Raw genomic sequence first — 63,211 nt, forward strand, 5'->3', positions numbered from 1 at the left:
ATTACATATAACTAATTAATTTTCTTAATACCCATCAAGAAACAACAATTTGAAACCACATGTGTGGTATGTAAAAATTTTTTGTAAAGCAATATCGTAGGGAACCGATCGTTTTTTACCACTTGGAAGTTCTTAAAATACATCGAAATGTCATTAATTAAATAAAATGCGAAAAAATAGCAAAAGTAATTTTAATGAGAAAAGATATCGGCACGTTTTTGAATTCAAAAAAACCAGTTCCGTTGCTTTTACACAATGTAATATGAAGTCGTATTTATTTCTTTGAACTAGTATAATTACGGCTCAAGCCCGAGAGCCGCTCCCTCTTTGGTCTATTGACGCCTGGTGTACTAGTCGTAGTCTCGATTTGTCGCGAGGTTCTTTCCGGTGTCTCACAAAGTTGGGGGGGTGGCCTATAATTATATTTTGGGTTTAATGACAATGATAAAAGCCTTTTGCGACACAGCGTTGGACCAGCTGATGCAAATTTGCTGTTGCTGGGAGCTTCGTCCAGTTTTATTTCGTTGCACATCGCTTCAAAGGGTGTTTTTTGGGCTATTTGCCCACTGCTGTTTCCAGTTTTTCCAAACTTGGACTGCATACTTTTAATCGACATTCGAGCTTTTATGTCTTTTAGTTCAGTTTCATAATTCATTTCTTGCAAATTGTCTTGAAATTCTCTTAAAATATTTTGCACGGATTTTTTGCTCTTTTCCGATATGGAGATTGTTTTACCATTCGCTGTTTGGAAACCAGCAGAAACAAGCGAACTTTCCGGATTATTCACCTTGCCCACTTCATCTCGCTTCACTTTCCTTTTCATTTCTTCCGTTTCGTTTTTATTAGAAATTTCACTTACGCCAACTGCGTCTTTATCTACTCCCAACTCCGGCCGTTCTCCGCTAGCTTTTTGGGTTATCTGCTTATTTACTGGGAACTTAGACGTATGGGGAAAATTATTAATGGAAAATGAATTATTCATCTTCACGTCTTGAGAGCTTATGTCATCATCATCGTCATCCCAATTGTAATTGTATATTTTATACTGATTAGATGGTACTAGATCTAAAAAATTTTGGATTCTCATCGCGGATTTTAATAATGAAAGCATAATGAAATATGAGGAATATCATACCCTGGGCTATCTGCTCATTTATTGGCCCGTTAAATTTTGGATTTAATGAAAGCGGACGCCAATTACGGCGCGGAGCAGCTGCTGCTGCTGCAAATTTGCTTTTGCTGGGAGCTAATTCGTCCAATTTTACTTCTTTGCACGTCTTTTGAACGTCTTCATGTAAGATTTCCTGAGTGCTTATGGAAGCAAAAATGTCATCATCATCGTCATCCCAATCGTAATTGTTGCTTTTATACTGATTAGATGGTACTAGATCTAAAAAATTTTGGATTAATTTAAATATTGTCTCATCGCGGATTTTAAAAACAACTTACTTTCATTTGCGTTGTATGTGTCTTCTTTTTCGATATAACCACGGTCTGAATCTTCTCCTAAAATGAATTTAGAAAGTTAGAGTTTTTAAAAAAATGAATATTCTCTTTCCATATATATTCAAACAAATGGTTTGGTTGAAATGTAATATATATTCTTTATTATATAAATGTATCAAAAATATAAATTCATCTCCCCTTGTACGTCTCCTGAATAGTTTTGTACAATTTTTATAGGCGTGGCATTCGATTTTACCCTATTTTCAAAAATAAAATGAATATTCTCTTTCCATATATATTCACAGAAATGGTTTGGTTGAAATGTAATATATAATCTTTTTTATATAAATGTATCAAAAATATAAATTCATCTCCCCTTGTACGTCTCCTGAATAGTTTTATACAATTTTTATAGGCGTGGCATTCGATTTTACCCTATTTTCAAAAATAAAATGAATATTCTCTTTCCATATATATTCAAACAAATGGTTTGGTTGAAATGTAATATATATTCTTTATTATATAAATGTATCAAAAATATAAATTCATCTCCCCTTGTACGTCTCCTGAATAGTTTTGTACAATTTTTATAGGCGTGGCATTCGATTTTACCCTATTTGCAAAAAAAAAAATGAATATTCTCTTTCCATATATATTCAAACATGGGTTGTGTCGGACAGCTCTTATTCATACCTATTCTGCGCTTTGGCGGTTGTGTAAATATTACCTATGGTTTTGTGCCTAAGTTCGTTTGTGTTATATGATTTTACATGTTCTATGCCTACGAGCCATTTCATGCAAGTTTTCTTCATTCTCTTTACCCTTCGTTTGGTGGAGTGTGTGTTCTAGCGTAGGCCTGTGCAATATGTGTCTATACATTTTCTCTTTCGCCGCTCTTTTATAGCCTGAGTCTCGCTCGCTTGTCCTATTGCCAACATGTTCTATGGGTTTACATGAGTTTTGAGGTCCTATGCTTATGTGTATGCTTAGCTTAGGTTGGCTGCAGTCGCAACCTCAGTTACGACTTGCCTGATCCTACTTATGTACAACTTAACCAACTTACATCTAACTTATTACTATGTTTGTTCAAATGTCTACTCACTAAGCACTCAGGTACCAAATCGCGTGATTCGATCACCGTTAGGTATGTGAGTGCTTGTGCACTGTGTTTGCATGTGCTTTGTGTGTTTTTACATGTGTGATCGTGTCTTTGTACATTTTGTGTATGCAGTTTATGCATCATCGTATGTTCTTATTATTTTTTCTACCTAAGTTCAATTCTGCTTGTTTTGTTTACCCTAACGGTGCTACACATTCTGCACATTTTTACACATAGAGATTCTTGCTGAAGTTGTTTCGCATGCATCGATTTTCTACCTAAGTTCAATTCTGCTTGTTACACATTTTGGGACTTTACTTGTATTTATACTTTGAGTTTTTATTTAGCCTTTGAGTACTTAAACATTTTGAGATTCTACTTGGGTTCTTACCATATTGATTTCTTGCATCTAAGTTTTTATTTTATTTGGGTTCTTGACTCCGCTATTACATTTTGAAATTTGGATCTAAGCTTTTTTTCTTTTAATTGAGTTCTTGACTCCGCTATTACATTTTGAAATTTGGATCTAAGCTTTTTGGTACACTGGGGTTCTTAATCTGTGCTGTGGTGTGCTTCTGTGGTTTTACGGAGGCATACTCACTATGTGCTTGTACTTTTCTCTTTACACACATGTGGTGTGTGTTTCTATGAATTAACTCACGTGGGCCTGTACAATATGTGTTTAGACATTTTTCTCGTTACCAGGTATAGGCATATTTAATGTGTGTTTTATGATTTTATCTTTACACGGTGTCGGTGTATTAGTGTGTGATATCATGATTTTGTCTGTACAAGGGATAGGTATACGTAGTGTGTGTTTTATGATTTTATCTTTACAAGGTATCGGTATATTAGTGTGTGATATTATGATTTTATCTATACAAGGTATAATTAGCGGGTGTTTTTATGATTTTGCATTTGAAGTTGGAGGGGGTTGCTCGTGTATTGTTCATAGTTTTTCGTAAGGAAGCAAAATCGCTTCCTTACATTATATATAATTCTAATCTATTAAATAATTATATTACTGTACTAAGTGACTGTTCGTTTTAATTTTACTTTCAATTGTAGCAATGCATTCATTTTTATATAAATTATATATCCAATTGGGAGCATAGCTCTTCAAAAATGATGCAAGACTTTCTCAACTCTTTTACTGAGGCATATATGCGGCAACTGTATAGAGAAAATAACACTTAAAAAGCCTGTCTGTTAAAACTTTTCGCTATTATCGTACTTCGAATTTCTTAAGCTCTTTATCATCAAAGGAAACGCTCATCTTGTCAAAACGTTTCGGCATCAAACTCTGAGTTGATTTACGCATGTTCGTCTGCCCGATTTATTAATGTCCATTGTAAACATGCTCCCGGTCGCAAAAATAAAAAATCGATTCCAGGTAACGTCCCTCGAATTCAAACAAATAAAAAAGGATATACAAGAAAAAAAAATTAACATGTTTAAATGTAATAATGCATGAAATTTATGGAAGTGTACGTAGTGGAAAATAAATGCACTTGACTTTGACTTAGATGTGAATATGTGTTTGTTTATTAACAGCTGACTTACAAATGAAAATGTGTTTATTTATTAACAGCTGTCGCATGTATAAAAATTGCGTCCACCTGAGCGACCATATTCCACAAAAACGGTAAATAAACCGCCCAGATTCCATAAGTACAGAATTGTGTACTGTACTATGAACAAAATAAATAAATAATCGTTTAAAAGTATTGAGGAATGACAAACAACACAGATGAAGATCTTTATAAAAATGCCCTTACCGCCAATAAACTACTGAAACTATTTTTTTTTTTAATTTTTTTTTCAGACTCGAAAAATCTAAAAACTTCTAGCTCATAAAATAATGGAAACAAAATGAATATACTCATAATTTTTTGGGCTTCTTTTAAATTGTATGTTATTCGTGAAAAAGCAATGAACCCTTCCAAACCGCAATGCAGTCAAATATTTTAAAATTCAATCCTTCCTCTTGCTCATATAATTTACGGGTCGTCAAATATTTTAAAATTCAATTCTTCCTTTTGCTCACATAACTTACGGGTCATCATCTTGCTGGTCAAATATTTTAACATTCAATTCGTCCTCTTGCTCATATAATTTTTAAAATTCTTCCTTTTGCTCATATAATTTTTACAATTTTGTTTGGAAAATGTCACACTACATTCAACATATTTGCTTCTTTGCCAACCAGATCTATAAATGATATACGAGAAACTAAATAAATCATGTCAATTCTTTTTTTTAAATAAATAAAATTAATAAATTCTTGCCGCAGTTTCTATTTATAATATGTTTTTCAATAGATCGCATGCCTCTTTCAAGTGCTCTGAGTCCTCAGACGATTTTAAAACCTCAAATTTTTTTGGTGAATACTTCCGACGAAATTTTTCGACTGCTAATTCCCTTTAAACTGTAAACTACCCATATCATAACTGATTGGGTTTCACTTCTTAATATGGTTATTTTATAAAACGACGTTTTAGAGGGGTTGAGCTCTCTAAAGTATAGCTGTGTGCTTGGACCAGCCAGTCCTTGAATTTAAGTGTTTTCCCTTTGTGTTGGAAGAGTAGTCTTGTTATTCCTATTCACAAAAGTGGAAGCAGACAACTCATTGACAACTACAGAGGCATTTCCAAGTTGAGTGTCTTACCTAAACTACTCGAGCGAATTGTTACTCACCATTTGGCCTTTGCCATAAAATCGTATATTTCTCCATTTCAACACAGCTTTCGAAGTGGAACATCTACTATCACCAATCTGTTTACTTGTCATGTTTTCAAGTCTTTTTCTGATTTTAGTAAAGCGTTTGATTTGGTTAACGAAAACTTATTGATCTTTAAACTCCAAGCCTCTGGCTTCCCTTTCTACTGAGTCAAATAGATAAGTTCGTATCTGCCTAACAGATAATTCCGGGTTCTGTTTAGCTTCATCATCTCAGATGAATTTCCCACGACATCTGGGGTACCTCAAGGCTTAGGACCCATTTCATTAAATTAATACATTAATGATCTGCCCTTGGTGAATAAATCCAGCCAGATCCTAATGTATGCTGATGATGTGAAACTGTTTTCTTCCTTTTCCGTAGAATCGTAATCACATCAGCTTCACATTGACTTGAATAATTTAGTTGCGTGTTGCTCTTGGAATCTTATGAAACTAAATCTAAATAAATGTAAGAAGTTTTCTTTCTCAAGAAGGAAGTCATTCATTACTCAGTATTTCATTGATTCACGTTTTTACTTGCATATTGAGCTCCCGTTAAGCAAAGCTAGATTCGCGCTTGCTTTCATAAAGAGGTGGTCCAAAGAACTTGATGATCCTTTCATTACGAAAAGGCTGTACATTTGTTTGGCTAGACCCATACTCGAATATGCCCCTGTTGCGTGGTCTCCTTCATATAGGTGCTGCGTAGATTCAATTGAATCCGTTTAAAAGCAATTCTTGCAGTTTGTTCTAAGGAATTTTGCTTGGGACCCGATTGCCGAGAAACGTACACTTGTTCTTGGGGTTTCTTTCTTAATCAAAGTAATAAACGGTACTGTTGACTCCCCCGCATTACTCGATAAGATAAGCTCTAATGTCCCTAACCGCTTCTCTAGGCACTTTTTTGCTTAGAGTAATGGAATTGCTCAGTTTATGCTTTATTGCTGGCGAGCGCTTTAACATATGTTTGTATTCATGTGTTAATGTGGGGTGTGAAAAAAATTGAAATATGATTGAGATTCTTTACACAAATTAAGTTTTACATCGTGATTGTTTTCACAAATTAAGTTCTACATTGTGATTCTTTCCACAAATTAAGTTCTACAGTTTGATTCTTTCCACAAATTAAGTTGTACATTATGATTCACTTTATCTTGTTTACGCTTAGTCGACGTAAACGCAATTATGAGCTGTTTAGTCCGGTCAGAGTTGTTTACAGGAACCTAAATAATGTCTCCCACTTATTCTCAATATTGGATTCTTTGTGGCCTGTTAAAGCAACTTTTCTTAATACGGGCGATTTACCTATGTTGTACTTAAACTAACTTGCATTCTTAAATTCTCATTTTTTTTATTTCGAAAACTAAATGGTTTTGTTAACTTCGTCGCTTATCAAGCTCATGTTTGAAATGATTTAGGTGTTCACTTACAACCTTGATCTGTTCTTGTTGTGGGTGTGATTCTATGCTAACTGCGTACATGCTTTTATTTCTTATTTATCTATACTTGAAATATTATTTTAAGTTGCTTTGTTTTTATTATTCCTTTTTCACATTTTCATATATATTTTATACTAGTTTTTAAAATAATTAATTATAAGATTTACTATTAAGATTAACTGTTAATTTGGCTTAGTTGAATTTCATGTGTAAATAAATAAATAAATAAATAAACCATATCCATTTAAGAATATTATAAACTCCTCATAGTTATTTTTCTTGTGTTATAATTCCTAAATTTTGACAAATTTTTATAATTACACCTAATATTCCGATAATTTGGATCGAGATAATTGAATGATAGTACGAAAACATTATATATATAAGACACGACATTTCGCTAGCAACATTTATGCAACAAAATTATGATGTACTAACTCATGGCGTCCGATAAAAAGAAACGATATTAAAGACCGTAAGGAGAGTAAAAGAATTGAAATAAGGACATTTACTAAAATTTGTGCGGCGAGTGTGCGTAAGCGACGGCAACTACGTCAACGTCACAATAAATTCCCTAATATTTCAAAGTTCGTGCGAGCCAAAAAAAACCGATCTGTATACATATATTTTGCATGTTTTTATATTAGTTTATTAAATGAGTACAGATTTTGATTATCAATTCTAGTTGATAAATAAAATGAAATTTTTGTTGTAGTAAATCAAAAGCAATTAGAAGTAATATAGATATGGGGTCAAATGTTGCGCGTCCAAGGATGAGGAACCTAAAATTGCTTCTAAAACTGCTTTCAAGCCGATTGGCGTTAATGCAGTTTTAGGTCTGCCTTGCTCCGGCAATCTATTAAGTACTTTCTATGGTTTTCTTCACAGTTTTTTAAATTTTAATTCGTGTGGCTGAAAGCAATTCTTAGGTAGACGCAATTTTACGAACTGCACCACCTAGAAAAGGAGCAAAGCCTAAAGTGCTAAAAAGTGATATGAAAGAAGAACGTAAAGATGAGGCAGTTGTTATTCCCGCTAATCAAGAGAACAGCGATAGTAATCAATAGCACAAAATATTGAAAATGACATATAAGTCACAAATCTATCGGCTTAGTCCATCTCCATTCAACATATCAAAAAAAATAAATAAAAAATATTGAAAATAAACCAAAAAAGTTTTAATAGCTTTGTTATCACATCTTAAGAGCGCAGCGTGCCGATGAGATAAAGATGTCAAAGGGATTGTAAGTCTTAGAATTTTAACAATTACTTAATTTTCCATACTTACTGAATTATTTATACCTAATTTTTATTAAAATTATGCAGAAACTTAAATGCATGGTAGACCGTATGAGACGCTTTCAAATATTGAACTCGCAGATTTTTTCTATACTGAACAAATATCTGAAACGTAGTGACTTCGAAGGATCGTGTGGAGTATGTACGTGCTTTTCACCGCCACAATATTATTATTAAAAAAACGAATTGTAATAGATTGTTTTTCATATTTTGATATATTTAATGTTTATAATAAACATATTTTGTTAAACAAATACAGTCAATGCAATCTTAAATATTCGAAATTATTCGATTTCTCTTTGATACACGCAACAAAGGCCCCTTACTTAGATATTATTGATTTATTGATTACTCTAGAAATAAGGGACAATTTTTTAGATAGTTGTTGGTCGAGTTTGTTTAAATTATAAATCATACTCATCGAAATCTATATATGAAAAGCCAGGCTAGATTTCCTGAAGTGAAATAAGCGCTCTCGTCTTAGTTTATAAATTGATTTTTTCACCTTTCATGCTTTCTGAACTTCGCTATTTTTTCAAAGTGTTTAAGACTGTTTAATAAGATTTTATATGCTTTCGATGTTGATTCCGTAGCTGCATGGATTCTCAACTGCGATCAGGGGCGCTTGCAGCAGTACAACGTGGGTGCACCTTTCGAAACGATCGCAATGGATATTGCTGGACCATTTCCAGCCAGCACTGCAGGAAATAACTATGTACTGGTAGTCGACGATGGGCCGTAATGCGACACGTTGAGATGAATTATAATCTTACCTAAGTCCTGACTGGTCGTGACTGCTCCAGCAAGCACCTGTGCAGGTTCGGGCACGACAACTCGCAAGGTTGCTCGGAATGCTCGGAAACAAATGAAGAGTACGCTATATTTTACAGCAAAAGTTTTGAGAACATTAGAACGCAAATAGAACGTTGTGGCCGCAATGAAGCCTAGAGCATTCAGTTGCATCTGGCAACATTTGTTACAGATACCACGATGAGGCGGCTTCTGAAACTCGATCGTTAAGAAAAAAAGATTGGCGTTGAAATGGTTTTTGTTGTGATTTTTGGCGGGGAAGAGGAATAGGGATTTGAGTTAACGAAACAAAACCGTCATCGCACATTTTCTAGCAAAAAGTTGAAATAGTAGAGAAAAAAAGAGGAAGAGCAAAAGAAAAAGACAAGATGGAGTTTCTGTGGCAAATCGGTCTTGTAATTGATGTTAAATTTTCTGGATTTAAATAGATACAACGTTAGGCGCAATTCGTATGAAATTATTCACAATTTTACAAAACACAATCGACACAGTAATCGAGAGTGTTGGAATGTACAACAGAAGAACAATAAAAAAGTATAAAATAAACGTTTCAATATACAACAACAACAAGAAAACATTAACAATGCAAAAGTTAAAATTATGGTCCAGCGATTAGAAGAGTTTCGTTAAGAAAATTAATTGTTAATAAATTAATTAAAAATTTTTCTATAAGTAAGAAGAGAACATAAAATTTTAAAACGGCTTAAAAATTTTGATGAGCTAACAAAAACAAAAGAGGCTTAAAAGCAATTGAAAATTTACAAATGTTATACATTTATTTCTTATGATCGTACTTAAAAATATTTATCAAAAAAAAAATGGATAATAAAAGATAAAGAAAATTTATAGATAACATTGGAAGGAAAAGTTTGCTAACATTCCTCTCCTATATAAGCAGAATTTTCTCTCTTATAAAATATTAGATAGAAGGGATTGTGCTTTTAAACTAAAGACAACTTACGTGCTTCGCGTCGTAAGGATTATACCACGACGGCAAGTCTTCTTCCTGGATATCTTTACTACTCATTCCGCAGAAGAATACGCCATGTGTTTTGGGTCGAGTGGGTGATTGCGGCAGTATATCGCCAAGTTGTTTCAGCATTTTAGCTGTGTACCAAGGACAGAATGGATTGTATCGGACATGTATCCGACGTCATTGAGGGCACCTAGCGCTGCTTGAGCAGAATGTAGAAAGATGAAAAAATGGAAGAATTGTCAAATTTTCGAAATTTTCAACCATCAACTCAGAGCGAATCCAAGTGCCAATAGAGGTGCTCAGTGTTCATATGATTTTCACGTCTTTCTGAGCCGGTGTGATGAAGTCTAATTATTTATTTACACATTTTTAACGTGCCAGCCTTTCTTTTTAAACTTATGGTATTTGATTATCCTACCGAACTTTTATTGTACTACTCGAAGCATTATCCTGCTTCAAGTAGGATAGTTGTAATCTTAACATTGCATATCTGAACTGCCAAAGTATGTCTTGCTAACATATGCACGGATGGACTTGGGAGACTTTTTGAAGCTAGTACCACACCACTCAATAAGTCCCCTATCTGTCAAATACATGATACTACAACTTGTAAACTAATTGTTAGGATGTCATGAAGTTTTGATACGTTGGTAATTTCCAGAAATCGTGTGGGTCTCTCAATCGTCATGTCATGTATGTAACAGAAAGAGGATTTAGTAGGTGATATGTTTTCTCTGAGAGTTTTTCCATAAGTGGATCATGGCAAAAAATAATATATCTAACTCTGATGCGTTTTACTAAGGTATAGTTTGTCGAGATATGATCGGGCATAGCCTAGATAGAGAAAATTTGGCTTATAGATTTCCCGTAAACATTATTATAGGGTAATGTTTCGAGTCCTCGAAGAAGGGATCCGGGAGTCTGTATTCGTTGAACTAACCGTGCACTCGGTTGGAAGAAGATATAATGCTTGCTATGTAAAAAAATGCTCTGAAGGTAGATTTTCATTGCGATTTGCTTCAGATTTTAAATGCGATTTACTTCAACCGGCAAATCTTTTAACAAAGGAGCCATGTGTTTTAGAATGGTCTCTGTTGCATAAATAGCTGCTTACTGACACATTTCAGTGTTCATCCACTATTGATTACTTTCTAACAAGTGAGAATCTTGATTGGAACAATGTGCTCCAACTGTTGCTCCTAGACTTTCTATTACTTGTTAATTTTTTTATTGCTTTTCTCAGTATTACCAGGGTTGAATAAGTAATTTATTATAAAAATTTTGAGATTGCTAACACTAACAACTATAAGTTATTTACAAGAGAATATCTTTCCAATATATTAAGTTAATTGCGAAGACTTTTATGTCGAATTTCTAAACAGGATAATACATAATATTCTAAATCTTTCCACTGAGCCTACATACTCACATAATGGAATCCTCAACTGGGTCCATTTCGCTGTTCTCTCCATCTTATTTATTAGCAAGTTTACTGTAAAGTGCATAATCCTGTAAACAAACTGACAGCAAACGGAATAAGTGTAGCTTAAAGTACATTTTTTGAAAATTCCCGCTATAATAAATGTGAAAGAAATATGTAGTAGTGAAGAAAACGTCATGGGAAAATTAAAAATTTAGTAATTCGAAAAGGATTGCGAAGATGGAATGTACGTTTGCGCTAAAATTGATGCAGCTATGAGTGATTTAAAAAGCACGCCAAAACTGCATTGAATTAGGAAAAATTGGTTAAAAGAAACCTTATTTTCATTTATCCTTTGAAATTCTACTGATTTTACGGACTCGCGATGGTCAAGTATTAGGTCGATTATTTGGGCATGTGAGCACCAAACATTACATATACGACGTTGAAGGTATTTTCATGATAACACGTTAGCTCCACCAGATGCCGCGATAATGACTACAATTCCGAGCTACCAATGAGCCAAGTCACGTGCGATAACTTAAAATCTCCCTGCGCCGTACCCCACTCCACGGAGTAATGAAGTAAAGGATTAAAAACATATTTTGCATATCAGTTTTTCCGCGAACGGCAATAAATTGAGCAGTTCAAATTTCAAGCACATACGACTGAGAAACAATTATGATGCCAAGTAAAATACCGCATGCAGCTCGATCTAATCGAGTTTGGAATTAGAAACTAATACAAAAAAAAATCGGATCACATTCTATCCAGATATGCGTAAAAGCCATGGAAGAAAATGTTCCCCGGTTGTTACCAAGATTATATTTGTCGCGCGTAATGCGTTTGTGCTGTGCATATATGTCATTACAATATGCTTGGTTTCTGTGCGATGAGATGTCAATAATTTCAGAAACAAACGCGCATAAATATAATTTATAGCGCTAACATATAATTTAAATTATGAATTTAAATTTTTACTTTTAGCGAAATTGTGTGAATCGAATTTTTATCCTATTTGCACACTTACCCCATATATATCATAAGATAGAACCACGTTTTCAGGTTCATACATGCGTATATGCAATGGTGGAATTTCGTCTCCTCTCAAGAATGTAACCATTTCACACTAAGGTGCATGATCATTAAGCTCCCTATCCTTACGCGTTAACGTTGCGATAAGAGTATCTCCAATTGATTTTCCGTGGGGATTAAAATAAGTGTCAGCAAATTCCATTATGCCATTAAACACATCATTTCTGCGTATGGCTTTTGTTAGTTCAGCTAACTTCCGACGTATTCTAAGACGTTTTCCCGCCCTATATTTTCTTCGCTTTGTACGATCAATATGTTGTTGAAAATTTGTATCGGCGGATTATTGATGTCAGTAGGAAAGCCGAGTCGTGTACCACTCTAAAAATTTTTCGGGCTTGCAACTTGGATGTTGTTAAACTAATGCTCTTCCAATTAATCCTATTTTATAAAAAAAAACAATGTGTGCAGGGATGGAAGTCGTTTTGCCTTATATATTGTACCACCTTTATATCCAGCTCACTTTTTTTTATAATTTTTACGAAAAGTTCGCGAAGCACTGCAAAAGAATACTACTGAGGCTACAAGGACTTGGCTTCTTTTTATACGCTTTTGCGGCGTATACGTTTGGTGCGGTTTTGCATTTTAATAGCATTCTTTGCAGTACAATTAATAATATACGAAAGAGAAAGAACGTACATTGTCGCTAATTAACAGCTCTACTGTTATTACTGCCTGAAGTTCCTAGGAAATTCAAATTTTCTATTTTGAGCGAAATGTATCAACATTTTATCATTTGTTTGTCTGCTTTACCGTTTTAATTGAAAAAATGCAAGTCGCGCCGGAGAATTTAATTGGTCTGGAAATTCCGCATATTCAACAGCGAAATTATCAGTTATCTGGTTATTTACAGTAATGATATGCATTCGACGCTGTCTATTATACTCTATGTAATAAGCAGAAAATTTCCCGTATGGCGCTATGTTTGAGAAGCCGTCTATGAAAACAAATTTTTGTTTTGCTTTGCTGTTGAGGAAAGAGAAACATTGCATACACATAATTGAGCGAAGCATATATGATCATCGTTTTACCTACATATACATTTACACTATTGCTCATATGCAATTAAAAACATTACGATCTGTACACTTTCGCTTTTGTAAAAATACGATAAATTTTCATAGTTTGATAGCATAACGGGTATTTCATGTCGCCAGAAACTGAGCTAAAAAAATGGAAAGTTTATTTTTCCAGAGACATGGAAATTTTTATACAGACGCATCTCACTAGATCTGTTATTGAAATAATAATATTAATACGCGTACGCATATTCTTAATTAGGGTAAAATATGGCAAAAAGATTATATTCAACTCAATGCCAAAAGGAAAAATTTCTTTTCCCTCAAAATATTCAACAAGTAGAAATGTTCTAAAATGAAAAAATGGACCGATATAAACCATATCCAGTAGGGTTCGTCCTTGGGCCAAAATACGGCGGTGTACGAAATTTCATTAAAATATCGCAGAAATTGCGACCTAGAGCTTGAACACAAATTCATATGGGCAGACATTGGACGGACGGACTGGCAGATAGACGGACAAAATAACAAACGGACAGACGGAAAGGCGAAGAGAAAGGCTCATTTGTAATTTTTCCGTCCATCACCATAGAATGATGCGTTTGCAAGAGGGAAACTTGAGAGTATATACATTCCTGATCAGCATCTAATTATAAATCGATTTATGTACGTCCGGCTGGCTGTCTGCCCATCTATGTAATCTTTGTTTATCTCTTGGCCACAAAAATGAAGACTGGCAGAAACATTGGAAATTGTTGGGCAGAGGCTGGTATTGAAAATGGCGCATATCGATCGAAGGACACGCCCAAAATGTGACGTTAAAAATTGCGTTCCTTGTTCATTATTCATAAACTACAGCAGATAAATCTACAAAAATTTAAAAATCGAATAATATTCCATGAGTATATATTATTTTTTGTTTTTATCTTTTTTTTATCGTCTTCTTATCTCAAAAAGGAAAAATTAATAACTGCATTCTTATGTGGAATGACTATAAATAAGCACTAAAAAAGCTATAACTATCTAAGTATTTGAAAAGCAAAAAGATACAAGAAACCAAGGACAAGGAAAATACATCCAAATGTCATTAATTAAATAAAATGCGAAAAAATAGTAAAACTAATTTAAACTTGAACAGAAGCATATGTGTACATAGGTATTTTTATATGTTATGTAAATATAATAAATATAATAAAATAATCATTTCTCGCTTCTATAATATATATTATCCAGCCAATTAGTATTTATAGCGATAGTACACCAGCAACGAGTATCGAAGCCAATAAGAAAAAAGGATAAGAAAGGACTCAAAATGTTCTAACATTAAAAAAAATAAACTTATCTTATAAGAATATTTGAGTGTTCCATCAATTTTTTTCATTTGTTACTTCTTTAAATTAGTACGAGTACGACTTAAACCCGATAGCCGCCACCTCTTTGGTCGGTTTGCCATTAATACTGCGTTGTTATCTTTTTCCATATGCTGAACTGGCAATTTCCTATTGACGCTCGGTATACCTGTTTCGACAACATTTTTAACAAACTCCCCTAATTCTGTAGTCTCGGTTTGTCGTGAATTTCTATTGGGTGTCTCACAGACTTGGAGTGGCCTATAATTAAATTTTGAGTTTATTAACAATAAGTGCTTTTTGCGATCTCTCATATTTTCCAGTCCAGTTTCATTGTCTTTTTCCAATATGAGTTTTTTTTTACTATTCCCTGTTTGAAAACCAGCAGAAACAAGTGAACTTCCCGGATTATTCACCTTGCCAACATTAACCTGATGTATTTTAAAGGTCGCTTGAAAGCCTGTTTTGTTGGCTATTTGCGCAATGCTGTTTGTATTTTTTCCAAACTTGGACTCCATACTTTCAATCGACATCCGAGCTTTTATGTCTTTTAGTTCAGTTTCATAATTCGTTTCTTGCAAATTGTTTTGAAATTCTCTTAGAATATTTTGTACCGATATTTGGTTTTTTTTCGATATGGAGATTTTTTTACCATTCGCTGTTTGAGAACCAGGAGAAACAAGCGAACTTTCCGGATTATTTACCTTGCCCACTTCATCTCGATTCACTTTACTTTTCACTTCTCCCGATTCGTTTTCAATAGAAATTTCACTCACGCAAACTCCGTTTTGCCTTCTCCCAACTCCCGCCATTCTCCGTTAGCTTTTTGAAGTCCTAATGCAGCATTAGTTTCTCTCAGCACCAAGCTCTTGGAGTACCCACTAATATTGTCTCTTTGGTTACCTTTAAAGCCAATCAAAATAATAATAAGCATAATAAAATGTGAGGAACATCAATGCCCATTCACTTCATACGACGTCGCTTCCTCTCCACTCCCTTTATCGTTTTCAATTTTTATATTCGACATAGAATAGCATCGATAAATAACTTTCATGTAACGTATTATATGCTTGGGGTGGATTGCAAAAATGTGAGTGTATATGTATACGCTAGTAAGTATGCCTACATGTATATGTAGCATGTTCGTATGAATAAACGTGCGTTGTCATATCTTGATGTATGAATTTTCTTTAACAGAGCTCTTTTTTAGCAATCCTCGTTAAGATAAGGATATATAAATCCTATAAAAATCTGCGAAGAAAATACTGTATGCGAGAGTCTTGTCTGCCTGACAATATTCAATGAGGAAATTTTTGAGTTTTCAACTTTCAAATCTAGCTAAATCTTAAATCCATTAAATCTGTATTAATCCCTTTGATTTTTTTTACAGGTTATAATTAAAATTGCCTGTACTTTCTAACTTATATATCAAAGAAATTTTTGTAGTACGCACCGGTATAATGCATCTTTGTTCTATGGCAACGATTCCTAAAATGTAACGATACACTTCTATTAGTTTGTCTTTGTTAGCCACCGGAGTAGTACGCAAAGATGTAACAACTCAAAGGTTGTGGATTCAAATCTCAAGTGTGATAGAGTTTTCAATAAACACGATAGCCATAATCCCTTTTACTTTAAAACTTAAATCTTAAAATTTATTTTTATGGCAAAGTTAATTAAAATAATAATAATATTTTTCTTTATTAAGTAGTGACAAGGATACTAATGAATTTGTTATGTTTCAATTAATATGGTATGTTTATCATGCATGTTTGCGGAATAATTCACTTATAATTCGCTAAACTAAAGACAACAGTGATTTAAGAAAAGTTCAAAAGCTCTCCTTATTGAACTAAGTTTAATTTGTTCCATCTGCAAACCAGTAGTGGTTTTTTGACGTTAATGGCCGAAGTGGCTGACACAATGAACGTCTTTTTCGTTTTGGAGAGTCAAGTGGTGAATACAATGGTAGTCGTGCTGCCATATTGTTTTACAGGAAAACGTAAACAAAAACATATGGTCTTGGAACCAAAAATAAAGATATCAATTTAAACATAAGCAACACATGTTTTAATCTGCATTTAGACCCAGTTTGTTGTTAACTAATCCATAATTTGGAAATTACCGTCTACGATTCTCTAATAGAACACTCTGAATTTTTAAATAAATGGTCTTTATGGTTTGTATTCCATTTCTTACGAAATATGGCATGGCATAAACCAAAATAGCAAATTTCATAACATTAAAAAATTAGTATAAAATAAACATAAATAACTTTTAGATTTAAAAGAAGTGATCGTCATTTCCTCTTGTGCTTTGTTTTTTTTTTGTTTTAATTGTATGCACATATGCAAAAACATACGATTTATCGATCCCCATAAAGTTCTGTAAAAAGACGACAAAGTTCGAGTTCCAACCCGATAACAGGAGTAACGCCTCGTTTAGTCAGTCCCCTATAATTGGCTGTTGTAAAGAAGTAAGTTAATATGCCTGAAAAATAAATGTGTGTAAAAAAAGCATTTATGTGACAGTAATTAAATATATCTGCGAAACATATTGTCTTTTATAGAATCAATAATAATTAATCATCATATTTATTAATTAAATGTAAAAGTAATTGAGTTCTTTTTCCTAATATTTGTTTTCCGTTTACTTTTTCTACTGAGAGTCTATATAAGCTTATCGAAAACTTTAATTCCGTTGGCACTTCGTTTCACAACGGCATTGTACTTTGCTATTAATAACATAATATACACAATGAACTATGAAATAAGTTCTCTTTTGCAGTATTAATTTCGAAATAAGTATTCTTTTCTTATTGAAAATGAAGACACTGGCTAAAATCTTTGCTATCAAAGAAGCTCTTACATCTTGCAATACCTTCGATAATAAGTATGTTTTCAATTAGCGACATCTATTGGCGAAAACGATAAAGTCATTTGTATAAAACTGTTAAATTCAATGATTTTGGCCTTTCTCTACATCAAATATTAGTTTTCAATGAGGGAAATATTTTGATTAATATATGTTGTACCAATCTGTCTCAGTAGATGCCTTTTTCAAGGGGAAAAAAAACGAAATACATGCGATAATTATACGCTGAGGATACTAGCAACTCACGTTGCAGTTAGGACATTGCCTTTAACAGGATAATAAACGATAACGATTAAATGTCTAGAGAGCATTTTACTTATACGTTCAACAGGACAGCTTTAATTTTGTTGTTAATATTTTCTTTGTTGACGTAGTTTCCTTAAACTGTTATGACTATTACATCCACAAAATACGCAATTTATTTATAAAGCTTCATACGTACGATTTGAACCTTTAGCAGAATTGAAACATTTCGCATTCGCCGATTTATAATTTGGCAAAACGACCCAACATGCACCATTTGAAGCAATGTTTTAAATTCGTAAACAAAAAATCAACAAACACTATGTAATAATCATATTTAATAGCTCTTGGAACAACACAAAATGTATTTTTTAAAAAACATGTTTGATAAAATAAATGGGTAGAGAAAGAGCTATTTAAGCCTAAAAACTTCAAAATGTTTTAAAAATAATAATAGCATATAGTTATTTTGAAATAAACGAAAATTGAATATGAAATTAACGAAAAAAAGTGGGAATATGGTTGAGCAATACATATATGTGCCCATAATTATGAAAGTGATTTAAGTTAAAATTTAAAAAAAAAAATAGTTTATCGGTTATATCACTTCACATTATTTTCAATGTAATTTTTACGATATCGTCAAAAACGGACCACTAAATAGTGATTGTAATTTCAACAAGGAAGGGATGGGTTGATGGAAATGAAAATAGGAAAAATAAATTACATCTGCAATCCTGACCGTTATTTTGAATATATAAAAAAATGAAGAAGAAGATATATATTTTCGGTAAAACGGATTTTATTTTGAATCGAAATCGCGAGAAGGGTCAAAGACAAGTAGAATAAAAAATAGCGCGGGCGAATCTATCTCTTGTTGCAGCCAAGATCAATGGATCACGTTCTTGAAAGTTATAAGATATTCCATGGAACTTCTTTAGATGGTTTTAAATTCTATGTTTTGGATCTTTCCCGAAAGAGGAAGACCAAATTCATAAGGATATATTAGATTACTTCCATTGCACCCCATCTCTGTACTAGTAGTGGAAGAAAAACACAAACATACCATGTGTCTACTACCATACACAACGTTTTAAGAATCTTAAGAACTGGTAATGATAAAAGCCTAAAATGATAAAAATGGATTACTTTTTAAAAATAATTAATGAAATGCATTATTTCATTAAAATTCTAAAAAGAAAAAATAATTTTTAACTGCTTTAATTTACTCAGAGAACACTCAGCTAATTTTCAAAATGGTCTAAATCAACTCAAGCTTTAAGAACAACATTTTTTTAGGATATTCACACAAAATTTCATATTAATAAAATTCTAAACGAAAATGCCGCATAATGTAAAAATTTGGTTTGATTTATTTCATTAAATATCTCGAAGCAAGAAATGTATGGCTTGGACCAATTGCATTGTTATAGGCACATATAAACAAATTTAATGCGGAAATAATAAATATCAAGGTGGTCATTAACAAAAAAGCAGATCGAATCGTATCGTTTTCGTGTTTTGCAATGTATGATAGCTCGAGAGAACCGTAAGTCGAACTCAGCAGGGTAATCACGTCTGAAAATTAGCTTTTGTTCGTTACCAAGTCAATAGTTGATAACCGTTTTCAATTCGATCACATCAGACTTTCGCGTCATTTTCGCTGCTATTGTTCATGTATAAATAAAAAAACAAAACAAAAGCAAACAAATTCTTGTCATATATATATGTACTTGTGGTGTGTGTCTCATTGCGTATATATATGATAGCATTCACCATTGTTTGATGACAATAGCTTTTTTTGGAATAATGAATGTATAAGATTTGTAAACACTCTGCCATACTTGTCAAATTACACGAACACAAAAAGACTTATTTCTGGATTTAGTTTGGTTGTTTAGATTTACATTTACAAGAGAAACCCGCTTTAACTTGGAAATAAGAAAATTCCAAACAAAAACTCCCAAACCGCTGAACCACAACAGTAAATCAAAAACAGAAAAATTAAAAAAACGAAAACAAAATTTATTGAGCAAAAAAAATTAACAACGACCAACAAAGTAAAAAATGTATAAAATATTAATAAAACCAAGGGTTTGAATTTAGAAAATTTTGAGCAAATATTTCGTGTGCCTACAAAAATGAAAAGCAGATTTCTTTGATTTCAAAGTAAAATTAAGCCAAACCAACGCAAAAGCCAACTTAGAGAGTAATTTAAATCTCACGATCGTAAATTAATGAAAATAATAACATAAGGTAAGCATATTAAATATATATATGACAAAATCTAATCCTTTAACAGAAAATAGTATACGCAAACGTCGAAAAGAGTCGAAACAATAGTGCCAAAGAAGAAATGGAAGTAGAGTTTGCCGGCACACAAAAAAACAAAAAGAAACATGATTGAATAGCGCAAAAAAAGCCTAGTTAATAATGTCATATTCTTTTGCATCTAATTATTTCTTTCATTTCTTTCATTTATTTATTTATTTATTTCAATTCAACTTATTAGAAACTCAACTGAAATAAATTAACAATCGAAATCAATTAATATTTTATAAGAAAATCTTATCTTAATTATTATTAAAAACTAGTATAGAGTAGATGAGGAAATGGAAAGAAAAAGGAAAACGAGAAAAAAAAGAAAATAAAGTTAATGAACACCTATTACCTAGTATCCGCACATGGTACAGACCAAGCTGCGATTCCGTAAACCATTGAAAACATGTAAAAGCTTGCCGACCAATAACAGTAAACAACACCTTTTAGTTTTCGAATCATAATGAGATGTTTAAATATGACATGGGCAAAACGCACGTATTCAGCAAAGTCGTTTTGATAGACTTTAAAGAATCCAATATTGAGATTAAGTGATGGACATCATTTAGGTTTCTGCAAACAGCTCTGAACGGGTTAAAGAGCTAATAATTATATTTACATTGACTCAGTTTAACGAAAATAAAGTGCTTAGAGAAGCGATTAGGAACATTAAAACTTATTTAATCAAACAACGTGGACGAATCGATAGTACCCTTAATTAACTTAATTAAGAAGGGAACACCGAAATTAAATGTACGTTTCTCAATTGACGGCAAGGGTAGCAAAAGCAACCTATTAGCTAAAATTGAAGTAGATTATTTGCAATGGTCAACATATAGCATTAAACTCTCAATATTTTCATATACAAATTCATGAAATTCGTTGCTGCAAATTACAATTTTTTTCGGTGAAACTCTCAACTTCATTTCTTCGAGTTTCGAATGGATAACCTCACCCTTTCATTTCATTAGCTTTTGAAAGAATCATAATTAATTCTATGGAACGTAAACGCTTTCAAAATATTTCTTGCATTTCACGGTATTTCTGGGAATACTCGTGGCAAACAATTGATAATTTTTCTGATTGAGTTTTCGAAGCTGGGCTGTCCTTAGTTTTATTATCCTTCTCTGAATTTGTTTCTCTGAAAGCAATATTGTGGTTTTTTGTTATGTATACATTGTGAACTGTCACCAATAGCAAAAGGCTATGTGACTTTTGTACTTTTTGCCATGTGTTAAACATCCGTTATTAACAATTTTGTTTACAAATTATTCAACAGAACTGGCATTGCCAATAACACATCCAGAGAAAAAGAGAAAAAAGAAAAACTCAAACGTATTTGCATATTTTATGGCCTGAGAGGATTACAAATCATGCCCTAACGAGCTACGTGGTATTATTTGCAAGATTGTTAATCAGTCCTTGAAATAGTGCGTTTTTCCTCTGCGTTGGGAGAGTAGTTTCCTTATTTCAATTAATAAATGTGGATATAGACAACACGTTGAAAACTATAGAGGCATCGCCAAATTGAGAGTCTTACGTAAATTGTTTGAGCAAATTGTCAGCATCTAGCTCTTGCTACTAAATCTAGTATTTCTCCATTTCAGCTTGGCTTTCGGAAAGCAAGATCTACTATCACCAATCTGTTTACTAGTCATGTTTTCAAGTCTTTTTTTGGTAGTTCTTGCACGGATGTCGTATATACTGATTTTAACAAGGCGTTTGACTTAGTTAGCCATAATTTATTGATCTTCAAAATCTATGTCTCTGGCATTTCCTTTGTATTTAGTGAAACGGATAAGCTCTTATCCTCATAAGAGATCATTCAGAGTTATGCATAATTTCGTCACCTCGCATGAATTTCCTTTTAGTAAAGCACTTTACTTGGTCAACCATAACTTATTGATTTTTAAACTTAAGGCCTCTGGCTTCCCTTTGCACTTAGTGAAATGGATCGGCTCTTATCTGTATAATAGATCATTTAGGGTTGTATTTAACTTCATCACATCGCATGAATTTCGCGTGACGTCTGGTCCTCGCTGCGTACCTCAAGATAGCCACTTAGCACCCCTTTTATTTGGTTTATACATTAATGATCTGCCCTCAGTGATTAAATCCAGCCAGATTTTAAAGTACGCTGACGATGTTAAACTGTTTTCTTCCTTCTCCTTGGGATCGCAATCGTATCAGCTTCAAACTGACTTAAATAACCTGGTCATTGCTTGCTCGTTAAATTTTATGAAATTAAATCTAAAAAAATGCAGCAAACTTTCTTTTTTAAGAACGAAGTAACTCAGTACTGAGCACATTGACTCACAAAAGTTGGAAAACGTTGATTTGAGTATTTGTAATTTATTCATAAATTCAGACACTAGAGGCTTTGATTTGAGATATAGAATCGGTAATCATTTCATGATTTTACGATTTGTTATTGGGCACAGGAGTCTCGGGATTTGATGATTTTATTAGGGAAGTTTTTTGGGGAAAGAAAGAAGTTGGTATTTGCATCAGCATAAGAGTTCTATGAGGTAAACCTGACGTTTAAGGCGATCTGCAGTGTCTTTTTCGGATTTAAAAAATTTTTTATAAGAGGAACAAATCTTTGAGTTAGATGCACTTTCACCCTTGCAGTTAATACTTCTTGCCTGACAAAAACGGCAACATTTACTACATTGTAATACTGTTTTGATGTACAGTTTGATAGTGAAGTTAACATCTTCTATGCAAACATGTAAAGGTAAGAGATTCCCTGAAAAACTTAAGCGAACTGTGCGTAAAGCTTCCCGAGAATTAGGTAGGGTTAAATTTAAGTAGCTTTTTGGAAATGGTTAAACAATTACAAAATTCCGACAATCTAAAGTTTCTTAAGTAAACAAAGAGCGGAAATTTAATTTGCCGTAGATGCATGTTAGAAATAAATAGTAATGATAAGAATTCATTTATTGCTTTTCAAATTTAGTAGGACCAATAGGTAAAGACATCCGAAATAATTATTTGATTTTGTTATTTTTTCCAGTATTTTTGTATTTCCGAAATTAAGTAATCCTTCTATGCCCTCTAAGTTTGTCCAATATGTGGTTTCATAATGATATTTACTTTATTGTGTCGAAAGTATTTTTCATACTATTTATTTTAAGTAAAAGTTTTGCACTAGAAACGACGTTAACTTAGGAATGTATTTCTACATAGACTTCACAGCTTCATGTGGAGATTTCAGACGATTGAATGGTTGTGATTCCTGCCCGTTAACTCATATAAATGATGTCAATCAAAATTCCTATGGCAATGGAGGACGTTTGCAAGACAACTATAACGACGCTTTTCAGTGCTTTGCAATTAGAAGGAATGCATTTTGGGTATAGGAATTCAGCACACACTTTCTAGAGACTTATAAATGGAGTGTTTAGAGGCACAGACTTAATTTCTGTATACGTCACGGTCTTATTGTCAGTGATCCAGAATCCGAAGCTCTAGAACGTTTAACTTTAATATTCAAGCAACTTGATAAATATGGTTTAAACATTACCTCATAATCCACAGACCTCATAATTGTATCTTCGGAATATGAATTTTCTTAATCATAATATTTGTAAAGAAGGAAGGGGTATATATGGTAAAATTAATAAAGCAGTTAGGTCTAAAAACAATGTTTTTATATATAGGATTAAAAACCTACTAAATCGTTTGAACTTATTAAAGTGACATTTTCCGCAAAAGTTTCGTCAAATCATTCTTGCAACGAGGCGGAATTATCTTTAACGTTTGAAGCATCAAATGATGCAGTATGTAACGTCTTGCAATAATCCGTGAATGGGATTATTGAACACACTTTCCACATCCGAAATTAAACATAGTACGTTTGACCGTGATCTGTTAGCAATCTACCTACATACTAAATACAAACGTTTTAAATATATTTTGGAATGTAGACAATTTATCATTTTAACAGATCAAAACCATTAGCAAGGAATTTAAGGGCAAAAGCAAAGGGAAGCAGATTTCCCAGTTACTAACGCCCAGTAACATGCGCAGGCACCAATATTATAGCAGGCAGGCATTTTTAAAGCGTTAGTTGAGATTAATTCCCCCTCTAGTCGCCTTTTGTTGACAAAATCGTTAACTCCTTGCAGTCTTTTCATGTAGGTACCCGCATATGAGCGAACAGAGTCATCCATGTCAACAGGGTCAGGTTTTGGCAATAGTTTTAAGGCTAACGTCTTCCTAATTGTTTCCGTTCCCTCGGGGAGTCGACTATTTTCGTTGCATATTAAGCCTTGGACGATATTGTTGGAAGTCGCATCTTGGTTAAAACTCTTCTCCGAAGATCTTCCACGTTGGGAATGGTATGAATGCAACCTGCTAACTCAGGGGTTGCATATAGGTGGATCTTGTAAATGCCGATTAACGGTTGCTTGAAGGGAGCGGTGGTTAGTTTGGTGAGCTCTACTCCATATTAGATTTCTTTTATTTATTTATTTATTTTAATTTTACTTATACATGAAACTCAACTAAACAAATAACAGTCGAGTTCAATTAACACTTAAAGCAAAACTTATATTAAATTAATAATAAAACTTGGTATAAGTACAATAAAACAAATAAGAAGGAAAAAAAAAAGAAAAAAAGCATGTACACAACCAGCATAGACAACCGGTACAGGACCAAATTGCAAATGAACTCCGAATCTATGAAATGCTGAGTAATGAATGACTTTCTTCTTGAGAAAGAAAGCTTCTTACATTTACTCAGATTTAGTTTCAGAAGATTCACAGAGCATCACGCAACAAAATTATCCAAGTCACCTTGAAGCTGATGTCATTGCGATTCAACAGCGAAGGAGGAAAAGAGTTTCGCATCATCCGCATACATTAAGATCTGACTGGAATTAACCACCGATGGAAGATCGTTAACGTATAAACTAAATAAAATGGGACCTAAGTGACTTCCTTGAGGTACTTCAGATATAACGGGGAACTCATCCGAGGTGATAAAGTTGAACAAACCAAAGGATCTGTTGTGCAGATAAGAGCTTATCCATTTCACTAAGTACGGTGGGAAACCATAGGCTTGGAGTTTCAAGATGAGTAAGTTATGGTTAACCATATCAAACGTTTTGCTTAAATCAGTGTATATCACATCTGTGGGAGAGCCACTGGAAAAAGCCTTCAAAACATGACAAGTAAACTCTAACAGATTGATGATCGTAGATCTTCCTTTCTGAAAGCCATGCTGGTGTGGAAAAATATACGAATTAATGGCAACGGCCAAATGCTGAGTCACAATTCACTCGAACAAGTTGGACAACACACTCAACTTGGCTATGCTTCTGTAGTTCTCAACAAATTGTCTACTTCCACTCTTGTGGATAGGAATAAGGAAACTACTCTTCCAACATGAAGGGAAAACACCTGAATACAAGGACAGGTTAAAAATTTTGAGATCACACCACATAACTCGAGAGCGCAAGATTGAAGTACACATGATGGAATTCCATCAGGTCCTGGCGCACAACAATATTTTAGAGAACTCAACCCTTTAAAAACATCATCTTCCGAAATTACCAAGTTAGGAATTGAGACAGAGTTAGTTATAGGATATAGGTAGTTTGCTGATAAATCGAAATTAGCAGTCGAAAAGTTTCGTCGGAAATACTCAGTGGTTGAAGGAGTTAAATCTATGCCTCACCACCGAGTAAGCGAAAAAGTCGAGAGCAGAGCCACTTTTCGAATATTTTTTGAATAACGTGTTTTTTCTATTCTTGTAATATTTAATTGTCTTATTAAACCAGGGGGGACACCTGCTTCGAGGTCGGCACTGCTTAATCGGAGCAGATGCAGCAATAGCTAGATTTAATGTATTGTAGAACGATGACAATAAGCTTTCAATACTTCCGATTGAGAAATCAAGCCTCATATGTGAAAGACGATGTTTTAGCAATACAATATTGACTTTATGAAAATCATAACATTTATTTAAAAAAGTTTGATTTGGTACATTAAGGTTGTTCAACGAACCATCATTCATATGTTGAAAGGAAATGCACATTGATGAATGATAAGGGTCCTCAGGTAAACTAAAAGGTGGGCAACGATTTACGTTAATCTCAGGAAAGTTAGCTAAGCAGAGATCAAGCAGTCTACCATTGCAATTAGGGGTACGATTATATTGAACTAAATTACGATCAAATAATTTGTTAAAGAACACAACGGATCTATCAGATGTTGAAATAGGAATCAAACAGCCAGAATTGTCACTGTTACACTAAGTGACTTGAGACAAGTTGAAGTCACCCAGCGCAACAACCAAATCAGTGGGTTTGCATTGCCACTTCACAAATGAGGGCAGGGTGTTTCTTGTAAATAGAGATATCAGAATTTGGAGGAATATAGGAGCAGGTTACAAATAGCTGTTTATTAGGCATTATCGCACGAACGGCGATAAATTCAACGCCAGGAGAAGTGGGAAATTCTATTGAATTGGATGGGACTGATGCAGATATGGCAATTAATACACCACCACCAATGCGATTCACTCGATCCTTTCTGAAGACTTGGAAAGAATTGTGAAAAAGTTCCGACGAATGAAGATCAGGTTGTAGCCAAGTTTCACTGCTTTTTCTAGTACTTCGCTTAATTCTTTACATTCCAAGGTGTGTATTAATATACCCGAAAAGTTTGTATTGCGTACATCATAACTATAACGTTCTTTTATCTCCGCCAAACTCAGGTAGTGACCCACCAATTCTTGATATAACTCTGGAGCTCTTTTCATCATTTCCTGCTCGCTAAAATGCTCTCCTTCTTTTATAAGTTTTTGTAAGGCAGCATATCGACGGTTCTTGATATCTTGTTGACGCGTTTTTAATTTTGTTTGATAATCTCGGATAATGTGATGTAATTCTTGGTCACTTTGAGCTATAGCGAGGCGGGCAAAGTTCTGCAAATGGTTTTCTTGTAAGTACATACCGAACTGAACTAGGAAGCAGTCTCTTTGTGTTTTTTCTTTATTGGATTTCCATATGGTTTTATGGGGAAATCATATACAAAATATATAATAACAGCAATGCAAAAACAAAAATGCTTCCTTATGCCCATAAGAAAAATTTAATTACAGGTTTTGTTACCTTTTTTGGAACGATTTTTTTATAAGATTAATAATTGTTCTGGTTTCATCGACAGATTGATTCAGCCAACCACACGGTGTTTATTTTTGCGTAAATATATAAGATTTGGAATAAAATTTGCTATAAATATAAATATATGTATCGACTTACATACGTATAGAATTGAGTGCGTTAAATTAATTAATTTTTCACTTTGCTTTAATATTATTGATGCGTACATATACCTATATATATATGTACGTACATACGGAACGGAGTCCTTATAAGTTGTATATATATATAATGTATGTACATACATACGTATACATACGTATATATATGTAATGTTTATAATAAAATTGTTGTAAAAGTGTAGTAAATGTAAGTAAAAAAACTTATGCACTTATGTGGTCTGTCGTTTACATTTTTTTTTTTTTTTTCAATTTTCTTATTTATGTTCTTTTTTCTTACAATTAACTTTAAGAGAGATTCTGGCTTAACGTAATCATAGCACGCTTATTGAAGAACTTAAACGTACTGATTTACATGGTATACCTTATGCAATACTGATAGAGTAAGATTCGTTAAAAACAGGACTTTTGAAACTTCGAAACCGCGATAGTTCTTTGGCAGAGACGATTCATATATAAGTGTATAAGTGATATTAAAACATATTTATTTGGGATTTTCACATAATATCACATAAATATTGACGTACATTAAATCCTACAACATTGCCTATAAAGACTACGAATTCAAGGCCCACAGTACATTGCAATCGAACTGATGCATCCGCTATTTATTTCATTGCTAACAAAACTCAAAAGCTTGAGTTGCACCAGCGTGGATATCTGAGAATGCAAATTACAAGACCAACCTTCTCTTCGAGTAAAGCATAAAATGTTGCTAGCAAACGATCAATAGTGAATGTTTTAGGGCCAATAGCAGCAGATGTTTTCTCGAAAACCTGTTCAATTTCTTTTAATATAGTTTGAAGTAAATACATTATAAAAAAGGCTCACTTTAACGTCTTGCAATCGTTTGCGTTTCTCTCCGTGATGTTTTACAAATAAACGTTTATCATCCTTGGCAGAGTTGTGACTAGCTAAAAACGGCGCAATTAGCAAATCACAAATTGCGTTTTTTTATGAAAGGACTCCAAAATAACACTTAAAATATCCCGATTCAAACCGATTTCAAAATTAAGAAATATAGGTTGAACAAAAAAGACGGACGGCAGACAAAAAGGGCTATCTGAATCATTCGATCTAACAAAAGATGGGACTATCTGAAGTTCCTCTGAATATTATGTACAAATATCACATGCCCATGTACCATAAGCGGTATAAGGTATAAAAAGAACAGACGAACTTAAAATGACAACATTCCACAAATGCGTTTCTTGGATGACATGGATTATTCAAAAGAAAATGAAAAAATTCGTATTCCTTTCAAGTCAGAGTCGAGATATTCACTTTACGAGTGGAAATGCGCTTGGTTGTTTAAGAAAAATATAGTCTAAGTAATTTAATAACTAAAAAATTATGGCGAAGGTGAAGACTTCTAACATGATATATCTTGCGTGGCTGTGCGAGGACTGAGTGCTAATACGATGAGGACAAATTGCAATAAATCTAATAACATACAAAAGATGCGATATAGGTTGCATTAGGTTTTTGAAAAGGTATGTAACATTCTTAGGGCCCTTTTGCATATTTGTTTCTGCTTTGCAAACGTTTGAGAGGATACGACGTCATATCAAGAAACTGTGAACGGAATCCGGGCCGATGCAATGCAATAATGGCAATGAAGGATCAAGTATACAAATGGCTTCTAATTAGCAGCGCTAATACTACTGTTATTGATAAGAATAGACAAAAAGTCACTGTGAATCTCCTACTCTGAATTTTGAGCAAAAGGTTGGAACATCTTTATATTTCCTTGTCTCTGCCATTATCACAAAATTAAAATATTGTTAATATGTGCACTCTAGTTAACATGTGCCCTTTGCTAAAAAAGCCGTTGGTTAAAAATCAACATATCTATTTCGGAAGAGAATCGGGTTAAGTAAACCGATTTCTTATTTAATATTTAATATGCAAACACTAATTTAGTAGCCGTTGAATATGTTGGTTTAATTTTTTTAGAAGAGTTTTTATTTGATATGTGTGTCTTGCAACGAAATGTGTCTTTTCACCTTGATAAGTCCTATCTGCATAAGAAAATGTTGAACTGCATGCCTCCAACTCACAATATTCGCTTTCGCTGTAGATCTTTTTCATTTCTAAATAACTTTTCTTTTGAGCGGTTAGCAGTTTTTTCATGGCTTGGCTGTGATCAACTTCAGCAAACAAGAAATTACCTTTGCGATCTAAAGAAAGCTAAGTTAAACTTAAATAAACGCCATAAATGTATAAATTACCTTCGCTTTCCGGCAGACTTGTCATCATTGCTAGACTTGCGTTAGCTTCTATTAGTTGTTCTTGGATGCTTTCAAGCATTGCTACTTTCTCTTCTAAATCTAAATTTTTTGTTCAGGCCGAAGTAGGAATGCCTAAAATCGGTTCAGTGGAGAAATTCCAAGGGTTATAACCTTCGTAAAATTACACTAATGTTGGAATTAATACTAGTGTTGCTTTCGCTTGATTGTTTTAACGAACACGATACAATATTAATCTCAACAGTGAGAGCAAGAGTCTTGACTTTCAGCTCGTGGGTTCAAATCTCAAATGCGGTAGAATTTTTTTTTGATGCTAGCGCTTTAAGAGAGAAGAATTTATTCTCTGGCTAAATTTATAGCAATAATAATAATAATTTTACAAGTTAGCCTAAAATTAGACTGCCATCATTTTTATTATCAAATTAAACAAAGCCCTCGCTAAATTTTCTTTAAAGGCACCAAATTTTATATGCTTATTCTTTAAAGGCATCAATTTTATTTCCCTGTTGAAAGGCAAAGCACAGAGTCGCTTATAATAAATAAATGGTTAAATGCCTAACTAAAAACTTAGATGGTAACCCCATTCAGTCAAATGTTCAAAAAGTAGTCCTGACACAATCAATTCTATGTTTGCGTTGCTAATGCTCCGTTGTCATAACTAGTTTTCTAGTTTGGACAAATACCGTTGCCAAGTAATAAAAAATATAAAATGCGGGAGCTTTTGCTGACAATTAAACAATTCACAATTAACATAAAGTATTACGTTCTTTCTGTAAATAGCATAGAGTATTACGTTCGCTCTGTAAATTAGCAGAGAATTTAACGTTCGCTTTGCTTGCCTGCCTTTAGGTGTAAATTAATGTAAATTAATTTAAAATTAAAAAAGTAGAGAAAAACCGCAATTTTATAAACGGCTTTTATAAACGCATCCCTCAAAATAAATCGTATTTACAAAATATTAGATTAAAGAAAAATTTTAATATATATTTACATTATAACGTTAATCCAACGGATGCATACTAAGAAACAAATGTAGATTTACATATTAAATAAAATAAAATACGAGTACTTAAGTAAGAGAGGGTAAATTTATTTTAGAAAGAGAAAATAACTAGGATATAAAGGACATTACATTATTTTAAGTTCAGCAAATGCGAAAACAATAAAAACATTGCTTATATCGTTTTTTATAGTTTCAATTATTTTACTATTTTTATAAATAGCATAAGTAGGTGAAAAGTGTATACATCTCGTTAGGTAAAAAATTTTATTATATGTTGCATATATATGTTGCATATATATGCATTTATATGTGGTTGTTTTATTATATGTTGTTTGTGGATTGCGTTCATAGATATCTTGAGCCAATTTCACTTTTTCATTTAGCAAAAGTTCAGGTTCAGTTCGTGGCTGTGATTTAAATACGATTTTAGAATTTGTACTTAAGTATTCAAAAATTTCAATTATGTCGTTGGGTATGTTTGATGATCTGCTTGGATTTTGATAGATTTCGTACGTAGCGTTGTGGTCACTTTCATCATCGATTTTTGTAATTGAGGTTGACATTGTATTGTCTTTAGAATTTAATTTGGGCCTTACAATAGATTTAGTTTCAGTTTTTTTTTATATTTATTCGCCAGTTGTTTCTTATATTCTACTGTTATACATTCTTCTTCTTCTCTTGTTATTCAGCAAATCAACTACGGTAAAATCGTTAGAATATGTAAAAAAAACTTAACGCGAACAAAGAGACGTAATTTAAATGAGCGCGCCTGAAATCCACCTCGATTCTTCTTGTATATTGCACGCATATCTGCAGGAATCACAGTACGTCCATTAAAATGAGATGGTCTGGAAGATGCAATTTTATCTGCAGTGTTGTTGAAAAAAATGCCACTGTGACTGGGCACGCAGAGAAAATGAATACAAAATGTATCAGATTGGAGTAAGGATCTGATTTCTAATATGTAGGGATGAGTTTTACCTTGGGAAAATGATTGCAAGACAGATTTACTGTCTGACACTATAAGGTATTTCTTTTGAGACTGAGAATTCACTAAGCGGATGGCTTTCAGAAGCGCAAGACATTCAGCCGTAAATATAGTGCTACGTACGTGATTTGAGAAATAGGCTTCTGGGTTGGGTTAAAATCTGTATTGACCAAGTTCGAGTAGCGGTGGTGTACCTTTGCCGAAGTAACTGTCGATTTTCTCACTGGTAAGAACCCAATTACCGGTCGAAAATATTGAGAACCAAAAGGAATTTTGAGTAAGCTATGCACATCAGTTCTTAGAATTTTGAAATTATTATATTTGCCAGCAAAAATTTAAAGAAGAAAGGAGAGGAACACCTGTAAAAGGTCTCCTTTGTACAGCAAAACCATTATTGTTAGTTTAGCTATTGTTATAGAGAAAGAGTTTACATAATAAATTACAGAATTTGGTAGGGAGATTCAAAGAGAGACGAGTAGATTTTAGGATGTTGATATTGACAGAATCAGCTGCCGAAGTTAAGTCCAGAAAGAAGGCAATGAGAATGTGGTTCTTAGCAAATGTTGACCATTAAGTGACAATGTTGTCTTGGTAGATCTGTAACATCCGTAACCAATATTTGGATTCGCAACACATCCATAGGAGTTCAGATTAACTGGCAAGTTATTCTTTCTTCAGATAGTGATAATTTAGAAGTCGTACCAGGAAGAGGGTATATAGCGGGTAATTAGAATATTGTTAAATGTTTTTAGTAGAATTAATCTGTTTTCAATAATCAAAAGTTTCAGATGATTGTTACGAATACCATCTAAGCCCGGAGCTGAGCCTTTCTAGACTGGCTTTATCGAGCCCAGAGAGAGATATGTCACTTAAGAAAAAATTGCCAGGTTCCTCATCGAGTAATACAGAAGGAATCGTAGGACCAGAAGGTCCAGCGAGTTTGTCACAGAACTCATTAAAGAACTGCATTGGTATGAAACAAACAGAGAAAAAAGATTCTCACAGTACGCCTAAGAACTAAGATTGACATGTCCGTATTCCAGCTTTTTTAATAGCTTTTTTCTAAGCTTTGGTTTTTTTTCTACGTTTCGGTTTAAATGAAAGCATGGGTAACCGCCGGCTCGCGGAACGTATCTGAGCCGTAATGCCGTCGAGTGCGGCCCGTCATCATTAAAATTTCAAATAATTAAAACTGCTTTTCCATAGCAATGCTGCAAAAGAATTTTATCTGCCTTCACGACCGGTTCTGCGGACTATTAAATGTGAAAAGTATTTAAGCTTTTTTCTTTTTAAAGAATGAAAATTGATGAAGAAGGCCGCATTTGTAATAATAATTCGACCTTATTCTGGGCCCCGGTGGAATATGAAAATTAAAATTGGCCCGTTCATAAAAAAAGTCACCCATCCCTGTCTTAAACCACCATGCTCTGCCACATCTGAAATGATAACCATTCTCGCATTGACTTCCTATTAAAATATTATTTTATTTTCTATTTACTTCCTACTCATGCAGAATTAATTAATAGTTACGCTTCGTAGCATTTTTCAAAATGTATGGTTGATATCTTATGTTATCTTGTAGGCTTTTAATGAACGTTTGTTAAACTAATCAATTTACGTCGCATAAATTAAACATAAAAGCATTTTTGTCTTTTTTTTTCTGTTTTAATACTTTAAATATTTATTTAAAAAATAATAACTGCAGAATACATAAATAATTTAACTTAATAACAAAAACTCTTACTGAAGTCTTGTTAGAAAAAAAATTAGGAAATTAAATTTCTTAATTGCCAAGGAACAATGTTTATTTATAAACTAAATTAATAGTCACCGTGACCTTTCATTTGCCATTAATTTGTAAATTCTTAACGCAAAAAAAAAAAAAAAAAAAAAATTCTGTATACATTTCAATATACGTATAAAATAGGCTAAATGACCAAAATTAAAACCAATTCATATATGTTTATGGTACAAATTCAAATTCCTATGAATAGAAAAGTGTTACAATTATTATTTTCTATGTTTTCCTACTCTGCGCCGTACTAAGTACCTGAAAACAAAGTTCAAAAAAGGCAAAAAAAAAAACCAAAAAAGGCCTCAAAACTCCCTACTCTTGTGCATGTTTAATATTTACGAGTACTTTCTGTATTTGAAAGTAGCTTATGGAATTCATTGCTAATATCTTTTTCATTTTCCACTGCTGGTAATTTCTTTAGATACTCATCCGTTTTTTACTCATCATATTTGTTTTATACCATCAGACGTAAGATTATTGCTAGTTTCGAATCATTCTTTTTTCAGCAAAGAGGTACAAAATATTGTTTTAGCATCTAAAATAAATGTGTAACACTTAGATCAGATGGCCAAATTTTCTGGATCCTCTCTCATAAAGGGGCATCTACGAGAAGTAAGTCTTTTTTGATAACCAATCATTTGGGGGATGTCTCCTATTGGTGCAACACGGTGGTGGCCAGAAAGAAGAAGAAGCGATGAAAAGGACTGATAGAGGGAGGCGGCCGAAGCCTAGTGAGTCCTTGTGCCCCATCGGCCTTATGCCTTCATCAGCATAATTCATAAACGTGTAATCCCTGAAGAGTTATAGAATCAGTTCAACGCTTCTCCGATATATCAATATCTTTTCTAAAGAACGGCTTGTCGTTTGACTTTTAAAATTTGCCTTCGCAATCGTATCATTCATTTAGTCTGACTTTTTGCCCTTGAACATTTCTTTGATATTTGCAAACAGAGAACAGTTAGTGGGAGTCAAATCTGGAGAATAACCTGGGTGAGAGCACTACGTCGAACTTCAACTGAGCCAATATCGTTAATGTAGTTTTGCTCCACTGTCAGTAAAAGTAAACTTTGGGAAACAGGTTTCTTTGAGTAAAATATCACGCAAAATAGTGAATGGAATCTGCCGTTAACATGTCTAGAATGTCAGCAGTTCTAGCAACTTCACTTTTGAATTACCGGGAATAATTTTCATGTGTTTTGCACTCATTACCGAAGGATTTTGTCAAAACGTTTGCTACGCCCAGAAGAATGCTTCCCCAATCCGCCAGAAAGTATGCACATTCTTGATCAGCATCAAATTATGAATCGATGTAAAAATGTCCGTCCATGAGGTAATCATTCTCCTGTTTGCGAAACTGAAGATATCACCTACCAATTTGCAAAAGAATTTGAAATGACCTAAACCGGTCAAAGGATACATCTACCTCGCCCAAACACCTGTGAAACAAAAACTGCGAACATATTCGCTTTCCGTATTTTTTGATTGTGACTCATAAAGTTCAACTCGTACAACAGATAAATGTCCGCTTTTGTTTTGAAAATACAAGAAAATTATCCCCGCCTATCCAATATTGTAGGGCATGAAAATGTTTTTTTTTAGTCTTTCTTAAGACAACGGATGTAAGAGATATATATGGCCACTACCGACGGTAATTTTCTTCCCTTTTTTTTTTATTTGTTCTGGCTTTGGTAGATGCCCATTTTCGTCTGCGTTCAGTATAATCAATTGCCATACGACTTCATTTAAAACAAGCAAAGCATCGATCAATTGCAGTTTCTTTTGGCAGAAAAGAGCTTTCCTTTTAAGTCATTGCCGTGCTTGAATCGTACTTTTCCCTTTCAAAAGGCTACATGTGACATAATCAACACATGAAGGCCAAAAAAATGAACAAAACAACATGAAATTTTTGTAGCATTAATATATATTCTAAAATCCTTTTGCAAACAACCGACAACTCTGTTCTGGTCTGGAAATTATTGACCGATGTGCTATTTAAATTGCATATACTAAAATTCGGTAAATGTTAACTTTCACCGTTTAAATACGCGTATAAATTTTTCTATTAAATTTATCCTTATATTGCCAGGTGGCATATGCGATACACCATTATCGACGAAATATTGAACGGATTACTTAAGTGCGATGATTTCAATAATTTGCGATCTAATCAATAATTTAATTCTTTGCGTTTAGGTTGTTTTCCTTGAAATAAATTATAATTTTTGGTCCTGGTTTCCATTCTCAAGATGTTGTGGATCAGTTTGCTACGATAGTTATCTTATTTAGTTATATTGCCGTTTAGTTTTATTTTTAATTTTGCCAATAATCGTTTTCATAGTTAACATCTCTGCCAAATATGATGCTTCAATATTCATTACAAGTCCTCTTACTTCCTAAGTAAGCCAAACATAGATTCGAAGTTGAAGCCTGTGTCGGCATTCCAAGGATATATTCGTACACAATATATGCTGTTCTAAAAGAAGAACATGCCACGACATAAAAAGCTAAGTAGTTAGAAATGAATCCGACCAACATTACTATGCCGAACTTAATTTTAGCACTGATCAAAACAAATGTTTCGGGACGCATTGCATTTGAAGCTTACTCGGTTTCACTATCGAACAAATGCTTTCACGACCTAGGAGATCCTCGATTTCAAATAAAACAAGACATTTTGCATATTACATTTACCCGATTTTCATTGTCGTGTATTGTTTGTGCATAGGCTGCGTTGAGTTTATTAGTTTTCAAATCTTCTGCACAATGTTTATGTCTATGTTTATATATATATAAACTGCAACATTAATAATTGTCGATGAATACAACTGTAGCTTTCAAAGTGCAAAACTCATTTATGGCTAGCGGGGAATGAATATCGGCTCCTTTATCAAAAAAAGAAGAAAGAAGAATGTACCGCTAAATTTTACCTTTCTAATGAAAACTGTTTTGATAACCAATGCACTTAGTTTCCGAACAAAATTTCAATTTAAAATTCAGCTATGATATGCGAAACAGCGCAATGAAGTCCTTACATGGAAACAGTGACTCTAAGCGAAACTCATACTGCTAAAGTAATTTATTCGTCTTTCTTATTACATCAAAACAGAAACAGTTAAAAAAACAGTTATTATGAACGTTATTAGCTCACTTTATAAATAATTTCAAAAAAACAGTCAATTTTAAATTTTTTTATTGCGTTAACCTTTTTATAAAGCAAAAATACAAAATGCTACTCATTTCAATGCCAAAGCCAAACTCGTATGCTGAATGTATTTAAATTCAATTATCTTGTTAAATATTAATATTCAGTGTGCATACCTTTGTTTTTTATTATCATTTTTATTCTATTTTGCAAACTCTGAACAAGTTTTTCGGAAAAACTTGCCTCAATTTTCCGCCATTCGCCCTGACGAACCCTCTTCAAATCGCACTTGGAACTTATCTTGTGCTGACGTAATTTTTCTTTCGACATGAAGGATCGTACATTGTAAGCCTCATCCTTGGTGTCATTGGCTTGATAAAAATTCTAATCTACGCCAAGACCACACTTTTCTTTGTAAATCAAATGCTTTAATAAAACAATTTCGTACACATTTATCAAATTTAAAAAATAACTCGTTAGTGCGAAAATTAGTTGTTGTTGTTTTTTTTTTGTTTTTTAAGAAAATTTACTATCACTTTTGTAAACGCCTTGTAGCAGGGCTTATTGGCCGGTGTTCAGCGGGAGCAGCAAAAACGTTATTTGCCGACTTAAGGGCACTATCAGAGGCAGAAGTATTTCGAAATGCAGCGGCACAGGCATTAAAACCTGTAGTTGCCGTTTTAGTTGCGGCAACGGGAGAAAGGAAGATATTCGTTAAGTCCTCGGTAATCTTAGCCTTAAAGGTAAAACCCTTACCAGAAGGTGTAGGTGTTTCATTCGATTTCGTAGTAGTTCCGAAACGATTTGCTGACGAAGGGCCGTTACCAAAGACAATTACCACTGAGTATAATGGGTTTTGGGCACGGGCTTCGTATAAACATTCGGTTTGATCCATACGATATTCAATGAATGTTCGATCATGTGTTTTCTGATGATAACGGCTAGTCTATAAGTTAGTCGAACCCGAAATAAACCATGATTTTATGTCTTCGCATTTGCTACTGTCCTTCGAAAGTGATCGGTTTTCTTCTTGCTGCGTTGAATTTTCGTTTAGTTACAGGCGATACATATATATAATACTTAGACCAATATTTAAAAATTTGCAGATTATCGCCCAAACTCTGTGAATAGTCTTTATGCGCTATTATAGCTTTAATATCTTTGCGGCTGGGGATGAATGCAAAGCTAACAAGCTGTTGTTTCTCGTTATCAAGCTGTTGTGGTTTTTCCGATCTGCCATTCAAGTTTCCGCTGGGCTCAACATGTTTTGTTTCGTTTACTTTCATTGGTAAGATTTCGAACGGATCGTCTAAGTAGAAAATGAGTTTTTCATACTATTCTACCATGTTATCGTTGTTCTGACAGATACTAAAAATGCTAAAAACATTAGCCAGGCAATATTCAAGATATTCTGTATTAGTCCCGTTTATAGATTTTGCCACATTCTGATTAAGACAGAATGGATCTTGAACGCAAAGATAAGTATCAATTCGAAGTCGTTCAGGATCTTTATTAAAATATTGACTCATAGTAAGCAACTGGTTGTGATATTCGAAGAAGTTAATGCTCTCATTAACGAAATCGTTACGGGGAATTCCGCTGCCCAAATAAGGTGACAGTACAACCGAAGATAAGTCACAACTTTTATAAGAATCAAAAAAATCTTTGATTAAATCAAAGGTTGGTATTAAGGGGGCGGGCAAGGTTTGTTTTCATTACTTTCCACATCAAAAGCATAATTTACACCTTGCACGAGATGCTCGTTGCAATTTGTTTGCAACTTCTTTGTTGGCAATAAAATTGCCAGATTGTTGTAATTCTCTAGAGGCTGTTGCAAATAGAATATCGCCAATATGATTAGACAATAGCTGCTCATATTACCGTATTCCACAATTTGCATATGTTTAGCCCATATTTTCAAAAATAACAGCAGAAAGTGTATACGAAAGTCAGCTTCCACTAAAGCCTGCAGAAGCCTGCAGAAAGCGAGTGATGTCTACTACGGATTGCAAGAACATCCGAGAAATGTTTGCTCTGAATTAAAGCTCTATATACACGATTGAAGATTTTGCGATTAAGGGGATCCCACTTTTGCCCAAACATATACGCTTACTCTCTAAAGTGCAGAATTTTTATACAAACACATGTTCAATTATTGAGAAGTGTAAACAAAAATGTACGCTTACTCTCTAAAGAACCCAATTTTTAAACAAATAAACCCACAAGTAGTGAACTTGTTTGTCCTGTTTGACCTATTTGTCAGAAAGTAACAGAAAAAACAAGAAAGTTTCTCACGTATTCCAGAATACTCTTAAATTAGACGTAAAGTTTCCATTATCAAAAAAACAGTAACCGGGAGAAAGACTGCCGCAAACCAATAAAAATGCAGTTCAGAATGCGGGGATACTTTTGCTAGCCAATTTTTATCGAGAATTTTTGAAAATTCCATGCAACGACTTTATAAGATGTGAGTTTCTCTTAAACCCCTTTTGGGTGTTGCAAATGAAAACGCGAGAATTTTGTTTTCATTTTCGTAGACTCATTGCTTCGCGTGTGTGCTGTACAGATTTTTGCAAGATGGTGTTTTTATTGAAAATACGTTTTACCTTGCGCCCTCTTTCATCTTAGGAATCGGAATGGATTTTGGAAATCTTAAAACTTAATTTAAAGGACAAAAGGGTTATGAAGATTCATATAACAAAATATCTAACTTTTTGTTCTCGCTCAATAAGAAGAATTGTTTAGGGTGCCTTATGATAAGCCGTTTGACGTTGTGCGGTATGTATGCGAAAATTTTCAATTATTATAACACGGATTGGACAGTAAAAGCACAAAACTTGAGTTTAATATAATAAAGAATAGATTAGCTGTAATTTCTGAAGAGAGTGATGATGAAAATTAATTCTGTAATCGTAATAAGCCGTTTCTATTTATTTATAATAATTACTATTATTCTTTGAATGTGTTTTTTGTTTTATTTTTAATTTTTGTATATCACGTTTTTGTTTTTTATTAAAAACGTGGAGGTAATGTAGCATTATCGATTCATCGTATTCAACTTATTACTGACTTATTAATCACTTAAGCTAAGTTTACATTTTCTTATATTGCTACTTAATGTAAATCTAGCAATAAACTTGTTAAGATAACCTTCTTTAGGTATAATCCACATTAAATGTAATATCCTAATTAAGATAACTTTCGTCTGTGAAATATTAGTAATTCTTTGAAACTTTACTATTTTGTTTAAGCTAGCACAACAATTTATTATATAACACACGACCACTGGAAAAGAATACTTATTTCGAATAGAGAATTATAAGAATATAGAATAAAATTTTGATCATAAATTGTACATCTTTACACTTGGTTTCGATACAACACAGTACACATTGCGTTGATTTACAGTATTTCAGAATATCGTATAAAAATTCAATACAAGATAAATAAGGTTACAACACTACACGGTGTACATTATTTTGATCTATGTTATATCTAAGTTTAAATTTGGCCCTTCTATGCGACATTTTACGTTAAATAAAAGACAGAAAAGGTTCGTATAACACGGATTCGATAGAGCACGGTACAAATTAATCGTGTTAAACGGGGAACACCTGTTTAGGAGAAGACTGTCGATTTATAAGCAGGTTTACATAGCGATGTATATGATGAGGTATGTATATATTTATATATACACATATATATACATATTATTATTATTATTATAATTTTAGACTAATGAAATAAATTCTTAGACTAAAAATATATACATATATATACATATGTGCTATATGCTAAAAAAAAAGACATTGAGCACTAGCAACACAGACTATCGGCTCTAATTTAAATAAATGTACTAATAAGTGTATTAATAACCCAACAACGTTACTGTTCCTTAAAAATTAATTATTAAGTAAAACCTCTCCAACTTTTAACGAATATACGTTCAAATGGATAATAATCTAAACGTCCTCTAAAATGTAATTTATCATTATAATATTGAAAAAAGAATTATTTTTTCAATTACAGTGCATTTTTAGTTAACGAACACCAGCGAACTTTGCCAATGGTTACATTGAAATATGTCTGCAAAATAGAAGCACACCAGTACAATATCTTAGAGTAGTCTTGCTACGAAAAGAGCTTAACGGAGAGTTGGACTTTCAAAAACATATTTCTTCCAAAAAGCGAATTTTAGGGAGGAAAAAGCTTTCGATTTGAACCACAATCAAACATTTGCCGTCTGTCTGCCGGTCATCAGTTTTAAATTGTCGATCACAAAGCAACTTTAGACAGGGCCGATCTGTAGCCTTCGTACAATATACAAAAAGCAGTAACTTACAATAAGTAATGTAATTATTTACCAATTAGGTCCTTGGTGTAAAATTTGATACGATCAATCCGTAAATAAGTCCTAGAGCTATATAAAAGATGTATGGGAAATGGTTTTAGCGGACCGATCAACAAAAATTATTATCAAATGTTATTTTACAACTTGTGAGCACGAATTGAGGTCAACATCCCAGTTAATCCTACTGCTGCTTAAAATATGTTAACACATTTTTAAATAATGTACCGACCATTAAATACCGTATACCACTATACCTGCAACAAACGCAAAAGTTGTGAATATAATAACAATTTGAACTTTGGTGGTATCATAAAAGCTTTTTGAGAACCATGCGCTTTTAAATGCGTTGGATGTCCAATACCAACATGCCCCAAGTACAGTATCGTGCAAATTTTCACCAAGGGTTTATAAAGGCTTCCCATGATACAGAAAGGGCTCAAAGATAATTTGAGGTATTAAGGGATGGTGATAAGAAATAATCCGAAAGGAATATTAGTTGATCATTGTCTCTATAGCCACAAATATATGTCAGTGGTAGCGTTGTGGTCGTGTTACTTTCAACCGCTTATTAATTTTCCAAAAGTTTTTCCTATTTAATTCGTTTTAATTTGCTTTTAAGCCTAAATATAGCTTGAATAATTGTAATTTGCGGTTCATTATTAAATTATATTTTGTGTTTAAATATTTCGTTTTATTATTGATTTTTGATATCATTTTATTTTTCGCTATCAGCACTTAGTGGTCTTCTTTGTATTTAGCAACCAAATTAATGTGCAAATAAACCAAAAAGAATCGATTTTGTTGATGGTTCTTGTTGAATTTGTATATGTAATTGCTCTCTCCTTTAGATTGGAATTCTCCTGAATTCTTTCATTCAACTTTATGATTTATTTTCATGTTTAATGAAAAGTGTGACAAATATAATGTACACCGTACTATATTATATAATTCAAACACTTCTGTTGAAACCTTTTTCTCATTTTCATAGAACTTACTGCAGCTTTTAATAGAATACATTTATCTATAGTATAAAGTATAAGCCGTTGATTGCCGCCCCCAATTAAATGCCGCCTCATTGCTTCCTCGTCCTAGGGTAATTATAATGTTACATAGGTATATTTATAAATTGATTAATATTATTCTATTTTAGATTAGATTAAAACTCAAATGTAAATCGCTCAGCTCATCATCATATAATTTTTATAATGATGGTTATGATAGTGATCATCAATATTTCAAAATCTTTATTCTTTAATAACTTGCAGTTGTCTTTGACTGCAAGGTGTGTACTTATTTGTAGATTCTTAAAATATTTGTTTTCTTCAAGTTTACAAGGTATGTTCTCAATTTCAAAAATTTCTCCAATTTTATCTATTTCATTATTTTCTATATTCGATACGTGTACAATATTGTAATTGTAATGTATACAATACGTCTTTATTATTATGAACGTTTTAGGTAGTTAAATTCCAAAAATTAGGTATATATTATTAAATAACGCAACTCCCATTGGAATATATTTAAGCTTTTTATAATCGATTTTATATTTTTCTATTTCATCGTTAGCTAAAATATTAGCGTATACAATTCCGCATTTTGTGGATGTTCTATTTCTGTTTTTTTAATTGTATATTAGTTAATTGGTTCAGAAACATATGTTTGCTGTTTTCTGTTACTAACAATTTACTGAATTTATATCATTTTTTATTTTATCTCTATCGCTCTTTTCGCTTTTAATGATTTTAAGAAAACAACTGTACGTTTCATTCTCTTCGCATCGGTTTGTTAACTCTATTCATTTGGATTCTTACTGCCATAAGCTTAGAAGAGCAACAAACTTTCCGAGTTAATTGCAATTTAAAAATTTTCCACATAGAAACTTTTGGAATTCTCCCTATGGCTTTCGTTTATATAATTAAGAACAAATGCTATCTTCAACTTCATCAAAATTTACAGTATACAGGCAAGCTCTCTTAGGGAATTATACATCACCTATATCATGATATGTGTCAATACTTTAAATATTTTCCGAGTACGCTGTTTTTGTTTAGTTGGTTGGATTATGGGCATCCATGTCTATTCGATAACGTACATTCAGGCAAGAAAATAATTGACCCGTTTCTAAAAGTAAGTAGAGAACTTTTCTAAAGCAATTTCAAGTCCTCAGATTTCACAATGCAGCTTCCTTAGAAGCTATTAACTCGTACCGCTAACACACATACTATTTTCAAGCATTCTATCTCGGTAGACGTCTTTCATGAACATCGCTCCCTATCCATTCAAAATATTTCTTGGTGTTTGTAGCATCGCTGTTCAAAGGGTTCAAATAGGGAAGTAATATAAAATAAATGAGTTGGATGTCTTCAAATAAGAATGTCCTCGAGTCGGTATTGGAAGGTTGCATATAGTTACTTCCCTATCCTTTTTCTTAATTTGTCCAATTTGTTTACATTTGTTGAATAATTGTTCAAGTATTTGTATAAAAATTGGGCCACATGCGAGAATAAGCGTATAAAAATTTGGCCATGTAGGAGAGTAAGCGTATAAAACTGAAAATGATTCTCAATAATTGTTCAAGTATTTGTATAAAAATTTTAATGATTGCAATGAAATTGCTCTGCCTATCTTTCAACATATATTGAAGACGTGTTCCCCAGTGGAGGGAAATTGTCGTCCTAGGTGATGGCAGCGAGACATTCGAAATAATTTGCGGAAAAATTCTCTTTTACCTCGTTATACGAGAGGTTTTTAATTGCCATGACCCTGTTGATATTTGATTCGAGTTCCCTGTTGGGGCAAAACTTGTTGAGAGTGTTGTGCTCACCTGAACCACAGGACAAGCACTTCCTCGTCTCACAGTTCACCCACTTCGGAGACTTCCCACTGTTACGGCACCTGATCTCTTTAGCTTTGCAGAATTTTGACACGTGACCGTATCTACCGCACGTGACCGTATCTATCTAAAGCCCTGCTTTAAAGCGGGTACAAAGTACTCAACTGGCAGATAACAATAATTAAATTTTATTCACTAAGCGAGGGCTCTCCCTTTGAAGCCAATTTTGATGCTGGTAGTGTGAATCCACTTATCTTTGTTGCTGGAATTTCTTCTTTGAAAACGGACAGTGGACTTAATCGGAATATGGGATACGGCGTTTTTAATTATATCATCGACAATGTTTGTGCATGGGATGTTTCGGATGACTCCAAATCTCTCAGTGTATGACCTCAGTATGTACGCCTTTAACTTCTTTTTAGTAAATTCATTATTCGTAACAAAATGGTTGGCATTGGCAGCAGAGCTGAAAAGCATTTTGGCTCTGCCCCTGCTGACAACTTTTAATTCTTGTAAGCTGTACCTTTTGAAATCCTTCAAGTAATCATAAAAATAGAGATTGGAGTTAACATTGATGCGATTTCCTTCTGCGTCTGCGCACGTTTCGACAAAAACGACGAAAGTGCACTTCGAAAGGCAATCGTACAAATTGATCTCATGATTTACGTTGGCCGTAGCACCCAAATCAGAGGGCTTGTCGACTGCCGCTTTACTGGGCATAATTGAAACATTTGCGTTATCCACTCCATTGGGAGATGAAAGAAGGTTAATCTCACCCATCCTCGATCTCTTGGTGCGCCCAGTGGCATTCATATAAAAAGCAGTCTCTATCAGTAGTTATAGAATCAGACCCAGTCTCCATAGGGAGACGGATTGATGTTGTTTTGGCTGTTATCACGGGGAACAAAAAAAAAAAAGAAAAAAATCACAAAGAAAAAAAAAAAATTTTAATATAAATATTGCTTTTTAATTTTTCTCTCACGAAAGATTCCTCTTCCTTTCCTCCTTTTCTTCCTTTAAAATTGTTTTCTTTGGTTATTTTATTTATTTATTTATTTATTTATTCCACTTATACAAGAAACTCAACTAAAACAAAATGGCAGTCGAGTTCAATTGACTCTTAAGTAAATCTTAAAATTATTTAATAATAAAACTTAGTATAAGTACAATAAAACAAATAAGGAGGAAAAAAAAAAAGAAAGAAAAAAAAAAAAAAGCATGTACACAATTAGCATAGAGCCACGCCCACAACCGATACAGGACCAAATTGCAAGTGAACCCCTAAGCCATCGCAAACATGCATAAGCTTGGCAACCGATAATTGTTAACAACAAATTAATTTTCGACTCATAATGACAAAATCTAAGGTTAAATCAGTTTAAGTACGACATAGGTAAATCGCGCTTGTTGAGCAATATTGCTTTAATAGACTTTAAAGAGTCCGTTAATGAGAATAGATGATAGACATCATTTAGGTTCTTGCAAACAACTCTGAGCGGGTTAAACAGTTCAAAGTTATATTTGCATTGACTAAGCTTTATCAACATAAAGTACCTAGAGAAGCGGTTAGGGACATTAAAGCAAATCTCACGAAGTAATGCGGGCGAATCAATTGCACCATTTATTAATTTGATTAGGAAGGAAACCCCAAGAACAAATCTACGTTTCTCGAGTGACGGTAAGGATAACAGAAGCAACCTATTTTCATAGGGTGGAAGAGGGGAAATCGGGTCCCAACCCAAATTCCTAAGTGCAAACAGCAAGAATTGCTTTTGTATAGATTCAATTGAACCAACGTAGCATCTATATGAAGGAGACCACACAACAGAGGCATACTCAAGAATAGGTCTAACCAAACACGTGTAAAGCCTTTTAGTAATATAAGGATCATCAAGCTCTTTGGACCACCTCTTTATAAAACCAAGAGCGGACCTAGCTTTGCTTAACGAGGACTCAATATGCAAATTGAAACGTAACCTATAATCGAATAGAACGCCTAAATCAATGAACGAATCGACGTCTTCCAACCTGTGCGAATAAATGAAGTATTGGGTACTAAACGACTTCCGTCTTAAGAAAGAAAGCTTCTTACATTTATTTAGATTTAGCTTCAGAAGATTGAGGGAGCACCATGCAACCAAATTGTTCAAATCACTTTGAAGATGATGTGATTGCGATTCTACGGAAAAAGAAGTAAACAGTTTCACATCATCAGCATACATTAAAATCTTACTGAATTTAATCACGGAGGGAAAATCATTGATGTAAAGATTAAATAAAATAGGTCCCAAGTGGCTACCTTGAGGTACGCCAGACGTCACGGGAAATTCATCCGAGGTAATGAGGTTAAACAAAACCCTGAATGATCTACCATACAGATAAGAGCTTAACCATTCAACTAAGAAGAGAGGAAAGCCAGAGGTCTGGATTTTAAATCTAAGAAGTCTATGATTAACCATATCAAACGCCTTGCTAAAGTCAGTGTAAATGACATCAGTGCGAGAACCACTAGAAAAAGCCTTGAAAACATGAGAAGTAAACTCCAACAGATTGGTCACCGTAGATCTTCCCTTTCGAAAACCATGCTGGAAAGGAGAAATATACAATTTCATGGAAAAGGCTATATGCTGAGCCACAATTCGCTCGAACAGTTTAGGTAAGACACTCAACTTGGCGATGCCTCTGTAGTTCTCTCCAAGTTGCCTACTACCACTTTTGTGAATAGGAATAAGGAAAGAAGTCTTCCAACACAAAGGGAAAACACCTAAATTCAAAGACTTATTAAAAATCTTTGAGATAACATCACAAAGCTCGCCAGCACAAGATATAAGTACACATGAGGGGATGCCATCGGGTCCAGGCGAACAATTATATTTCAGAGAGTTCAATCCTTCAAAAACGTCATTTTCCGATATAACAAAGTTAGGAATTGAAACCGAATTAGAAATCGAATATGGATAATTTTCCGATAAATCAAAATTGGCAGTTGAAAAGTTCTGTCGGAAGTATTCCGCAAAGAGATTTGAGGATTCAAAATCATCCGAGGACTCGGAGCCATTAAAAGACACAAACGACGGGTTTATGGAGATTTTTCTTTTGGAATTAACGAACTTAAAAAAGTATTTAGGGTTAGCAAACAAGGAGGATTTAACAAACTGAAGGTATCTGCAGTAGTATTGGCAGTTGAGGGAATTAAATTTATGCCTTGCAACAGAGTAAGCGAAATAGTCGAAAGAAGAACCACTTTTCGAAAATTTTTTGAACAACTTGTTTTTCCTATTCTTGTAGTATTTAATTGTCTTATTAAACCACGGGGGATCCTTACTTCGAGGACGGGACTGCTTGATCGGAACGGATGCAGAAATAGCTTGATTTAATACATTGTAGAACGACGACAGTAAGCTATCAATGCTTCCCTCTGAGAAATCGAGCACAAAATGAGAAAGATGAGATTTTAGTATGGGAACATTGATTTTATGGAAATCATAACGTTGATATGAAAAATTTGAATTTGGAACGTTATAGAGGTTCAACGAACCAACAGACTTGTAATGAAAGGAAACACCCAATGCTGGATGATATGGATCCTCAGGTAAACTAAACGGAAGACAACGATTAACGCAAACCTCAGGAAAATTTGCAAAGCAGAGATCAAGAAATCTCCCATTACAATTAGGGGTACCATTGTATTGAACTAAATTATTATCAAATAATTCATTGAAGAACACAACGGCTTTATCAGATGTTGAGGAAGGAATCAAACAGCCAGAACTATCACTGTAAAACCAATTGACTTGAGGCAAGTTGAAGTCACCCAACGCAAGGACTATATCGGTAGATTTAGATTGCTTGGCCACTTCACAAATGAGGGCGGCCTGTTTCTTATATACAGAGATATCCGAATTTGGGGGAATATAGGAGCAGGTCACATATAAGTGTTTGTTAGGAAATTTCACTCGAATGGCGATAAATTCAACATCGGGAGTAGTTGGAAATTCAAACGAATAGGTGGGGAGTGCCGTAGAAATAGCAATTAAAACACCACCACCATTGCGATACAAACGATCGTTTCTGAAAACTTGAAACGAATTATGGAAAAGTTCCGACGAATGTAGAACTGGCTTCAGCCATGTTTCAGTGAAGACCAGACAGGAAAACTCCGTACTCACTGAATTTAGGAAGGTAGAACGAATTTTTGAGTTTAGGCCCCTAACATTTTGATAAATGAGAGAAAATGAGGCTGAAGAAGTATTTAGTTTTTTGAAGGGGAAAGAGCTAATGCATTCGCATTACGGGGTCGGTCCCGAGGGATAAATTCCTTAATTAATGATCCAACCGGCCACAAAGTTTTATTTAAAATCAAATCCATATTTTCGGTCGGAACTAGAATTTTAAAAGATGAGATAGCTCTAGCTTGAGAAGGACCCAGTTTGAAAATACTAACTCGCTTTAAATTGACAGAAGGGGCTTTCGCAGCCAGATAACCCCTTATGTTTTCAACAGATGTATCTGGTGCCAGTCTTGACACAAATATGGCCTTTCTAGGAGGAACTGCCTTCAAGCATATGTCATCAGTACTGGGAGCAGCAGGGTTAACGGATGGGGAGTTATGAGTTGGGGAAAATATAGAGGGGGTAACCACACTTGCACGAGCAGCTTGCTCAGTTTGGCGACCAGCATTTACACCCGAACAGCGAGGAGGAGAGGACGATTTACTATTACCCTTATTAGTTTTGGGCAATGACGCCTGAGAAGATTGAGTGACATCAATGGGAGGAGATACCCTTGCCACTTCAGCATAGCTCAAGCCAGAAGGACTTCTCGGACTATTTGTAACATCTATGTTACCAACCGACTCAGCCGTAGCAGAAACACTAACATTATTTGTAGCCTTTAGGGAATCGCTAACTTGCACCAACGAAACGGACTTAGGAGGTGACGAACCACACGCTACGCTACGCGTTGAGACTATGTTAGCTGGAGAGGAAGATGACTGCGCAATATACCGACATTCATCAAACCTAGTCTTGATTAATTCAAACTTCTCCCACAAAGAGCCGAGATTTTTGCTCAAATCTGAGAAACAATTTCTCGTCTCCGTGAAGAGCTTGTAGAAATCAATATCCCGCTTTCTACAGTCAGGACATGACCATCGTAAACCTTTAGAAGGGTCAAGGACTGCATCAGCAGCACGGCCGGTAATACCAGCACACTTTGCATGTCCAAAACGATCACACAACCAGCAAGAAATGAATCGTTCAGATTCAGGGCCAGTTTTCGCACGACATGGAGTAAATAAACAATCCATGTCCATTGAAAACAAAAAAAGTAGCTTAAGAAGGAAAAAAAAACGAAAAAGAAAAACAAAAAAAAATAATTTTTCCACGGCACAAATTTTCAGGAAAATTAAAGCAAATTTCTCACTTCCCTGCCCACTGTAAATATAGAGCGAAAACTAACGGAAACTGTAAACACAGATTAAAAGGCAAAAAGAGAGACTTTTACCAAGAGCTCAATTGTTGCTTGCAATAAACCAAAATGATTTTTTCACATAAATGGTTAATAAATTCATATCCAATAAATTCACACTTTATTCTTTTAGAGAATTTTTTAAATTTAAACACGAATAAAGCAAAAAGTTAAGAAATACAACTAAAAAAATTGATATATTTGTTGACAGAATAAAAACGCGACTACAAGACACGCGCAGAGTTGCCAAACTTTATTAAACCTCTTTTCCTTTTTTCAAATATTTAAATTCTCTTTTTTTTTTCTTTTTTTTTCACTAACACCGGTAAAACACAGGAGGACAGAGATGACGTCTTGTATCAAGTGTGAATGAAATGCGAATGAGATTTCCGTACCAAACCGAAAATATTGCAATTCAACATAAACATGTATAAATGGGAGACGCTGACGCAAACGATAGAAAGTAGCCCCGGATCCATAAGCACCTGTTACTCGTAAAGGTTTTCTTATATATTATAACAAAAGCAGAAAAAAACTTTTTCATAGCAACTAGAACTTTGGGAATAATTTTAATTCGGTAGCTGCCGCGTTGTGACTGAGTTTCAGAAGTTAATTTGGATTGGTGAAGGAACATACAGAATTGTCTGTAAATAGGACTTAGCTAAACGAATACTCTCGATAATAAATTTTCCAGCTAACATATCATGTATTTTGGACCGTGCAAGAGATTCACGTACCAACGAAATTGTAGCATTAAAAAAAGTTCGTATGGATCAAAAGAAGGAAGGATTGATTGTCAGCGGTTTTCGAGAAATTTTGATATTTAAATCGTGCAAACATGAAAATATAGCCAATCTACTAGATGAGGTGGTAGGAAAGAATTGGAGAGGTAGAGTGACTGTCACATGCTGTGATCAGATTCACCTAAATCTATACTATTAAGGAAATAAGAGTGAATCCCCATTCGTTATTGTTTGCCTTTCTAATTCCTTTTTTCTCCTTAATAGTGAACGAAATTTTGATTTCTAAAAATATTTAATATCTCGAACGAAATACGCAAACAAGGCACGCGGAACTTTCGCTAGCTACGATAAACTTCGTCTATCTTTGCAAATAAAGTCGATTAACCGTAGTAAAATATTTTATGAAACTCTTATGCACATATGCTTCACTTCGAGCCCATTAAAGTGTGGGAAGTACTATGGCTAGCACGTAGATCATCTTTCATTTCGTTGTTTATATTATACCAAACAACTACCTTACCCTTACTTGGGACTACGACCATTTGCATTTTATTTCCATTATTGGAAAAACATTGGCGCCACCTTGCTCCACGTTACTCATAGTAACAATAAGGAATGAATAAAATCAACGCAAACATTCCGAAAATATTAAAATTTACGTAAATTCAAGTTGTCATTATACGACTACCTTTATTACGCAGGTGCTCGTTATCATTTTCGTGATTTATATAAGAACACTTACGATGGAGGCATTAAAATAGTCAAGATGAGTTCTTCGCCTAAGTTATAATTTCAAAAGTGAAATTTCTCCGAAAGAGATATATCCATACGTGTCATATTCGTTACTCTTTGGTTAAGAAGACGAGTTGTTTCGCCGCTGCCATCTAATAAAAAACAGTGTTTTGTTCTTCTACGAACGGAGATCTTGATCTTCCATATTACGCTATCCACAATTCTAGCTCGTTTTAATTTCGGTTTAGCTAACCTTTCATTTCAATGATTTCGCGATCGGTTAAGATATCATATTATTATTATTATAATTATTATAATTTTAGACTAGTGAAATAAACTCTTAGACCAAAAAAAAGACATTGAGCACTAGCAACACAGGCTATCGGCTCTAATTTATGTAAATTTACATTACATAATCAGCTTAGTAGTATTAATAAAGTAACATATTGAATTGATATTCTGTTCTGAAGCAGATTTTAGAATGTCCAAAAGGTTAATCGTTCCAAATGCAGTACTTCTAGCCAAGGAAAAGTTAAGGCAGTCGCAGAGAATGTGCTTTATAGTGAGAGTTTGTCCACAACTGCAGATTAGGGAGGAAGACTTCTTCAAGATCCATTGGTGAGTTGCAATTGTATGACTAAGGCGAATTCTCGAAAATGTTTGCATCTTGGTTTTCTCAATATTTGTTTCACATAAACGTGGAGTTAATTGATGGTTAATGGAAAAGTAGTGTTGATGATGGTATTGTAAATTTCCTTCTGCAATTTTCTCTTTAACTCTTCTTCCAATGTATCTTTGAAGATCCAACTTTTGCATGACATCATCCATAATTAGAGAAGAAGAAGTAGCATCCTTTGCCGCTCGATCAGCCTGCTCATTTCCCAATAAACCGATGTGACTTGATACCCATAACAATTTAATTTTTCCGTCGGGTGTTGTAATTATATTCTTTAATTTGTTGATGGTGCTCCATCTCGAAGTCGAAGGATTTCGTATAGCTTTTAATACAGACAAACTGTTAGTAACAATGACGGTTTTAGGTTCGTCTGTATGGGAAACATTCGCAGCGTGAAGGATAGCTCTGGTTTCGGTTGTGAAAGTTGAAGCACTTTCGTGAAATATATGATTGAAAAGTACCTGTCTTGAAGCATCTACCATGGCACAAGCAGATCGCAGACCAGAAGATTTTGAGCCATCTGCGTATAAAAAATTCCAACCGCTGCTTCAGCTATTAGATTACTGAAGACATAATTTGGAGTATCTTCTTTCCAGTGCATAGAAATGTCAAAAGAGTTGTCTTTCAAAATCATAAAGTCATGGAGATTTAAGACCAAGACAGCGGAAAATTTTTAATGAAATGTTCAATTCCTTTGCGACGCATAAACAATCGCCAATGGCAGACGAATTTTCTTGGCAATAATAATATTTCTCATGTTTTCACCGAGAATAAATTTGTTTGAATTAAGAAGCTTGAGGACTATTTTAGCTTTTAACTCATAAAGTCTATTTTCTAAAGTTGGGAGACCAGTTTTAATTATAATATTATATATGGGCGACGTCCGAAAAGCACAACAACTTGCTCTGACGGCTTGGTGAGACCCCGGTTTAAGGATGTTGATATTAGATTTGCAGCTATTGCTGTGAATTATCAAAGCATAGTCAATCTTGCTGAACACAAGCATTTTAGTAAGATAAGCAATAGTGTTAATATGCGCATGGCTTCTCCAAGCTAAGTTAAAAGAGAGTTTTTTAACCGAAGACAGTGTGTTTTCCAACGATAATTGGAAAACGTGAGCCCGAGAACATGGAGCGTCTGCACGTCTAGTACTCGTAAGTCATTAATATGCATCAGTAGGTTTCCTGCATCGCACATTTGTTTTCGACAAATGTGCATTTTTTTTGATTTTTGTATAGAAATTTTAGCCCTTGAGGGTTTTGCCCATGTGGAGATCTCTCGTGCAATAGATTCGAGGATGTTAATTGCTTTCGTGTTGTCTTTTTCTTTTGTAAAAATGTATACATCGTCCACGTAGAGACAATGTTCGATCCTCGGTACACAGCAAAGAATTTTGCTAATTTCGTTGAAGGCGATCTGGAAAAGCATGACAGAAAGAGGAGATCCTTGCGGAATGCCATTCATTAGCGGAAAGGAATTAGAGACATGATAGTTGATTCTAACTTTGAACTGCCGATGCGGCATCAATGATTTGATGTAGTTGAAGAATTTGGGTCCAACATCCCATGATTTCAAGAGGCTTAAGATAACATGAAGACCAACTCTGTCAAATGCTTTTTCGAAATCAATAGAGAGAATTGTTACGTGATTTCGTTCGGAAATTGCTTTGCTTGTGAAATAATCAATATGTAACAGAGCGTCGATGCACCCTCTATCCCGCTTGAAACCAACTTGTTGCTTTGTTATCAGGTTCTTGGACTCAAGAAGCCAAGATAATCTAGACGCCATAATCTTCTCTAATACCTTTGAGAAGCAAGATAAAAGAGAAATTGGGCGATAATCCTATGCGATGGAGACATTTTTTGAATTTGGCATTGCCAGTTTCCACATGAAGGGTGTGTGGCCAGTCAAAAATACCGTATTATATAGGTCCAGTAATTTCTTTTTAATAGACTTAGACATAGCACTGATCATTTGGTAGGAGATGCGGTCTAGACCAGGTGTCCTTCCCTTCAAATTAGAGAGACAACTTCCAAGTTCTAAAGGAGATATGCAATTTTCCAGGAACGTGGCACATCTATCAATATTATTTGAAAGGGATATTGGAGTCCTTTTACTTTCGATGAAAGCACTGGCGAAGGTGCTGTCAGGGCAGTTTTCGCACCACATTTTTCTAAAGTAATTAGAAATCTCATCTGCGGCAGTTAAAGTTCCGTTGGGAGTGCAGATGGCTGTGTATTCCTCTCAAAAAAAGTTCGAAACTAAGTGCCTTTGATTTTAGTAATTTCTTCTTGAATGGAGCATTGGCCTTTTTGCATAATAAAAAATGATCATGATCAGGAAATCTCTTAAAGCCATAGATTCATTTTATTTTTCCTCAAAAACGAAAGCATGTTGTTCCAAGAAGGAAGCCTAGCTCGTTTGAAAAAGCTGTTGGATTGTGGAATAGAGAGATGAACAGCAGTGCGAATCGCTTTAGTTATAATAGCAGCATCATGGTTGCAGTTCCCGTCAAATGGCTTTGAATCCAAAAATGACTCTACCGGTTTGGAGTAGTGGATCCAATCCGCTTTATCTAAGAGAAATTTGGCCTGTTTTGCTGAGGAAACAGAGGACTTTGAAAGGTTAAGATCGATTATGATTGGAAAGTGATCGCTATTATGCAGATCATCAGAAATAGACCAGGAAACCAAAAGAAGAAGTGAGAGCAACAAGTTAAAAGAAATATATATATATATATACATAGTTGTAAAAGAATGCAATGAATGTAGATATTTATATATATATATATATATATATATATATATACATATAGTTGAAAAGTAGTAGTTGCATATGTATATATCAAATATATATTATATAAAATATATATATAAAATATATATATATATATATAAATATATAAATATATATAATAAATATATATAATAAATATATAAATATATAATAAATATATAAATATATATAATAAGTATATATATATATATATATATATATATATATATATAGGCATATTATGGGTTTGTATATAAAGCAGCTACGTATAAGAATCAAATAGTTATGTAAGACAATGGTAAACATACAAATCAGGAATTTTATCGAGATCAGCGCTAATGGACGAAGATATACCTGTGGAAAATTATAACGTATCGTGAACTACAGGGGGTTTAGTTAGGAAACAATTGCTTCCTTAAAAGGGTAGCAATTTGACACAAACAGAATTCTTGTTCCTACAAACAATGAAAAAGAAAGAGCGATCAAATAAGCTCAGCACGAACCCACGCGAAATCAAATCCAGCACCTCAACCAAAAGTGCACTTGAAAATGTTTTTGGCAGTAAATAGATAAATATATAGCAAAATGATAGTAATTGTCCAAAAAGAAGCGCAAATCATATAAATAATAACAAAATGTTTATATCAAAATACTGAAACTATACGGCCAAATAGAACAGAAAATAAAAATTGAACCTTTCGTTGCTTTTGCTCATGTCTGTAATAAGATGAAACATTGTGTTAGCAACGTTTGCCCTTTTATGCAATGCGAGTAAATGAATTGATTGAAAAACCGCTGATGCTTACTCACACATATGAATTATTAACAAAGAGCAGAACAATACTAAAATTTTCCTTTTGTTTACTTTAGTTTTTATTTTACACTGATATAAGTAATTAAATGAGCGGGCCCGAAAACCACCTCGATTCACAGTCATATAAATTGTGTATTAATAATTTGTACACACGTGTAATATGGTCTACTCTTTGGATACCACCGCGTACAAGAAAATGTTAACACTTATATGTCAAAACTGGCTAATTGTAAATTGAAAAAATTTAGTGGGCCAAATTTGCACCACATGGTGCTACTTCCTGGTCCTCACCGCCTATAAGATTTCCAGTGGATAGTAAGCACTTCAGAAAAAGGTTTAATTTTTAACATTTTATGAGAAAAATTGGCCCACAGTAGCAATTTAGCAAAAAAAAAATAAACTGTAGGGAATTTAGACTGGATTTTTTTAGTCTCTAACTTGTACAGGGGATATTATGAAAAGCAAGTCCTTATGTAAAGAGCAAGTCTGATTTCTATTTATTATAACATTTTTTGGAAGTAAATTAAATTTGTTAACTTTTGATCACGTCATGTGATGTTTTAATGTACTTTTGGAGGCTCTCTTGAAATGTATATAGGTTCTTTCCGTGACGTGTCGGTTGCCTCCTTACTAAGTGATTGCATTTGATTAAAGGCACTTAGAGCATTGCCTTTACCACCCTGACGACCAGTAACTATTGTAGTGCGTACACCCTTTGATAGAGGTCAACGATTTTCTTCGGCTGCTTGTTGTGGCTTATTTTCGGCAACTGCCTGCTTAGCTTCGCATAAACGCTTTTGTTCCTCAGCTCGTTTACTTGTCCCCTCTTCAGTGCTTTTAGCTAAATTCTCGAATTTTGCTTGCAGATTTGACAGTTTCGCACCTATAATAACAGTTCCCACTTTAATTAGTGACCACTTGCTTTGTACCTTCATCATGCGATCTTTTTGAATGCCAAACTTGCCATCAAACCCCTGTTAAGATTAGTAAATAAAATTCATCAACATTTGAATATTTTGCGCTGTCTTCATAGTTCATAATTTCCCCTAGTTTTTTTCTTTGGGACACTTCCCCACTTTCGCCCTCTTTCTCTCTTAAACGAATTTTCACATCAACATTTCTATTCGATTCCTTGCTTCCTACTTCGATTTTCTGCTAGAGGGTATATTTTTTATTGCCTTACAATTTTATGGCCCAGTTGACTTTCGTGCTTTTGCGGTGCTTCTTTATGATCCCAGCCCACTGCTGACTACTTATCTTTACGATCTGACTGAACGCCAAATTTGTCTCCAAGCCTTACTCGTAGAGTAATCTAAAATAAAATTTTTCAATTAGTTAAAGTAAATTCTTTTTCTATCTTATCGGGCATAAGCGACGACAAACCTTTTTGCTACTCCACTTTTTCAAAATATGTGGCCAGCAAAAGGAAAAATATATTTATGGCCATAAGATGATAACCTGTAAAATATGACCAGCAAGAGGAAGATCAGTACAAAATATATTTATGGTCATTGAATGCGTGCGTAGCTATTAAGGGAGAATAATCGACAAAACAACCTTAATAAATGTTGTAGTATTATCGATTTGTCGCACTCTACCGTAATTTACAAGTTATTGCTAAGTTTACATTTTACACCTAACCTAGTTAAGAGTGTAATTCTAGTAATAAGCTATTAATATAATATTATATGCTTACGTTATTATTCTAAGCGATAACCTACTTTAGTTGCTTAAGTTAGCATTAAGTTATTTCTTATATAAGATACTGACCATACATTAGATACATCATAATATAAGCAAGTATTTTAAACGAAAGTTAAAGAATAAAGAATCTAAAGTAATCCAATAAACCAAAGAACATTTAATTTCTAAGTGGTGTCACTACAATATATATTAAAATATCAGATATTTATTGGGGTTATTATTATTTAATAGAATTGCCACGTGGTAAGAAATTTTCCATTTTATAAATATATTCTATAAATACTACAACATTTGTAGCAAATGAGCTGCTTCAATTTTCGTTTATTAATCCTTCGCACTCTGTATAAGTTCGCCTGTATATAGTAACATTAGGTACGCGAAAACGTTTCTCTTCTTTTGACCTGTTTTTTCCTAAAAACGCACTTCTAAAAGAAATTGACACGGTAACTCTTATCCATGTCATTGCAAAATAATTATGTTGAAAAAAAGAATTATTTTGCTTTCGTTTAACTTACCAGATTTTCGAGGAGATTTTTGCTTCCATTGTGCCTATATAAAGCAAAAAAGCGAAAGTTATCGAATAACTGTTTTTGGTATTGCTCACATAATTCAAGTTCAGCCAAAAAACAAAAGTTAAATTTTTCACGCATACTAATTCCTTTAGCGGTTAAAGCGATTGAGTTAAAAACACACATTTAAGAAATGTATTTGTAATAATTTTTGGTTGATACTTTACTACGTCTCCATGCAGCAAAAATAACTAAAATATCCCTTTTTTTAAAGAAATATAATGATAAAATAATGCGAATGATGTTATAGCGGGTAAGAAATTTAGAAGATTTTGCGCAAATATTGTTGTAATCTACTTCCACGAATAAAAAAAAAGAGCGCAACCTGTCAGATGGCTGCTAATTAACAGCATTACTACTGTTATTCGCAACGGAAACGCAGAAAGCACGTAATAACTTCCTAATTTGAATTTTGAAAAAATTAGTAAATCAACTATATATTTGGTTTTATACAAACGATTTCTGCTTTTATCATTTCAACTTTTTGGTTAGCGATTTAAAGTAATAGCTCGTACATTTGTTAATATTCTTTATGTTGAAACAAGCACTTTAAAGTAGCAAAGACAACCATCCATATTATTTAAAATATAGGCGGATACAAAATCTCTAAAAGAAATATTAAGAGCACAAACACTATGTGTAATAAATATAAAAACGTACAGAGATTGAAGGAGAATGTTTATTTAGAAAAAGTCTTTCAATTACCGTCTTTCGTTTAGGAACATGAAAATATTTTATATGAATTATTGGAACAAAAATCTGCGTGCGTAACCGGTTACTTGGACGATTTTGAAGTAGATGAAGAAGAGGAATTATCTGATTGGGAAAATAGTATTTAGATAATACTGATGATAGTAATCTCGAAAATGATTTGGAGGTATTTCTTCTCAACATCAGAATTATATCTCTTACACTTCACAATGTACAACTTAATTTGTGGAAACAATCGCAATGTAGAACTTAAGGTTTTGTGCTTTACTATTCTCAAAGTACCAGCAGAACGTGTAATTTAACATATCAAAGTTCCATGTAGGTGGGAATATATTGAAATAGATGGCGAATTGTGATTTTAATTGCGTAGGCATAAACGAATGATTGCATGATATTTGTGTATTTCTACTGTGAGAACATTTTGTCTGTAACATGTAATAATAAAGACACAATAAACATGTGACAAAAGAAATCAACTTTCTCGTGAGCGTATACATGCATAGGGATGTATTCTTATTCAATGTTAATTATAACAGAAATCAGCAGTTGTAACAGATAGGACGTGATATGCGCACTTCACACATTTCTTTCAGCGTTAAAAAGTATCCCTTGTCAAAACTGCTTTAATTTAGTCTCCTTTTAGTGAAGAGATACGAAATAATATGGTGTTAACAAAGAAAACAAAGGAAATAACTATCCAGGAACGAGGTGACGAATTAGTTTAGTGCGTGAACCCTTCGACAGTGGATGTTGTTCGTGACGAACCAATAAAAAACAGAAGAGAAAAAAAAATAATTCCCAAGTGAATGCATTGAGAAGAGAATTTAATTAAAAAGAAATTTCCAAAAATGAACTTAAACGCAAAATTTTTTAAAAACGTCGTTATATAACAATTTGAGCAGCTATCTGTGCAGCAATTTTGTAAGCATTCATTGAAAACATAACATCTTAACATAAAAAAGAAAAAGCGAAATACATCTTCTCAACGTTAACGAAAATTTTTGCTCCCCTTTAGTGAAAATGAAAAGGCTTTGTAGGGGAGTACAAGACGATTTTCATATTTCAAACCAAGTTTAATAAAAATGTTTTATATAAGTTAATGCTTTTAGAGTTTTTGGTTAAAGTGCTGGTTTGTGACGAAACAAAAAAGCAAACGGATTTTTTTTCTTACTTCGAATAAATGAAAAATCTCTATACATCATAATTCCTTATACTAAACGTTGTCATCATCCTCAAAGCAAAGTGTCGCAGTCGTCGTGGTTCGTCGGCATCGTTAATTTCATCGTAGTATTAGTAATAGTACAGTGGAAACGTGTCGCGCAGTCAAGTTTTCCATTCCGTTAAACTTCACGCCGTATGAAGCATCCTAAATGGTCGTAAATCAAACATACGCAAATGAAAGCAAGCTAAATCTGCGACAGTTACAATCTAGTGGTTACATCTCTAAAGTCAGTGCAGGAGAATCGCCAATTGTTAATTGTGCAGTTGATTTTTCTTTCTTCCTATAATTAAAACTGTTTAGGTGCGCTCTTGAGAGGTACAGAAAAAGAGAACGGAAGAGAAATATTTTATAGTATATGATGCTGGTAGGAAGATTAAACTCGGGTGCACCATATCTTTATGGAAAATGGAAAATGTAAACAAAAATTAGAATTTGCAACAACAAGCGTGTACGTTCCACGGCTCGGCAACAAACACACATACGTTATAAGAATTTCAAATAACAAACACATACGTATCACTTCTCCTTTAATTTGCCAGAATTCGAAGTTCGCTCATTTGCTTACATGAACTGGAAGAAAAATTCAAATGCAGCCAGCTTCATATCAAATAATATGAGCAAAAGCTGTAGGTTCGATAATGTTTGTAAATGAGAAACAACCAGATATGTAGGCAATTATGCATTTTTCCTACAAGACTTCAACGTATATATTTTGTAAATTTAATTTATACGTTTGCATATAACTAAAATTCGAAATTTTTTTTCCACAGACTAGCTTTCTAACTGTCGTTATATTTGTTTAGCCATTTTCACGTTAAATATTCTTTTTATGTTGTAAGTGTTAGCTCGAAAAATAAAGAGATATATAATTCTAACGAAACCTGGAATAAGTATTAAGAATTTATTAGAGAGCAACAGTGTTGAGAATTCGAATGGAAAGAAATTAGAAAAAGCTATATAAAAAATTGTTCTCTCGTACGTCATGTGACTATTCAATAAATGAGGTTACATACATCTTTCCTAAACTTTTTTAAAATTTAAACGCAAAAATGGATTACAATTTATTAAACTTTAATTGTTGCAAATTATTTGAGGCATTTAATAACTTAACCAGCATATGTTGCCTTTCTGTATATTTTATAAATTTCCTTTAAAACGCTTGATTGTCCTCTTACTTGTTACACTCTATCCTTCAACACTTCAAGGTTATTTGTTTAGTGAGCGCATGCTTTTACAAAATATTATTTCGCGCCTGCAATTTGAAACGACCGCTATAAGTGACGATACGTGTAATAAAGCGTGCGGAAATAATGACCACAATAGGTTATAAGCATTCGTCTGCAATTTTGTTGGCATTGATGAACGAACGAGTGCCCATGCAAACTGTTGTTTCAAATGAAATTAGGATTGAAAAAATTCTCATCAAATATTTTATTTTATTGATTTTTAAGTGCATTACTCATAAAAACGTCGATTTTTAAAATCTTAATTGAGAACAGCATCTCCATTGTTTTAAATTCACAAAATTTAGTTTTCTTAAATTTTAGGTAGTGAGAATTGGACATAGTCAAGTCCACTTCATAAGTGGAGAAGACCTAATTTTTAGGACTATGTTCAATTCAACTTTTTTTAAATAATAACCATTACAGAATATCCTGTAAAAATAAATCCGATATGTGATCAAAAAGTGATTCACATTGCGATGGAGTTTTTTTTAAGAGAAAAACATTATTATGGCATATTAACTTTTAGAGAGTGTAACCTAGCAAGGATTTCTAAATGCGTTAATTATATAAATTATTTTACCGTCCTTCAAATTTAAAACCAAATTGTTTCCCATTCCCATTTTTTTGATTCTATGATAAAATAAAGGCATAACTTAAATAACATTTATTAACTACAATTTGAGCAAAAAATAATTTATTTCGCTCCACATTTTTGATAAGAACAAAAGTAACTAAACGCCAGAAATGTCAACAAAAGGAGACCGATATTTTGAAAGTTACTTTCTCATTCACATCTTCTCTGATGGTTATTTGTACATATATTTTATTCACTATTATTTTAGTTCAATAACATAACACAAAAATGAATTTTTGTGCAATGCAAGAAAAGAGGCACTAACATATAATGATATATAAATTTTTAGACAATTAATGTGATTGCAGGCGCGTGAACTAAAGGGGTGTAACAAATCCTCTGAGTCTTTTGTATCCGTAGTAATTCTTCATTGCTCTCCGTAGCACTATTAACATAAGATTATTTAGACTCAGATTGAATAATGCCTCTTAGGCCAACTAACTCTTAAATATGTACCTTTTAATCTAATCTATGGGTCTGCAGCCACTTCATTATAAATGGACAATATTTAAATAAATATGTGTGTATCAGCTAGTGAATGTCAACACAGTTCACACTGTGATCTCTTCATAGGCATTAAAGGCTTTCAAGTTAATATCATCTAAGGGATGTAGATCACTGTAATTGAGATAATATTCTCAAACGTACGTCCACTTCTGGACGCAGTAGACATGTTAAGAGGAAACTTTCTCCTTGTGATATGACTATCAAGCGAAAGAATAAAAAGCTTTATTTCATTTTAATCAAATCCCGATTTTAAATTTTGGGTTGATTAATATCGTCTGCAAAGGAAACAAAGTGTGAGATGAGTTTTTTTCCAATTATGTCCAATTGTTTCAAACATTTTCCTCTACTCCTTCATCTGCAGTGTTCTTCGAGAGCATTATTAAAGTACATTAATGCGCAATATGTTGAAGTGGATGAGAAGGAAAATTTTAAACGTATGTAAATAATTACACGTGCATACTTATGAGCGCAAGAAAAATTAAGAAAAATACATAAATAAGTATCTACACAAATGATAATTTTAAAATGTCTCAAGTTAATTATAAAATACCATAATTGAAATAAAAATTAAAATATAAATGTAATGTTGGCACACGTTATATATTGTCACTTAAATAGTGAGGTGATGTTAATAAGAGACGGGCGGAATCGAAGAAACAACTTGACCTAGAAAAAAAATCAAAAAAAAAAAAAAATAAATAAATAAAAGCAAACGCAAAATGCTAATTTACGCATACGTTTGGGCAGATCCACACGAGATAGTCTGGTAGACTTTTCAATAAACGTTTAACTCCGCAGCTCGATGAAAAGTCGTTCGAAATTTCTTAAGGAATAATTGAGTTTTATTTCTCTCTACAGCAGTAAAATTTTACAAGTTGCAAGACGCAAGTGCGTGTATAAATAATTACTTACGGATTTGCGCGTTTGTATGTATGCACCTATACTCTCATAAGGAGTTTATTTCGGTATATGAAGAAAATTTGCAACTATTGTTTGAGGGCGTTTTTGGTGCTTGAATAAAGTTACTATATCTCCAAGGATACCGCACGACAATTCCCAAACTTGGTCCGAATATCAACTAAACTATTGAGACGAGCTAACATACTTAATAATTTAAAAAGAGAGAGAGGAACAGAGAGAAAGAAAGAAAGAAAGGAATGGCCAAATGGGGAAAAGAAAAATGTTTATACATTTATGAATGTACATAATTGCACAAAACGGAAATCTATATGAAATGTTAGGAGTTATTTAATGAATGAATTTGAAAGTTGAAAACGACAACATTACATTACTAAACGTAATAAAATTTGCTCTCCCCTTTGTGGTGATAATCATGGACGTATCAGCTAATTGATTGAGATATCTTTTGCTCTGAACTATTCGAAAGTTGCGACAAGTATTTGCACGATATATTTAAATCGATAACTGCGTGCTTCAAATTTATTCAACAATAATATGATACTTCCAGTATAGGTATTCTTTTCCAGTATTAACTTCGAAATAAGTATTCTTTTCCAGTATTAAATTCGAAATAAATATTCTTTTCCAGTATTAAGTTCGAAATAAGTATTCTTTTCCGGTATTAAGTTCGAAATAAGTATTGTTTTCCAGTATTAAGTTCAAAATAAGTATTCTTTTCCAGTATTAAGTTCGAAATAAGTATTCTTTT

At 33.5% G+C, this 63,211-nt stretch overlaps 2 protein-coding genes across 2 annotated transcripts; both read right to left on the reverse strand.

The window, feature by feature from the left end:
• Positions 1 to 8,513: 8,513 nt before the first annotated feature.
• LOC119642425 lies at positions 8,514 to 12,610 on the reverse strand. The gene is made up of 3 exons (XM_038041588.1): positions 12,241 to 12,610; positions 8,778 to 9,006; positions 8,514 to 8,702 (listed from the first exon to the last, which is right to left on the reverse strand). The coding sequence occupies exons 1-3, from the start codon at positions 12,331 to 12,333 to the stop codon at positions 8,620 to 8,622; spliced, it is 405 nt and encodes a 134-aa protein (XP_037897516.1). The 5' UTR covers positions 12,334 to 12,610; the 3' UTR covers positions 8,514 to 8,619.
• Positions 12,611 to 18,889: 6,279 nt separating this feature from the next.
• Positions 18,890 to 31,214, reverse strand: LOC119642431 (coiled-coil domain-containing protein 97-like). The gene is made up of 3 exons (XM_038041595.1): positions 30,982 to 31,214; positions 26,716 to 27,088; positions 18,890 to 18,913 (listed from the first exon to the last, which is right to left on the reverse strand). Exons 1-3 carry the CDS (start codon positions 31,212 to 31,214, stop codon positions 18,890 to 18,892), a joined length of 630 nt encoding a protein of 209 aa, XP_037897523.1.
• Positions 31,215 to 63,211: the final 31,997 nt, after the last annotated feature.

This window comes from Glossina fuscipes, unplaced genomic scaffold (genome assembly GCF_014805625.2).
Source record: "Glossina fuscipes isolate IAEA_lab_2018 unplaced genomic scaffold, Yale_Gfus_2 222, whole genome shotgun sequence".
Taxonomy (NCBI): domain Eukaryota; kingdom Metazoa; phylum Arthropoda; class Insecta; order Diptera; family Glossinidae; genus Glossina; species Glossina fuscipes.

Coding starts and splice junctions, on each gene's coding strand:
- LOC119642425 (XM_038041588.1), bottom strand. CDS start 12,333: ATGGTTACATTCTTGAGAGGAGACGAAATTCCACCATTGCATATACGC. Junction 9,007..12,240: donor TATCTTATGATATATATGGG/GTAAGTGTGCAA, acceptor ATCGAGTTTCAG/AAGCCGCCTCATCGTGGTAT. Junction 8,703..8,777: donor CACGACCAGTCAGGACTTAG/GTAAGATTATAA, acceptor TATTTCCTGCAG/TGCTGGCTGGAAATGGTCCA.
- LOC119642431 (XM_038041595.1), bottom strand. CDS start 31,214: ATGTCAACCTCAATTACAAAAATCGATGATGAAAGTGACCACAACGCT. Junction 27,089..30,981: donor TATGAACGCAATCCACAAAC/AACATATAATAA, acceptor ACAAAGAGACTG/CTTCCTAGTTCAGTTCGGTA. Junction 18,914..26,715: donor GCGAAGTACTAGAAAAAGCA/GTGAAACTTGGC, acceptor TTATCATTTTAG/GCTTTTATCATTACCAGTTC.